Source organism: Arvicanthis niloticus, chromosome 29 (assembly GCF_011762505.2).
Source record: "Arvicanthis niloticus isolate mArvNil1 chromosome 29, mArvNil1.pat.X, whole genome shotgun sequence".
In the NCBI taxonomy this organism is placed as follows: Eukaryota; Metazoa; Chordata; class Mammalia; order Rodentia; family Muridae; genus Arvicanthis; species Arvicanthis niloticus.
In genome coordinates this window covers 12,989,657-13,061,745 of record NC_133437.1, presented here as the reverse complement: position 1 = coordinate 13,061,745, position 72,089 = coordinate 12,989,657, and positions in this window count along the sequence as shown.

The window sequence follows — 72,089 nt, the reverse complement described above, 5'->3', positions numbered from 1 at the left end:
TAATTTTGTTCTTAGTCATTTCAACTGGTGTAAGATTAATCTTAGAGCATTTTTGATCTGCCCTTCCCTGATGGTTAAGGATATTAGATGTTTCTTTAAACGATTCTTAGCTGTTTAAATTTCCTCTGTCAAGAATTCTGTTTAGAGCTATAACCCATTTTTTAACTGGACTATTTGGCTTGTTGATAATCTAGTTTTTTGAATTGTCTATATATATATTTTTGAAAATTTGCTCTCTCATATGTAGATTTGGTGAAGATCGTTTTCCATCCTGCAGGTGTCATTTAGGCCTACCAGTTGTGTCCTTTGTCACATATAAGCTGTTCAGTTTGATAAGGTTCCATTTATTAATTGTTCACCTTAGTGCCTGAAGTTTTGGTGTTCTTTTCAGAAAGCTGTCTCTGATGGCAAGGTGTTCAAAGCTATTTCCCACTTTCTCTTCTATTGGATGTAGTGTACTGGTTTTATTTTTAGGTCTTTGATCTTTGGACTTACTTGTGTTTTGTGCAAGATGATCTATTTGCATTTTCTGCATACCGGTGTCCTGTTAAATAAGCTTTATTTATTGAATCTGCTTCATTTTTTCCCTATTATATAAGTCTAGCTTCTTTATAAAAAAAAAAAAAAAAAATCAGGTGTTTAGAGTTGGGTGGTTTCATTTCTGGGTCTTCACTTCGATTCCACTGATCAACCTGAAAGTTTTATGCCAATAGCATTCAGTTTTTAATACTGTAGCTCAGTAGTAGAGCTTGAAATCTGGGATGATGATACCTTCAGAAGTTATTACATTGGTTTATTTTAGTTTTCTTGGAATTTTGTTTCTCCATGTGGAGTCGAGTTTTGTTTTTTCCAAGGTATGTAAAAACTTGTGATTTCAATTTTAGAAATTTTGTTGAATGTGTAGATTTCTTACAGTAAGGAGACCATTTTTTATTTTTACTGTGTTAATCCTACTGATCCATGAGGATCAAAAATCTTTCCATCTTTCAATATTTTCTTTAATTACTTTCTTCAAAGACTTGAGGTTCCTGTCACACAGGTCTTTTCCTTTTTTTGTTAAGAGTTACCCCAATATATTTTACGTTATTTGTGGCTGTTGTGAGTGGCCTGATTTCTTCTCAGCCTGTTTTTCATTTGCATATTAGAAAATTACTGGCTTCTAAGTTTTTTACTTTTGTTTAGTTGTTTTCTTTATTTGTTTTTTGGTTTTTTTTTTGTTTGTTTTTTGGGTTTTGTGTGTGGGTGTGGGTGTGGGTGTTTGTGTTTTGTTCTTGTTCCTTTTCAATTTCTATTTTCTTGATCTCTGATTAATTATACTCTAACAGAACTATACACATATATTAAACAGATATTCAGAGAGTGGACAGTATTTTCTTGTTCCTGATTTTAGTAGAAATGTTTTGAATTTCTTCCCATTTAACTTGAGATCAGCAACCAGCTAGCTATTAATTTCTTTTATTATGATTTAGAATATTCTCTGTATTCCTGCTGTGTCTTTTATCATTCATGAATATTGGATTTTTTAAAAGTATTTCTCAGCATCTAAAGTAATTTGTTTCTTTTATCTTGTTTATACAGTGGGTAAAATTAACAGATTTTCATGTGCAGAACCATCCCTGCATCTCTGAGAAGAAGCCTACTTGATCATAGGGGATGATTTTTCCAGTGTGTTATTGTATTGGGTTTGCAAGTATTTTATTGATTATTTTTTAGATCAATGTTTATAAGAAAAATTGGTTTGTAATTCTCTTTCTGTTTTGAGTCTTTGTTTTATTTGGGTATGATGGTAACTGTGGTACCATAAAATGAATTTGCAAATGTTCATCCTGATTTTATTGTGTGGAAATTTGAGGGGTCTTAGTACATGATCTTCTTTAAAAGTTTGGTAGAATATTGCCCTAAAACAATCTGCCTTATGACTCTCTTCCATTTCAGGGGGTTGGAGTAGAAGACTTTTACTAACTGTTTGTATTTTCTTAAGGTTTATAGATCTATTCATATTATTTATATGATTTGAATTTAACTTTGATAAATGGTTTCTATCAAGAAAATTGTCCAATTCCTTTAGATTGTCCAGTTTTGCCAAGTACAGATTTTTGAAGTATGTCCTAATGATCCTTTGGATTTTCTTGGTTGTTGTTGTTCTATCCCCCTTTTTTATTTCTGATTACATTATTTGAATATTTGTTCTCTGCCTCTTATTTAGTTTGGATAAATGTTTTTCTATATTCTTCATCTTTTTCCAAGTAACCAAATCACTTATTTCACTGATTTTTTGTATTGTTATCTTTGTTTCTATTTTATATATTTTAGAACTCATTTTGATTTTTACCTCCCATGTGTTCATCATGAGTATGCTTACTTCTTTTTGTTCTAGAGCTTTAATGTGTGCTATTAAGTAGCTAGTATGAGTTCTCTCTAATTTCTCTATGTAAACACTTGCTGCTATGAACTCTCCTCCTATCACTGCTTCCATTGTGTCTAATAAGTGTGGCTGTGCTGTGCACTCATTTTCATTGAATTCCAAGAGGTTTTTAATTTTGTCTTTATTTCTGCATCGACATAGTAGTCATTCAGTAAATAATTGTTTAGTTTTCAGAATTTGTAGAATTTCTGGTGATCTGACTGAATGCAAGAGGTTATTTTAATTTTCTTGAAAATGTTTAGACTTGGTTTGTGATGAAGCATATAATCAATTTTAAAGTAAGTTCTGTGAGGTACTGCAAAGAATGTATATTTTCATTCTTAAAATACTTGCAAACCAAGTACAGTAACACACTGGAAAAATCATCCCCTATGATCAAGTAGGCTTCTTCTCAGAGATGCAGGGATGGTTCTGCACATGAACCTTCTCCATGGTTCCTCAAGGCACAGCCCCAATGACATGAGAAAGTCCTTGGGTTTCCAAAACTGCTTTATTGGCATGATGGATGATGGTTGAATCTGGATGTGCACCCCGTGAATCTCAGGGCAAATCTAAGTTAAATGGGGGGGAGAAAGGGGGAGGGGCTGGGGAAGAATGCTTAATTGGCTCTACCCTCTGACCTTCAGGCATCTTATTAGTATGTAAATCTCTCTAGGGTCTGAGGCCTGTAGTCATGCCCTCTACATGTGCTCTTTGGGTGGGGCTGCATTGCCCTGAAATTGTTCAATTTCAGTTGAACAGTTGTTCAATTGACCTCCATTGAACAGTGCAGGTCAATGGAGTTCCACTCCATGTGTTAAGAGCCTGGATTCTGTGAGCACACTGCTAGTACCTTACAGGCAATGGATACCTGTTAAGTCTCCAGGCTTTCTATCCAGTGCTTCAACCAAAATCAACCATCCTATCACAGTCCTACACACACACAGACACACACACACACACGGGGGGGGGGGGTTGCTGTGGTGCCTGCACATGGACATGGGTCCTGTTGGACTGAGTTGTAGGTCCTGCATGTCTGCCACAGCTCAGGGAGGAAGAAGCACAGGAATTTGCCTGAGTTTATTCCATATGGAGCTGGGTGGACGCTGGGCTATGAGAAGCCATTGAGCCCCACTCAGGACATCGGCAGATCTCATTCTGAGGTCCTGCGGGTGCAGAGCTCTCAGGTGAAAGTTCTCCAGGTTATAGCGGCTGGCAGGAGACCTGTGGTCTCAGCCCTTGTGCATCTAGATACTGTTGGGAGACTGCAGAAAGACTGAGACAGGGGCATATGGGCTGGACCAGCCTGCAGCCCAGAGGGACAAGAAAGAGAAGCTTAGGCAGCACTCTGCAGGGTAAAGACTCTTGGGACGCACTTGGCTGGGTCATGGCTGGCTCACTAGCTTGTTTGAGTTGGCATGTCTCAGTGGCTGGAACACAGATAATTCCTCCATGGGAGATTAGGCAGCAGCTCATTAGTTGAAGGGCCCCTCTATGGTTCTCCAAATATGAGAAAGTCCATGGTTTTAAAAGTTTAAAAAGGTTTATTGTCAAGGTGGAAAGTGGATGAAGCTGTGTCCTGTACCCTCAGGGTATGCCTGAGGTTAAATGCCTTTTGCAAGTAGGAGGGTCTGGGAAGGAATGCTTAATTGTCTATGCTCTCTGGCCTTTAGTTATCTCATTAATATGGAGATCTCTTGAGGCTCTGAGGCCTGTAGTCACACCCTCTACCTGTGCTACCTGTGCATGTGTGACCTGAGTCCACAAACCTTTCTTCAGGAGGGGCTGTAGATAAGTGAAAGGAACCAGGGCCCAGGAGCAAGGCTGAACTCCTACCTATCATCCCATTAGGGTCACGAGGGTTCAAAGCAGACTCAACTGGGTACCCTGTCACAGCCCACTGCCCCCCCCCAACTAACACCACTGCTAAAAACAATAATATAACAGGAATTAATAATAATAATCAGTCATTAATTTCTTTCAATATCAATATATTTAATTAATGAGTATCAAAAGAGGATCCATTCTGCTTTCATGCATATAAGAAACATATCTCAACATCAAAGATAGATATTACCTCAGAATAAAGGGCTAGAAAAAAATTTTCTAAGCAAATGGGCCCAAAAAGCAAGCAGGAGCAAGCATTTTAATACGTAGTAAAATAGACTTCAAAATAAAATTAATTAAAAAGATGAGGGAGCACACTTTATGCTCATCAAACTAAAACTCCACCAAGATGATATCTAAACTTTTAACATCTATGACCTAAATGCAGGAACACTGGCATTTGTGAAAGAAGCATTAGTAAACCTTAAATCATACATCTAACCTCCTATATTAATAATGTGAGACTTCAATACCTAACACATACAAATGGGTATACCATTTAGACAAAAACTATGCAAGGAAAAAATGGAGCTAACAGACATTATGAGCCAAAAGACATAAAAGATATTTATTGAACAGTTCACCCAAACACAAACACAGCTGCCACGCCTAACTTCTCACCTAGAGGAACTTTCAGTATTTCCAGCCACAACTTCCCACGTGTATGTGTGTGTGTGTGTGTGTGTGTGTGTGTGTGTGTGTGTGTGTGTGTTTCCTTTCTTTTGCTTTTATTGTTGTGACATCCTGTGTATTCATGGATATAGTTAGCCTCTTTATAATCGAGTTTTTCACTTTGAAAGCTGAATTTGTAGATATACATGGATCTTATTTATTTTGTCATGGAATATCTTGTTTTTTTTCTTGTATACTGATAGAAAGTTTTTGGGAAATATAGTAGCATAGGCTAGCATCCATGGTTTCTTTGAGTCTGAAAGATATCTGTCTAGGACTTTCAAAGAATCTCCATTTATAACTCATATGTAATTCTATTAAGTCTTCCCTTATATATTTATTCATCTTTTGCCCTTTCAGCTTTTAATATAACATTCACTGCTTGTTCTGTATGCTTAGTGATTTGATTATTATATGACAGAAGACTTTTTTTTTCCCATTTGGTGTTCTGTAAACATCTTGTCCTTTTATTGGCATGACATTCTTATGGCTAGAATAATTTTCTTTTATGGTTTGTAAAAACAATTTTATATCTTCATCATCTTCTATTCATATCATTTTTAGGTTTGCTCTTTTCAAATTGTCCTGAGATTTTCTAGCTTCTCTGTCAGGAAATTTTTAGATTCAACCTTTTCTTTAACTAATGTATCAATTTCTTTATTTGAAATTTTTTCTGCTGAAGATTCTCTCTTCCATCTCTTGCATTCTGTTGGTGATGTTTACATATGTAGATCTTGTTTACTTACCTAGAATTTTCATCTCCATGAGTCTCTCAATTTGTGTTGTCTTTATTGCTTCTATATTTATTTTCAGGTCTTTAAAATTTCTACTCTTTTCCTGATTGTTTTTCTTTTGCTTGAAGAGATTCATTCATTTCTTCCCAATGCTTGTTTGTGTTGTCCTGGATTGTTTTAAGGGATCTTTTTTTTTTTTCACTTCCCCAAATTGTATTTTTGTCCTTATCAATATCTTTAAGTTATTCATTCATTTCCTCTTTATGGGCTTCTATCAGCTACATAAATTTGGGTTTAAAGTCATTTCCTTTTGCTTCAGTGGTCACGGAATATCCAAGGCTCATTGTAATAGTATAACTGGGCTTAGGTGGTGCCACAGGCTCTGCCTGTTGGTAATTCTGTTCTTAAGCTAGCCTCCAGGAATCTAGCTTTGTAATATTTATAGGTTTAAGTTCTGATTTCAGAGTTTATATTTGTTGGATGGATGATTTTTTTTTCTTTAGTCACTGTTTTGTTTCTGGTCTTCTGGCTTCTGGGTCCTGTGGTTGTGGTGACTGATGAACTCTCAGTCTAGGTAGGATATTTTTCTTGAACTTTTTGTAGTCTGCATAAAACCTGGAATTTTATTGGGTGCCAGGATTGCCAGGTGGTTCTGGGGTCCTGGGAACTGGCATGGCCTTTGCTAGAATAGGAGACTTCTGTGATTCTAGGTACTAGTTTGGCCTCTGGGATTCTAGATACTGTATTGGACTTTAAGGTTGCAGATAGCAATTTGTCCTCTTATAGAGCATGTTCCATCTGCTGAAATTAAGGGATAGGATATGGAGTTAAGAAGAAAGAATACTCTTGGAGAAGATTAGTTCACTCCAAGGAGTGTTGATATAGAGGGGGAATGGTCTTCCCTGAGGTTTCTGATACTGTCATGCTTTCTAGTTGAACAGGGGCTTTTTCCTAAATTGTGGGTTGGTATTATTATTCTTATTAAAGTAATGAATAAAAATTAAAACAGATATAACATCATTGGAGAAGTCTTATTTTTATAAGGTTTCATTTACTTAAAGATTTTTGTTATAACTATAAATGAATTAAAAATTTAATAATTTCTTCATTTGAATGATTTATTAAAATAAATTCTTATACCAAAATTATTCATATTATGAATTGTATTAATTTATGCAATTATAATATCTATAAAGTAAGTTTATATATTGACACCATATACCAAGGATTAAGTCATTATGTGGGGAAAGAGATAATAATGTACAGAGTGGGCAGTGGGTTAATTAACCAAAACTAAGAATTATAAAGAATTCTTATGCAAACCTAATTAGTAAAGTAATTTGGGAATATAATTAAAAAATAAATTTAAATGCAATCATCTTGCATGAACAAGCAAAGCTATTCCCAGATGTTGGTAATTAATTGAGATCAAATGCAAGGTATTGCATATTTCCCCAAGAGTTATTGGCCAAGAAAGATCCAGAAATCTGAAAAACAATTCAGGCATTACCCTTATTTGCCCACCATACAATGTGATGCAGCTATCATACAACACTGACTATAGGATATAAAGGACCCAATCTAAAATTGATCATGAATGCTTCTGGCTGTTATGTAATTGTCAAAGTGCCAAAAGATTTTATGGAAATGATTGAGGGGGTAGAAGTGCTGTCAATAATTTCATCAAAGATTGGACCTTGCATGAAGTAATGCTGAGCTAATGAGAACAATTGGCTATAAGTGAAATAGTGACATTGCTATCATATAGTAATTCATTGCTTTCAGATCAGATTTGAGGCCTGATCCATGGAATTTCATATATGGAATTTCATATATGGAATTTCATAGTATGGAATTTCATATCCAGTACTGTAATCTTATTTTAAAAATATTATGTATAAGAAGTTCATAAGCCCTAGACTAGAAGCTGTTATTGTTTCATTACTGAGTGTTTATGTGGTCAAATTGCCTTCAAAGTATTCATGTTTATATTCATAAGAAAGATTAATCATTTGGTATGACTAAACAGGTAAAAATATAATAAAACATCTTAGAAATATATGAGATGGGGTTTTGTTTGGATCGGAATTCAGAGTGTGTATATGTAGAAAATAGTGATTTTCCAGAATCTATAAATCTGAACATATATCAAAGTAAGACTATTTTGCATTTTCAGACAAGTTAAACAAGTAAAATTGCAATTTACAGAACAGGTAAAATTATTTGAAATAATAAATTTGACTAACGATCAACATTCATGTGTCATTACAATTCATGAAATGAACAAAACAACCAACTTCATAAGTGGGAATCTATTCAATAATATCTGCAAAATAGAATTCACATGCACATACATGTTTGTATTTATAAATAAGTTCTGTGTGTACAAAAGGTAGACAGAATATATTAATTTTCAGTGAGTCATTATAGAAAAACAGATATATACACATTACACCTAAGCTTGAGTTCAATAGAAGAGGGGACTGAGCTTCTGACAGCAGTAGTTGTAGATAACACTTTAGAGAAAACTGGTAATTCCATAACCTGTTGGTAAGAAGTCATGCCACTTTTGGCAAGGTACTGAGAAATGTAACATTGTTTCATAGAACCATCAATTTGACTTCTAGCAATGTATATAATAAAATGTATACAGTGGTCAATAGCTATTGTAATCATAATGCTCCAAATATGAGACCATATCCAATAGACATCATTTCATCTTTGAAATAGTTGGGCATCTTAGTATTTTAGTTCACTTGGTCTTTACAATCTTAGAGTGTTTTATTATTATTATTAAAATGAGAGTTGTGATTAATCAGTATGCTACTAAAAATAAAGTGAGTACTGTTCATTCTCTAATGTCTTGTGTTTTAAGTAGTTCTTGATATTTGTATCAAGATTTCTTGGCACCTGTAATATCAGCACCCATTATGCTAAGGTATCAGATGTTGTAGCCACAGAAGACCATTCTATAAATCATGTGTGATGACAGTGTGTTTCAAACTAGCATGCGTAAAGGTTTTCTGCATATATTAAAACATGTGTATGGTAAATCAGATGGAGTTTTCTAAATATATTTGGCTCTTTGTATGGATCTGTAGATCCATTTGAAACATAAAATTGAACAAAAAGTTACAAGAACTCATCTGTGCAATTATTTTCATGTACTAGCTACAGAGACTTGAAATGACTAAAAGATGATTTACCTATGTCACAATAACTTGCTTTTATGCACAGTGAGATTCCTATTAAGTCTTCTCTATAGAAGGAGCTGTGTTTTAGCACAACAGCTTCCTGCTGCTTTTCCTATGGCTTGTTTTCCTGTACCATTATATCTGAAACTGCATTATTACTATTGCAGAATGGAAACTCATGATACGTGATGATGCTTTGAGAGAGAACTGCAAATGAGAGTTGAAAGTCATATTATTATATCCTTGTTTTCAGTTTGAGAAATAAACATGCTCTTTCTTTGTTCCTTTGCATTTGTGATTGCTATAGTAGACCTCTGTGTTTTGAACTTAGATATTTGTATGTATGTCAAAGACTGGGTAACCTTTAAATAGAATATTTTCATTTGTATTTCATTTCCAAGTTTTCTTTCTGATATAAAAATTCAGGGTTAACCTTTAAGTTGTATGCAGAATTTTTCACAGACAAACAAATGTAATAGTGCAGGTGATTTAAATGACAGATGTTCAATGTTTTTTTCTTTTTTTGTTTAACTCAAAAACAAGACTCACATGATTCATTTCATGTATGCAATCAAATCAAAACCTTAACATTAAAAGAGAATTATTAGGGAGCAAATCTTATCAAAGTACTTTGTATGAAAATGTCATAATAAAACCCACTGTATAAAACAATGAATACATTTTAAATATACGTATAAAAGAAACGAGATTTTGTAAATAGATTTTTCTTTCTTTTTCATGTTATATATAATGGGTCCCAAAGTTCATTGCATTAGATTCACTATGAAAACACATCACTTTCTATCCATTCCCCACCACGTTGACCATGGCAGACCACATTTTACCACTTCTTGCTCAGAATTACCTTATAACCGGGCTCAAAACTTATTATAATTACAGAACATGAGAGAATGTTTTAAAGAGAATACCACATGTAGCCAAAAAGAACACCACCTGGCCTCTTTATTCCCAGAATAATGACTTTGCAACTTAAGCATTTATGAATAAATGCATAGGCTATAAGCTTTGGCTCATTCCCTGACAAGTTCATATATTATAAAATGTATTTATTCTAGTCTATGTCTGCCACATGGCTCATTACCTTTCCTCAGTTTCATGCCTCCGACTTCAGGGAAAATCTGGTCTTGACTTATTCCCAGAATCAATCTACCTCTACCTCCCCTCCCCCTCCCCCTCCCCCCTCCCCCTCCCCTCCCCCTCCCCCTCCCCCTCCCCTCCCCCTCCCCCTCCCCCTCCCCCTCCCCCTCCCCCTCCCCTCCCCCTCCCCCTCCCCCTCCCCCTCCCCCTCCCCCTCCCCGTTTCTCTCCCCTCCCCCTCTCCCTCTCCCTCTCCCTCCCTCCCTCTCCCTCTCCCTCCCCCTCTCCCTCTCCCTCTCCCCCTCCCCCTCCCTTTCTCACTCCCTCTCCTTCTGTCTCTGTCTGTTTTGTCTCTCTGTCTCTCTCTGTGTGATGTCTCAACTTCTATTTTCTGTCTCAACTAATAAAGCATCATCTTATTATTAATAGGTGAGGCTTGCACACAATATACAAGAGATTATCTCTACATTTCTCCCTTTTATTCCAATAAAAAGCTCTTTATCTAACATTAGTAAACTACATAAAAACAAAACCAATTATAAAAAATGATCAGGTAAAAATTACATTCATAATATTTAGTCCATATGAGCCATCTTGGAGAAAGTACTCTACAATCTATCCTATATTCGTGAGTTCAAAGTTCTCTTTCTAAATCATTTTCTATTACAACATGCATTTATAAACATATAAATATCTTCTTTACAAATGACAATATGCTATCTATATTAGACAAAGGAAATTGACTGTGAAGCTTTGGCAAGGAAAAGTAAGCAGTCCTTCATAATTCTTGTTTCACAGAAAAGTTTGTCATATTCTGGGCCAGAAGGTCAAAGGTGATACTCTGATGACTCAAAGAAATTCTAGGAGACTCTACAGGCAGCCAACCAACTCTGTCATATCTATAGTTATAGAAGCAGCTTGGCTGCAATTCCTGCATACTCAGGTTATATTTATTCCCTCTCAACTCTCTGATGGGGATGATGACTAGGTAGTTCTAGTTTTATAACTAAACTTGATGTTTAAGATTCAACACTTTTCCACCCAAAACTTTCCTCTCTGGAGGAAAAGTAAAGGGAGAAAATAACCTGGGAAATTAGTATAAATATCCTATCAAAAAATAAAATTGTAAATCAACTTACCAATCCAAAACCAAAAATGCCTCAGCTAGAGCTGGAAGAAATACTGCCTGAGAACTCTGGTCTAGAGTAATTAAGTTACATTTACCATTTTTACTGTTACCATTTTACAGGTATTTGTAGTTGGATTCTTTCATTCTATTAAACTGAATAATACACACTGAGTGTTTTCTTTTTTTTTCTTTTAATTGTTACTGTTCTTTAATCGTTTACCCTCCAATTGTTATCCTCCTCCCAGTCTAACCTTTGACTGTTCCTTATCCCATTCCTCCTCCCCTGTTTCTTAAAGGATGTCCCAACACTCAACCCCCACCTCACCAGACCTCCCCACTTCCTGGGACCTCAAGTCTCTCAAAGGTTAGGTGTCTCTTTTCTCACTGAGGCCAGACCAGGTAGTTCTCTGCTATAAAAGTGTCAGGGGCCTCATCTCAGCTAGCGTATTCTCACTGGTTGGTGGCTCAATGTCTGAGAGATCTTGGTCTCCAGAATAGTTGAGATGGCTGGTCTTCCTATGGGGGTTTCCCTGTTCCTCATCTGCTTCCAGCCTTTCCCTAATTCAATCACAAGGGTCCCTGGCTTCTGTCCATCAATTGGGTGTAAGTGTCTGCATCTGATACTTTCAGCTACTTCTTGGGCCTCTAGGAGGGCCACCATGCTAGGGTCCTGTCTGTAAGCATGCCATAGTATCAGTGTCAGGTCTTGAAGCCTCCCCATGAACTGGATCCCAATTTGGGCCAGTAACTGAAACACCATTCCCTCAATCTCTTCTCCATTTTTTGTCCCCACCATTCTTTTAGACAGGAATAATTCTAGGTCAGAGTATTTGACTGTGGGATGGCATTCCCATCCCTCTACTTGATGCTGTCTTTCTACTAGAAGTTGACTCTACAAGTTCCCTCTCCCCACTGTTGGGCATTTTGTATAAGGTCTCTTCCTTTGAATCTTGGGTGTTTCTCACCTCCCAGGTCTATGGTACATTCTAGTGCCCATCCTCCCCCCACCTTCTACCTCCCAAGGTTGCCTGTTTCCATTCTTTCTGCTGAGTCTCAGGGCTTTACTCCTGTTATCCCGGCCCAATACCTAATCATGTTTTACTTTTCTCTTCCTTGTTCCCTCTCTCAACCAGGTCCTTCCCTCTATCTGCCCCCTGGTGATTGATTTCTTCTCCCTCTGAAGTGGGATTGAGGCATCCTCACTTGGGGCTTTTGGCTTGTAAACTTTCTTGAATTCTATGGATTGTATTCTGGATATTCTGTAATTTTTTGGCTAATATCCACTTATTTGTGAGTACTTTTGGGTTCGAGTGTTGGACCCTGGTCCTGCAGATGTCCGGCGCAGCAGTATCCCGGCTGGTGGCAGGGTGTGATTGCCTGGCCCTGCCGCTGCTTCTGGCGTCCTCCGTTGCTGGCCAATCTTCTCCAGGTGTTGCCCCCGCTACTCCGCATTGAACTGGTCCAGGCTCAGGCCAGTCCGATAAAGAACCGACTAGCCAACAGAAAGGCAGCTGGGCATTCCAGGCAGGCTCCAGGGAGTGCCAGCGGGTTGTCAAGCGGTACAGCTCTTTGTTTATCCGGGAACAGCTAGGTAACGGGGAGCCCAGAGGGCTCTAAAGCGTTACAGCTCTTAAGCCGGGAAGTGCCTTCTAAGTAGTGTAGAAAGGCGGGGCGGCAGCAGTGGTGGTGGCGGTGGCAGCGGAGGGTCAATGATGGAAAGGAAGTTCTCGGACACCGGGATGGTCCTTGTGTGTGCTTTACTTCTCAATTAAGCTCAATATATACAGTTTGGGGTGGGTGAAGGTTTTAGCAGCAGGTAACCGCTTAGTCTGAGGTTTTGGGGATGCCTCATATGCATGTGAAGAGAGCTTGGGGCACCATTCCTACATGACCCGATGGTCGTAGACCTCTCAACCTCTCTGAGGGAGGGGCTGTGAAGCGGTAAAGGGCGGAAGCTTGAGAGAGCCAGGGGGCCAGGAACAGAGCCAAACGGTCTACCGTCCCTCAAAGGGTCTCCGGGGTTTGAAGCTTGTTCAACCAGACACCTGGTTGTGTCTCAGCTCAGTGCCCTACATTCAAGTTACCTCACTCAAGATATTTTCCATTTGCCTGCAAAACTCAGGTTGTTTTCATTTTTAATTGCTGAGTAGTATTCCATTGGGTAAATGAACCACATTTTCTGTATCCATTCTTCTTTTGTGGGACATCGCATTTGTTATTAGCATCTGACTATCACAAACAAGGCCACCAGGAACACAGCAGAGCATGTATCCCTGTGGCATGTTAGGGCATCTTTTGGGTATTTTCCCAAAAGTGGTATAGGTAGGTCTTTAATAGATCTATTTCTAATTTCTTGAGAAACCTCTAGATTGGTTTTCAGAGTGGTTGTACCAGTTTGCAATCCCACCAGCAATGGAGGAGGGGTTCTCTTTCTCCAAATTCTTGCCAACATTTGCTGTTACCTGATTTTTTTTTTTTTTATCTTAACCATTCTGATTGTTGTAAGGTAGACTCTCAGGGTTATTTTGATTTGCATTATCCTGATGACTAAAGACTTTTAATATTTCTTTACGTGCTTGTCAGCCATTTGAGATTCCCCTGTTGTGAATTCCATGTTTAATTCTATACCCCATTTTTGATTGGGTTGTTTGTTTTTGGAGGTTAGCTTTTTGAGTATAATAATAATAATAATATATATATATATATATATATATATATATATATATATATATATATATACCCTCTATCAGATGCAGGGTTAGGTAAAATTTTTTCCCAATCTGTAGAGTGCAGACTTTTCCTATTGGTTATATCCTTTGACTTATTGAAGTTTTTCAGTTTTATGTGGTCCCATTTATCAATTCTTGATCTTAAAGCCTGAGCCATTGTAATTCTGGTTAGGAAATCACTGCCTTCCCCCCTTGCCAATGAGTTCTAGGCCCTTTGCCAATTTATCTTCTATTAGATTCAGTGTATCTGATTTTATATATGATTTTACTTGATCCACTTGGACTTGAGCTTTGTGCATGGTGACAAATATGGGTCTATTTTCATTTTTACATTTTACATACAACCAGTTAAACCAGCACCATTTACTGAAGACGTTTTCTTTTTCCATTATATATTTTTGGCTTCTTTATCAAAGAGCAGGTGTCCATAAGTGTGTAGTTTTATTTCTGGGTCTTGAATTCTATTCCACTGATCAATCTGTCTGTATCTGTACCAATACCATACAGTATTTATCACTATTCTTCTGTAGAATAACTTAAAGTCAGAGATGGTGATTACTGCAGAAGTACTTTTTTACTATTAAGAATTGTATTCGATATCCTGGGTTTTTTGTTTTTCGATAGGAAATTGAGAATTGCTCATTCCTTGTTTTTAAAAAAGTTGTGTTAGAATTTTGAAAGGGATTGTATTGAATCTGTAGATTGCTTTTGGTAGAATGGCTATTTTAACTATGAAAATTCTACGAATCCATGAGCATGAGAGATCTGTCCATTTTCTGAGATATTATTCAATTTCTTTCTTCAGAGACTTGCAAATTTTGTCAAGGAGAACTTCACTTGTTTGGTTAGAGTTATTCCAAGATTTTTTACATTATTTGTGACTATTGCGAAAGGTGTTGTTTCCCTAATTTTTTCTCAGCCCATTTATCATTTGTATAAAAGAAGGCTATTGATTTATTTGAGTTACTTTTATTTGAGTTAAACATTTTGCTGAAGTTATTTATTAACTCTAGAAGTTCTCTGGTAGAATTTTTGGGGTTGCTTATGTATAACATGATATCATCCACAAATAGTGATATTTGGACTTCATCTTCTCCAATTTGTAACTTCTTGATCTCCTTTTGTTTAATTGCTTTAGCTAGAACTTTGAGTACTATATTGCATAAATATGGGGATAGTGGACATCCTTGTCTTTTTCCTGATTTTAGTGAGATTTCTTCAAATATCTTTCCACTTAATTTGGTATTTGCTTTTGGTTTGCTGTATATTGCTTTTATTATGTTTATGTATGGACATTGAATTCCTGATCTCTCTAATACTTTTAACATGAAGAGGTGATGTATTTTGTCAAAAGCATTTTCAGGTTCTAATGAGATGATCATGTGATTTTTTTTAGTTTATTTATGCATTGGATTTTGTTAATGGATTTTCATACATTGAACTAACCTTGGATCCTTTGGATGAAGCTTACTTGATCATGATGAATTATGGTTTTAATATGTTCTTGAACTAGGTTTCTGTGAATTTTATTGAGTATTTTTGCATCAATATTTATAAGCATAATTGATCTAAACATCTCTTTCTTTGTTGGTTCTTTGTGTGGTCTAGGTATCAGAATAATTGTGGCTATATAAGATTAATTAGGTAGATTATTAAAATTATTATTATTAAAATTATTATTAAAATTGATTAGGTAATATATTTTGTGAAATATTTTGAGAAGCTTTGGTTGGAAGGTTTATAATGACTTCTACTTTCTTAAAGTAAATGGTGCTGTTTGTATAATTTATCTGATCTTGATTTAACTTTGGTACCTAGCATCTGTCTAGAAAATCATCCATTTTATCTAGTTTTTCCAATTGTGTTGAGTATAGGCTTTTGTAGTAGAACCTGACTATTTTTTGATTTTCCCAGTTTCTGCTTTAATGTCTCACTTTTCATGTCTGATTTTGATATTTTGTATACTGTCTCTGAGCCTTTCACTCAGTTTGTCTAGAAGTTTATCCATCTTGTTGATTTTCTCAAAGAACTAGTATTTGGTTTTGTTGATTCTTTGTATCATTCTCTTTGTTTCTATTTTGGCTGAGTTTGACTATTTCCTGGCCTTCTTGCCTGTGTTTGATTCTTTTTGTTGTAGAAGTCTCAGATGTGCTATTAAGTTGCTAGTTTAGTATCTCTTTAATTTCTTTACCAGGGTTCGTAGTTCTATGAATTTTTCTCTTATCACTGCTTTTATTATGTCCCATGAGTTTGGGTATACTGTATCCTCATTTTCATTGAATTCCAGAAAGTTTTTAATTTCTTTCTTTCTTTCTTTCTTTCTTTCTTTCTTTCTTTCTTTCTTTCTTTCTTTGTTGAATTATCATTGAGTAGAGAGTTGTTCAGTTTCCACGAGTATGTGGGTTTTCTATTTTGTTGTTACTGTTGTTGTTGTTGTTGTTATTGTTGAAGTCTAGGCTTAGTCTGTGGTGGTTTTATAGGATGCATGGGATTATTTCAATATTTTGTATTGGTTGAGGCTTGTTTTGTGACCTATTATATGGTCAATTTTGTTTAGGGTAACATGAAGTGCTGAGAAGATTGTATATTCTTTTGTTTTAGGGTGAAATGTTCTGTAAATATCTGTTAAATATATTTGGTTCATAGATTCTATACGTTTTACTGTGTCTCTTTTTAATTTCTGCGTCAATGACCTGTCTATTGGTGAGAGTGGCATGGTGAAGTCTCCCACTATTATTGTGTAGGGATCAATGTGTATTTTGAGCTTTAGTAAAGTTCCATTTATGAATGTGTGTTTCCTTGCATTTGGGGCTTAGATGTTTAGAATTGAGATAATTTCTTAGTGGATTTTTTCTGTGATGAATATGAAGTGTCTTTCTCTATCTTACTTGATAACTTTTGGATGAAAATCTATTTTACTGGATATAAAAATGGTAACTCCAACTTTTTTCTGGGGAATTTTTCCATCCTTTTATTCTGAGCTAGTGTCTTTGTTATTGATGTGTGTTTCTTGCAAGCAGCAAAATGCTGGATCCTACTAGCATATCCATTTTGTTAGCTTATGTCTTTTTATTAGGAAATTGAGCTCATTGATATTGAGAGATATTAAAGACAGATAATTTTTAGTCTCTGTTATATTTGTTTTTGTAGGTGGCATTATGTGCATGTGGTTCTCTCCTTTTGGCTTTGTTGTGAGATGATTAATATCTTGTCTTTTCTTTAATGTAGGTGCCCTCCTTGTGTTGGAGTTTTCCTTCTAGGATCCTCTGTAGAGCTGGATTGGTAGATAGATACTGTTTGAATTTGGTTTTGTCCTGAAATATTTTGATTTCTCTATTTATGTTAATTGAGATTTTGCTAGTTATAGTAGCCTAGGATGCCATTTGTGCTCTTGTAGAGTCTTCATGACCTCTGTCTAGGCATTTCTGACTTTTAGTGTCTCTGTTGAGAAGTCTGGAGTCATTCTGATAGGTCTACCTTTAAATGTTACTGGACCCTTTCCCCTTGCAGATTTTAATGTTCTTTCTTTGTTCTGTGTATTTAGTGTTTTGATTATTATGTGACAAGAGTATTTTCTTTTCTGGTCCAATCTATGTGGGGTCCTAAAGGCTTCTTGTACCTTTATGGCCATCTCTTTCTTTATGTTGGGGAAATTTTCTTGTGTGATTTTTGTGGTAGTTTTTTTCAGGTCCTTTGAGTGGGGAATCTTTGCTCACTTCTATTCCTATTATTCTTAGATTTGTTCTATTCCTTGTGTTCTTTTCCTTCTGGATTTCCTGGATATTTTGGTTTTGGAGATTTTTATATTTTGCATTTTCTTTGACCGTTGTACCAACATCTTCTATGGTATCTTCTACACCTAAGATATTTTCTACTATATCTTTATTCTGTTGGTGATGCGTGCATCTGTAATTCCTTACTCCTTCCTAGGTTTTCAATCAAGGGTTGTCTCCATTTATGTTTTCTTTATTGTTTCCATTTCCACATTTAGGACTTAACCATCTCTGTTTAATTCCTTCACCTGTTTGATTGTGCTTTCCTATATTTATTTAAGGAATTTATTTGTTTTTTTTCTTTAAGGGCTTTGACCTGTTTACTTGTGTTTTTCAGTATTTCTTTGAGTGAGTTATTTATATCCTCCTTAAAGGACTCTATTATCCTAAAAGAGATAAAATTTTAGTTCAACTTCCTGATTTTCAGATATGTTGGTGTGTCTAGGGCTTGCTGTGGTGGAAGAACTGCCTTCTGATATTTATTGTATATTGACTTCTCTTGCTTATGATCTTGAGCTTGCAATTGCTATCTGGTTATTTCTGGTGTTAGTTGGCCTGAGTGTCTCTGTTTGGAGCCTAAGTCCTGTGTCCCTGGTTTGCTGCAGAACTTCTGGAAGACCTGTGTCCCTGACTATAACACACCTTCCATTAGTCTTGCAGAATGCAGGGTTTTTAGAGCAGCGGAGAAACTGCTGATCTGTTGCCCTGTGTACAGCAGATCTCCTGGTAGGCCTTGACACTGTTGATTCTTTAGAGGAGCAGTCAACTTGTTGCCCTGTATGTGGTTGTTCTGCTGGGAGGCCTTTGGACTATGGGGTCTGTTGTCCCCAGAGCAGAACTCCTGGAAGATTTTCACATTATGGTGTCAGTTGCTCTGTATGCAGCAAAACTCCTGGGAAGCCTTCAGATTGTTAGGTCTTCAGAGGAGCAGACTATCTGGTGATTGGTCCTGGGAGAAGCCACAGGCCAGAAAGAGAGCAGAGTTCAGAGCAGGATGGAGATTTGTTCTCTAGTCCACTGTTCTCCACAGGGATCCCAGTTGCTGCAGTTTTTTTGGTAGGATCTCTTACCTGTTGCCCCGTTTATAGCAGAACTCCTGGGAGGCCTTCAGACTGCAGTGTCTTCAGAGGAGCAGACAAGTAAGTTGTATGCCCTGGGAGAAGGAACAGGCAGAAAGGGGAGTGGAATTCAGGGATGGGGGTAGTTATGGGTCCCCATTTCTGCTGGGTTCCGTGAAATTCCCAGCTGCTACAGTTGTTTGGTTGGGTCCCTTACCTTTTGCCCTGCATTTAGCACAACTCCTAGGACTGCAGACTGAAGGAGCAGACAAGCTAGTGGAAGGGGCAGCAACACTGAGCTTTTTCAATCTTATGATTTTATTTTCTCTTAACAAAATAAAATGAATCAAATAATGAAATTATTACTTATACTTTATAATTTTATGACATTATGAAAATATTTTTGGAAAATATATTTTGCTCTTTTTCTCCCCATGAACATCTTCACACGCAGAAAACTCGATCTCACCTCTATCATTTATCTATCTATCTATCTATCTACCTACCTATCATTTATCCTCTCTCTCTCTCTCTCACTCACTCTTTCTCTCTCTGTCTCTGTCTCTCTCTCTCTCTCTCTCTCTGCACACAAACACACACACACACACACACACACACTAAACAACAACAGCAAAAACCAGGAAAATGTGGAGTGATACTCGTTGAAAGAGAACTGAAAAAACAATCTTTTAAAAATATAAATGGAGACATCAGAGAATGACTGCTTTACATAATTATTTTGAAATGTTATCAGACTAGTAAATCAAGGTGATCTATCATGCAAATTTGAAACATCAGGAAAAGTTGTGTGTGTGTGTGCTTGTGTGTATAAGTAAACTTAATTGAGTTAAATATCTAAACTGACTTATGAATGCACTCAAATTTTTCTGTTCTTTTTTATACTGTTCAACAGATGCAAAAAAACCAAAGTTTGATTTTAATAGGTCTGTCTAAAAATTTGGAACAGGTTTATATAATGTATACTTATATAAAATTATCTCTTCAAAAACACATACTTTTTGAGTAATAAAACCATTAAAATTATTTCATCTAGCATATATTCTACAGTAAGCATACAGCTCAAGCATACAATGAAATTTCATGTTCCCAAATCCATCTCAGTACCTTTTCAATTAATCTGTCTTCATATTTCCTACTATTCATTTCACCATTACCTATGGTATCTAGTTCTTTAAAATAAACTCTTTTTGATTTCACATGAGTATTTGGTTTTTTTTTTTTTTTGCGTCTAGCTTAGATTTTTTTAAATATATGATATCTGTTACATTTATTTTGACATACAGAAGAATTTAATTTTTGTTTGTGTGTATGGCTAAATACTCTTCTATTGTGTATGGTCTACATTTTCATTATCCATTCATTATCTCACAGACACCAGGGTATTTCCTGTAATGAACAGTGCTGAGGGGAACATGAGAATTCTCATGTCTCATTCACATACTGATGTTATTTTCTATTGCTATGGCTCCCTAAAATGAGAATGGCTGATAAAAAGATATTTCTGCTTTTAGTATTTTTAAGAATTTAAATTTTTCTTAATTTTAATTAAATTTAATTAAAAACTTTAAGTTCTTCCTTAATTTTTATGTTAAAATTCTAATCACAAAATCAAGGGTTTCCTTCTTTCCTTATCTGCCATAGTAGCAGACAATTTTTAATTTTTTAATCTTACTAATCATACCTTTTATTATTAGAAAAATGTGATACGCCACTGTTACTTTAGTTTTATTTTCTCTTATGATGTTTTTAGTAATTTTGAATATTTTGAAAGCACATGCGTTTTGTGAGATATTACTACTCAATTATTATACCACAATATGTTTATGTTTATTAATTTATTAATTACTAAGCTGTATTATAGCAACATTCGTGGCATTTATGCTTATTAATTTATTTATTAATAATACTAACTGCTAGCATTCATGGCTAAACTACATATATTGTATCTACATTTCTATTTCATGCATCATCACAGTGAGGTTGGCACTAATAAAGGGGCAAAGAATCTGTAGATAGATAGGTCCTAATTACTAAGGGTGATCTGAATACTATTATACTACTAAGTAGATACAGTATTAAAAGGATTTCTTGTTACCTATTGCTATAACGATACTTTAGAGCATCTCCAAACCCATATCAAGTCACTTTTCCTTGTACTAAATGGCAATTAGCATATGGAGCTGGTGAATGTGCAAAGAAAAAAAAGACCAAACTGGACATCCGTATTTTACCTGAAGACTAAAATCTTTATGGAAGCTGGAGTTTATTATGGACTTTAAGAGTCAGTATTGGATAATTAAAGAAATGGTATTTTCCAGATACAACATAGTGTGTGCATATTTGAAATGATACCAATTGTGAGAATATAAATCAGACCTCTGCAAATTCCAACTAGACAAAACCTCAGCAAAAATGCTGAAAAATTAGCTATGTCAACCCAGCATTAACTGAGGAACTATTTATATCTTGTGGCTTCTGAGAGAGAGTGAATTAGATCTCATTTATTTGAAAATGTGACACATCAGAGCAAACTATAATCCAAGGACTACCTCAGCAACACAAGCTGGGTTCAATAGATAAAGGAGAAAGAAAAAATAGTCCTCTCAAAGTTGAGAGGGAGACTATGGGATTGAATTGGTGGTAAAGGAAGGAGAGAGAAAGTGGGAAAGCTAAATATTTTCAAAAAGTATCGTGTAAAATTCTCAAAAAGTGAGTAAAAACAATTCTTTTAAAAGTATTAACTACAACTCTCAAGTTATGATTGTAATGTGTCACTAACACTACAGAGTACTCACATCACTGCTTTAGGGTCTACACAAGATGCTTACACTGCATTGCTTGCATTTCTTCTTCAAATAAATGTTAGAAATGTTTTACATATGGTACTTAGAACACAGGTTTTTGCACATGCTAAGCAGGCACTCTGCTACTATACTGATGGCTTTTCACTTATTTAAAATTTTGGAACATTGCAATCAATTTCCCAAATTGGTCTTGAACTTACTTTGTAGTCCATTCAGTACTTGAACTGCTTTTATTCCCATGTGTTTAGAATTATAACTTTGAACCAGATTACATGATCTCACTACTAAATTCTAAAGAAAATTAGCAAAAAAATTAAGACATGTAAACTACCAAACAATGTTACAATCAGTACCAATCTAAGATGAAAATTAAGTTCCTATTTTTAAAAAATCCCAAGTAAATTTAGAACGCTAAGGTACTTTATCAGTACCCACATGGGTCCATGGAAGCTATTTTTTCCCAACTATAACATGTCAACCACTAACACATTTTAATACATTCTTGGGATTCTGAGATTATAACTTGTTTTAATATATGTATGAAACTTAATTCAATTTACTTTCAGTGATCTTCCAGGAGGGATGGATACACTATTGCAATGATGACATTTCTATTATGGGATACTATTGCTTTCTGTTGGATAAGATTCATTTGGTACAGAAGGAAACTTATGCTTGACTCTTGAAAATCTCTTTTCATTTGAGAACCATCTTATGGTTCCTAATAACAACCACACTCTCCAAAGGTACAAAGAACAACATAGAAGACAAATGTAAAAACTATAAAAACAAGAATGATGTGTTATCTCCTGGGCTTAAATGTCCAGGACTGTGTTTCTTAATATTTTTTTCTATTTTTAAAATAGTAAACAGAGGTACTTTATTTATTATATTATAAGTAGCTAAAATTGCCTATACTATTAACTAAATTTTTTGAAGTATTATTAAATGTACAAATGCTTTAATTATCAATAGGCCATTTATTCAAACTTCAACTTAATAAATGTTCCCATGGTGCATCTAAGCACTAGAAATTATTCTGACCTGTCTGAAAGACATTTATATATAAACATATCTGCTACATAGAATAAGAAAAACTTTTATGTCAACTCAGGAAAAATTTTTTGCATCAAATTTTATGAATAAAATGTTCTGAGAAATATGTAAAAACTCCATTCAATTTGTTTAAGATTCTATGTTAAGATTAGAAGACATCTTTAAAGCAACAATTATCTCATACAATAATGTTGAAGCTTAGCAAATGGTACAATTCTACAATCCCACCATTCAGGAGGTAGAAGTAAGGTGAGTTAAAATCAGATTGTCATAAAGTTACACCCTTTAAAAAGGAAAATCAAATGAGACTTGGAAATGCTTTAGTAACATTATAATCACCTTCAAAATTATGATGTGGTAGTTACTAACATGAGATATGCTTTATACTTATGAAAATAGTGAAAGGAAGCCCATGTCAGTTCCACCATACTCCTTTTATCCATAGTATAGTATAGCCATCACTTCCCCTCTTAAAGTAGTCTGATAATAAAAATGGAAAAGTCTTTATAGATATAAATGTTGTATTCAAGGACAATTTACAGTGTGTGATCAAGTACTTGAGTACAATTTTAAGGACTAGCAAGAGCAAATCAGCAATCTTTTTCTAATCTTTATTGTGGAGTTTGGGAATATTATGCCTATATAATGTGTTTGGATTAAATTGACCTTTTCATTTACTTTCCTCTAGTTCCTCCTTTGTGCCTCTCAAATATTTCCCTCCAAACTTCATGTTCTGTTCCTTTGTAAGCCTACTGAGTACTTTTAGTGTGATTTATATATTCATAATTGTTGGGGGCCGACTTTTAGCAGAAAGCGGCTATCCGCTTTACAGCCATCTTAAGCCATATACCCTGACATGAGATTTGAATTACAATAGCCTACAACAGCTGATAATCTTGGTTTAGATACCTTGAGATTAAAGGTGTGTGAGATTATAGAGATCAGAGTCAGAGACAAGACCTAAGGGCATGATTAAAGGTGTAACTTAGAGGCATGGCTTATAAGTGAGACATATAAAAGGCAGAGACAGAACAGATCAGAATTGAGACGATAGAAGATATTAGTCAGACTATAGAAGACAGAACCAGAGATCAGAGAATATAGACGGAGATCAGAGAATACAGAGGGATCATCAGAGACGAACATCAGACATTAGGTAGAATCTGCCTTCACCCTCGTTCTTGCTGAACCCCTGACCTGAAGACCAGAGCGGCAACTTGGGCCAGGATACAGTGGCCGCTGAAACGTGGGTCGGCCCAGGCCTCAACATTTTGCCTGGGCTGCAACATTTATTTTGGCACCCAATGTGGGGCTAGTGCGGTCCCCAACACATAATTACAAAGTATCTTACTGAAGCATGAATAGCTTCTCCGAGGTCTTATCGTAAAGAAAAATGGCTATCCTCTATCCAGAAGCCATCAGTTGTCAGTAGGTCCTCAGACAGGGGTATAACTTGATGGTTCCCTCCACTATCTCTGATGAGATATGGATTGGCTTAATCTTGTTTATAGGTTTTAAATGCAATTACAATTGTTGCAAACTCATGTTTACACTCAAAACATCATTCAAGTCCAGCAGTATTTTCCAATAGACATCTATTCACTGTGGCTCATACATTTTTACTACACCTTCTGTGATAATACTCAAGACTTGTGGGTATGACACTGAATATTACTTTAGATCCTCTAATTCTCTTCAAAACGAACAGCATGTGTGTCTCTGTATTAATTGTAATATACTACAAAAAAACGCTACTCTGTAGAGCGTTGAAAAGTATAATTATGTATGGTTATAAAAATAAAAATTCAGAGGCGTATTTAAAACTATGTCAATATAGCAGAAGAGTAGTTGTTAGTAGTAGTAACTTTTATCCCAGGTCTATGACCTATCAGGCATGTTTTGTCTGTCTGTTTGTTTGTTTCAGTTAACCATTCCAAGTATGAGTTCCCTCTTGTGGGACAGGATTTAAGTATAGAGAATACTTGGTTATTCCCATAACATCCATGCCACCAGAATATTAGCGAACATATTTTGCCAGGCTGGATATAATGAAACTCACAGAGTTCACAGCTATGTATGAAATGTGTATACTTTTCTGCTGTGATTTAGGTACTGATGAGTTGCCAGTTCCTCTGTAGATATAGCATCCTCCTCACACTTTGACAAGAAATTCTAAATTTAGTGTGTAATTACAAAGAATGGCATGAAACTAAGAACTTGGCCTTGTTGGAAGGCTATCAGATAAATGAAAATGGAAAAGAGAGAGAGAGAGAGAGAGAGAGAGAGAGAGAGAGAGAGAGAGAGAGAGAGAGAGAGAGATAACACAGAGGAATATAGTATGAAAATAACTTGGGGGCTATTGAAAATATAAATATATTAAATTGTCAAACAGTTCAATATCCAAAATTGTCAAAAAAATTATCCAAATATCCAAAATTGTCAAAAAGATCAATATCCAAATGTCTAGAATATTAACTAAAGGCTAGAGGTAAAGAAAGAATTTAAACATGGAAGTGAATGACATGTATCTCATATATGACTTAAAATAAGAAACTAAAATTAATATCTCCAAATCCTACATTTATTAGTAGAAAAAAAAGAAAATCACTGTAGCTCATCATCACTCAGATTTTAGGAAGGGAAAAATATACAAACATTGAACATGCTGCCTTATCCTACTAAGTTTAAATAATTTTTATGTTTTATTTCATTTTACTTTTATTTCATTTTCATTTGTGACTTTCAATTTTTTCTAAGTATAACTAAGTCTGAATCTTCACAGATTTGATGATGAACCTAGCGGAATAATATTTTCTAAAGCACAGACTGTGTTATGTGAACTACTCCATGAGCATGGACACATTGCATGCACACAAGAGAGCATGTATGTAGGGGGTGTGGGCTGCGTGTGTGTATGTTTGTATGGATTGAGATTACTGTACATTGTTGCAGCCCAAGCTGCCCCACTTTGGGAACCAAAGTGTTGAGAGCTGCACTGCCTCACGTTTGAGGGACAAAATGTTGGGGACCGCTCTATCAATGTTGGAACCCGCACTGCTAAAAGCCTTGGGGGCTAAATTCTTAGAGCCTGAACTGCCCGAAGCTGCTCCGGTCCAAGGGTCAGGGTTCAGCAAGAGAGAGTGAGGATGGACTCAAAGAATGGAGACCAGACAGAGTGTGATTCAATCCCGTTTATTCTTCAGTCTCTTTTCTTCTCTCCAAGTCCCTAGTTACTAGTCCCTAGTTCCTAGTACCAAGCCTCAGGTCCTAATCCCAGTCCTAAATTGCTAGTCTCTTTCCCAGTTCCAAGTTACTTCTTCCAAGTTCAAGTGTCTAATCCAAGTTGACTGTCTCAAGTCTCAAGTGCCTACTCCCTAATGCAAGTGTCTAATGTCTAATCCTCTGTTCTTCCTCCAAGTGCCAAGTGCCTAATAATTCTTCTTCTGAGTTCTATAGTCCAAGTATCTTCTACCTCATAATTTCTTCTGTCTGCCTTTCTTTTATATGTCTCATTTCTAAACCAAGCCTTTAAGTCATGCCCTTAAGTCACTCCCTTAAGTCTTGCCTCTATATCTGATCTGTAACTCACACCCTTAAGTCACACACCTTTAAGTCTCACACACCCAAGGGAAAATCCTGGGTATCTAAAACAAGATGCTATCAGAGTGTGCTCAGCTGTTGTAGGCTATTGTAAACAAGTCTCTTATCAGGGTATATGACTCAAGATGGCTGCAAGGATGATAGCCGCCTTCTGTAGGCTCACCACAGTACATTATATTGGTATCCATTTATTTGTTAGAATACTTATCATTTTTGGAGTTCTTGCAATTGGTGAGGCTTTGGGTGGAATCTTGTTGTTCATTATTTGCTATTACAATATAAAAAGCTTTAACAAGTAGGAGCAATTATTATTCCAGCTTTTCAAGTTAGGATATTTAAGCTTAGAAAGGTTAACTAACACTTTCAAGTTTCCATAGTCTTTATTGCAATAAAATTTAGATCTAAACTGGTATACTCTCAGCTTTACTTTTAACAAAATACTCAGTTTGTTTTAATATAATTTCAGTTTTTCATTTATACAGTATGTTCTACAAAGCTTTTGCTTTTGAGCATGTAGGTGGATGTTTATTCATCTATTTTGTACTTGAATTTTAGTATTGAAATATTCTCTTAGTGAATAATGAATATTGAAAATGAAGTTCTTACTGAAGAATTAATATGATTCAGAGTTTGTTTTGTTTATAAAAATGGTAGTAAGGCAGATGCTAGGAGACACTCATTTGGCCTGAGTCTCTCTAAATGATGAGTGGATAATTAGTTTTTTAAATTCCTGTTGTTTGCTTTGTATAGAATTAACATTTCAATAGCTAAAGTGTGTATAATTAGATTGATTTTCAAGTCAGTTCATTTATTTTGTTACTTATAATTCTATGTGTAAATGAAAATGCAATGTGCTATTTGGTTCATAGGCACTAAATATAAAGTTAAAATAAAGATCTATTAAAATATTTAAAAGAAAGCATTTGTTTTTCTTCAATTACTTGAGAGTTACAAAAGTTTGATCATTTTTTGATATGGCAGATTTCGTGCTTCAGTATTTTAAAACTGAATTCAAGTTTTTAAAATTGAATTAAAACATTTATAAAATATTTTCAATAAAAAAATTAAAAGGAATTGCTATGGATTTCCTCTCTTTAGCAATATAGTTATTAAATATTCTGTTTTATTCAAATGGGTGTTACATATCTGAATGAATTACAGCTTCAACACAACATTAACTCTACTGATATTATAGCTCATTATAAAAACACTCAATTTGATATAGGAAAACTAAAAATGAGTTAATTCATTTAATGGCCTATATTTGGGAAAGTGCCCAAATGAGATGCCTAAAAATTAAACAGATGGCAAAATTCCATAGCTGAACACTAAAGGTCAGTTTGAAAATTTATTTTGATAGATTTTAAGAGCTGCACTCTAAACTGTAATTTCAATTTAAGCAACATCAATTGACATGTATCCACCTTATCCTGTCACCCCTTGGTGCCTGTATAAAGGTTCAGATATAATTTTATAATCTACTGAAGAAATACCTTATTATTAATTGCCTCCATTTTAGTCAGTACCAACAACTGTCTAAAGTCTTAAAAGTTATTCAGATTTTCTAATATATATATGTACATATTATTATATTTATATAATTATTATATTTATATATATGTACATATATATTAGAAATATATATATATATATATATATATATATATATATATAATTTCTAAATTTTAAGAATAGTACTTAGTTCCTTAGGTACAAGCTTATAATAACATTACAACTCACATCAAATAATTAGCCTTTTAAACTTAAGTAGTAGTATTTTCAAATCAATCTTTCTCCACAACACTGGCAAATTTAGCCATTTTACATTGGATTATAACTTTTACAAAATATCAGACTACAATATTTAATTTAAAATTTTTTATTATATTATTTTTACAACACACAGAATAAAGTACCACATACAGCAGGCAAATATCACCACACCTCTAGCTTTTATAATTCTTTTTGTATTGCAAAAATCATATAACCTTCTTCTGGAAATAAAATGGAACATCAAATATATTAAGTTGTTTTTACAGTATTTTAAATGTCTTATGTTTTAGAAATTGAGATTAAAATTCAAATGTCTCAAAAATTGTCAAAGAATATACAAATTAAAAATAGGTGGCTGAAGACATGGGTCAGCATTTAACATTGCATACTTTCTCAAGGATCTGAGTTCAAGTCCCATTATATACCTCTGCTGGCCCACAAGGCTTCTAAGACATGGTACTCACATTACAAAGAAACACACACAGAGATAGATAGATAGATAGATAGATAGATAGATAGATAGATAGATAAAGAGAAAGCACAAAATTATATTTTAAAGCAATTTTAAAAAGCAATTAGATTACTACCTGGATAAGAAATTATTGTCAGTCTTCTTTATGATCTAGAGCAATTTAGCAAATTTCATATTTTAAATATCAGAGTATAAAAGCAAATATGATAGCATTTTCTTTGTACTGAGACCTCTTCCTGCACTTTTAATTGTAATTATGTGTTTTTCTAAAAAAATCTTTGATAGGTAGAGATATCAAACTATGTATGCCAGTCCTTTTGTCTTGAAAATATCACAATGGCATCTGTGTTATGTAAAAGGTTTATTTAGATCATAGGTCCCATTCAAGAAAGGAGAACTAGCTATGCACCTTAATGAATTTTTTACTGTCAAAGTTCACACTTAGTTCAGATTATGACATTTTGTGAGATCAAAACAGCAATGTAAAATTAATAAAATCAACAGATGCAAACCACGTTCCCCTAAGTCATTGGCATGATTTAACCTATTCATCTCTAACATATCTAATATTACCATATTATCTAATAATACTGACAAAAAATCAAGATGATATTTGGAAATAATAAAAAAATATTCAAATACTAGCAAATTTCCTAATGAAAAATTATAGATTTTAAGAGGCAAAGCTATGACTAATCTGTTCTTTGACGTTTTGTGCAGCTTAGGTATCCTGCACTTAGGCTATTATAAAAATTAGCAGGAAGCATAATTGAATATAATGAAAACAAAGTACACAGTTTTTTCTTTCCATTAAAAAATCCAGAAAAGAGCAAATCCCTATGAAATATATGGGTTATAAGCCATGTATTAAATATATTAACAAAATATCTGAAATTTGTTCAGTTGTGAAATCGAATTTTAAGTGAATATTGTATTTCAAGAATCCAAACCTTATGGAAAAACATCTTTCTTCAAATATGATTTTTTCTAATATATGCAATATAATAATGCCTTGCATTTTTTTGATCTTCATTAATCCTCACAATGTTTTCTTTGTATAGTATATCAAGGTAGAGTAACTCTAGAAAAAAGTACAACCCACTGAATATCTTTACTATAGTGCTACATAATTCAATAATTATTTATGGAAAAACTTTTAAATATTAATCAGCATTGAAACCTAAAGGCCAATTGTGATATATTTTATAATAATGAGTTTCAGTTTACCTTGAGTCCAATATATCTTTACACAAATTTATTACCTAATAAATAATATTGTTTTGAGCTTCTGCCAGTGTCTAAGAGCTTTGATACAAGACTTTACTCCTACTGAAAAATATTAATTTCACTAGGGATTCTAATCTTTGAAGGAAAAGATGCAAAGTTTTGGGGACCTGTTTTTTATTAAGATATTATGGAAAATGTCTGAAAACTAAAAATTGACAATCTCACCAAATTATTTGTGTCTTTTTTCATGTCACCCAACCCATCCTTTTAAGAATGATTTAATGCATTTTTCTCCTAGGTTAGATATGTTAAAGTGAGAAACTGTATTAGTTACTTTATGTTATTTTAATAAAATAATATAATGAAAAAACAACTTAGTGAAAAGTTTATTTTGGATTACCACTTCAGAGGACATGTCTATACTCATAGACATGGAAGCAAATGACCAGATGAGAAAACTGAGCAGTCATATTTTCAACCACACATAAAAACAGACAGTGAACTGAAAGTGGGAGAAGGTTATAAACAGGCAAAGCCCTTCCACAGTTATCATGAACTCCAGCAAGGCCATACTTTATAATAGGTCCATAACATCCCCCAATGGCACCATTATCAATGGGACCACATACTTGTATCCATTATCCTTTTGGAGGACATTCACTCTATAGAAGTGGAATTTAAACCAATTGTGCCATATGAAGAATAAGAAATGTATTGGGAAAGTTGTAGTTAGCTATGTCTTACTGAGAAAAATAAACCACAACCTCTATGCCTTCTAGATTGTAACTCAGTTGGTAATTCATTAAATTAATATGTGAATGCTGTTACATAAATAGATAAAGGATAGGGCACTATGTTGTTATTTTATAAGAATCAAGATTTCACTGATAGAATTAATCCTTAACAAGAACAAATTTTAATATAGAAACTGAGGCTGTGGGGAATGATGTAAGTAAAAAAATATTTCTTAAAAACTCAAATCTCCCAGAATGCTTCAAAATTAAGATATTACTTAATAGTATCTCTTGCAATGTGAAAAAATGGAAAACCCCTGGGAGGTATTGAGTTTTAGCATTTTATTAGGCTTAACCTTTCTTGTATTTCAATACTGACAACTAAAACAAGAGATCCCATTACTCATCTCTAGATATATAAGATGAGGCCTAGGTTCTATAATTATCAACAGCGTACATAACTTCCTCATTAGGTATGACCTTAAAATCTCTAATAGGATACAAAAACAAAAATAATCTATGTGACATCTTTTAGAACCAGACAAAAGTAAAGGGGTTTAAAATTCAATCAGGAGAAATAAATTAACCTACAGGGTCACTATTTGACTTGTGCATTGCTTCTTGGTGGAAGCTTACTGAGTAGAATTATGGAGTGTCCTTTGACAGTTAGCAATACAGAGTAAGATGTCTTGTATTCATTGAAAGCTCTTAAACCTGAAACCTAACTCTGAGATCTTTCAGCCATTATTCCACGTATACAGCACAAACTGCAGTGGGATTGAACAAACACAGAAGTGATGAGACTGAGAAGTACAGATTAGTTAAAAGTCTTAGAATGCTATCTTGATAAGTAATTAATGCTAATATAATTTAGCTATTTTAATTTTGTTCTTAGGATTTTGATATTTGGTTAGTCATGGGATTTGGCATATATATATATATATATATATATATATACCGATATATATCAATATAGATAGATAGATAGATAGATAGATAGATAGAGCCATGTTTTGTGGATCCCATTTAAGGGTATTTTAGCATAGATTGTTTATTAAATCAGTTAATATATATATATATATGCATATGATCTGCCCTGTCTGCTGAATCCTGTGAGGCACTCTCAGCTGCCCTGAGCACCCTACTGTCCTAGCCAGACCTCTTTTCTTCTGCTATGTCTTTATTCACCTTCATCAGACCTACTTATCTGGAACAAAACAGGTTAGACTCCTTTCTCATACCAATCTTCCTTGCCTGATGAGTTCTCTGGGGTCATTTCAGATACTCTGAGAAGCCTACTATCATTTCTATCCATATTCTTCTGCCACCTCTCTACCTACCTTCATCAAATCTGCACATCAGGAAATATACAGCCCAATGATATCCATCATAGGTTTGTAACCCCAGGATCATTGAGATTAGGTTTCCTGCCAATAATTTCTACAACAAGAAAATACAGGGACTAAAGCCATCCAGATGGCTAAAGGCCCTTGGAAAAACATGATCAAAAGAAGCCAGGGTAATATGATACCTTCAGTGCAAAACTACCATACTACAGACAGCCCTGGATATTCTAACATAACTGAACCAGAAGAAAATGACCTTAAATTCAATCTTACAAAGGTGATAAAAGTCTTTAAAGAAGAAATGAATAAATCCCTGAAAAAATGCAGGAAAATAGAGTCAAATAGGAATAATCCTTTAAAGAAAAAACAAATCAATCCCTTAAAGAAATACTGAAAACAGGTGAAGGAAAGAAATAAAACTGTTCAAGACTTGAAATTGGAAATAGAAGCAATTAAAAAAACACAAACTGAGAAAATCCTGGAGATGAGACACATAGCAAAGAGAACAGGAACAACACACCCAATCACCAGCAACAGAATAAAAGAGAAGTAAGAGAGATTCTCAGACATAAAAGATACAATAGAAGATGTTGATGCATCAGTCATGTTAAATTTATTTACATTATTCAAAAATGTTAAATTTAAAAAAGTACAGACAGAAAACATTCAAAAAATCTAGGATATGATAAAAAAAACTAATCTAAGAGTAATAGCAATAGAACAAGGTGAACAGTCCTAGCTCTAAGGTCCAGAAAATATTCTCAACAAAATCACGAAAGAAAACTTTTCTTACCTAAAGAGATTCCTATAAGCATAAAAGAAGTTTATAGAACACCAATTAGACTAAACCAGGAAAGATATTCCTTCTGCCACACAATAATCAAAGTGAAAGCTGCTGAAAAATATTAAGTAATTTAATATCAAAACAAGAATCAAAAATATTAAAGAATTTAATATCAAAATATATCAAAGAAAGAATATTAAATGAAGCAAGAGAAAAAGGCCAGATAACAAACAGAGGCAGACATATTAGAATTACCCCCTACTTCTCAACAGAGACTTTAAAATCTAGAACAGCCTGAAGAGATACCTTACAAAATCTAAAAAAGTACCACTGATGCCAATGTAGTCTACTATACTAAACAAAATTCTCAGTCATCATAGATGGATAAAACAAGATAGTTCATAAACAAATCCAAATTTAAATAGCATGTGCCAACAAATCCAGCTCTATTGAACATACTAGAAGAAAAATTCAAACTTAAGAAGCATAACCACATCAATGAAGACACAATAAATAAGTCCATACCAGCACAAACAACATGGGAAGTGAAACACGGATCTTTAGCTGGTCCCTGCGCCAGTCCTGCTAGCTCCCTGATTTCCCCTACTCTAATGGCAGCCAGAGGTGCCAGGAGCACTTGCCCTAGACCCAGGAGACATTAACATGGTGGCTGGTTCTGATGATCAGCTCCATGCAGACCATGCTCCAAAGCACAGCCCTCTGTCCAACCAAACCACCACAGTGCTCAGCTAAGCCCCAGACAATAACTGCCATGCTAGTGGTACCTGGTAGAAATGAGACTCTTAAAGCTTAAAGATTATCCAGTAGATTTATAGATTTAAAAAATGCTCAATACACAAGATGCGTACGTAATTAGATTGTAACCTAATATCTAACCTTTTGACATAAATTGCTACAGGAGTCTGCTAGCAACCCATATGTCTTCCTCCATGTTTATTCCTCTCTCCTCTCCTCTTTCTCTCTTTTCTCTCCTCCTCCGAACTGTAGTTTTACCTACCTCTTCTACTGCCCAATCACTGAGCTCCACTAAAACAATGTGTCAGGAAAATTCCTACAACATAATACCCATTCTGTTAGAATAAAAACAACAACAACAAAGTCTTTCTTTATTTTTGTCCAATTAAAGACACTCATCTCAGATGTAAACTGAGCAATATTGCCAAGTTGTTATTTTAAGGTAAAAGACAGACCTAATACCAAGCCCAACATTATTGTCAATAAAAAGGCCCTTGTACTCTATCCTAACTTAAAAGACTATAGTTCTGTACCTGGCTTATATCCTGGCTTTAAAAAGAATATCATTTGAAAACCATCTTCTCAAATCTGTCCTCTCAAATTAATAGCCTGGGTTGGCTATGAGACTATAAGTCTTTAACCCTGCCTGAAATCCAGAATGACTGAAATAACTGAAGATATTGGAAGCACAAAGCATAGCTTCCAAAACTTAGCCAATTTATATAAACTGCTGATTACCTGGACAGTCCCTTATAGTTCAAAATATTGGAGCATCTGATCTTCAGCCTTCTAGCCAAGGATCATCTGACAGACATAGCAGAATTTTTAAGGTCTTATCACTCTGTCTTGGCAGATATAAACAGTCAAATATTCTGCAAGTGTGTTCTTTTTCTGGACAGTATTTTGAATGTAGATGAAAAAAGAGGCAATTCTTGCCTAGTGGCTGTCTTACCACTACTGGAGTAACTCCAAAGATGTTCAATTTCTTGTTAGAATCTAAGACATGGAAGGTTTCAGGAGCAGACAGGTCTCTACTCAAATTATCTTAAACAAAGATATGTCTGTAATGTCAATTCTGTGGATTTCTGATGCTTTTGAAAACCAACTATCTATATAAAGCAATCTGGACTGTTTTCTGTTAATTACTCTCAGCTATTTCTAATAAGAATCTTAGAAAACACCCTAATAAATTCAGAGCCATGGATTTGCCATAGGCTCTTAACTCATAGGCTAATCATCTCAGATCAGTTTAAAAGAAAACAGTTAAAGAAAGACTGGGTATAAGCTATGTACCCACAACATTTTAAATCAACAGAAGAAAAAAATACCAATGAAATTCTTAAATTTGCATCAAATTAATTTTTTTAAAAATAAGAAATTATAACTTCAGCTTAGTAACAATTATACAGATTTCTACCAGTAGATTATTGCTATGTAATTAATTCTAGCTATTCCTCCCTGTTCCAGTAAAAACATTACTTTTCCCTAGAAAGACAACCTAATAATAACCACCTCAGCCCCCAAGTCCAGGGAATTGGAGTGCAGATTCTTTATAACTTCTACGAGCTGAATCTGCGTATTGAGATATTTGAAAAGACGTGCGGAAGGGTAAATAAGGGAGTTAGTTGGCCTTAAGAAGGTCACACCAATAATTTGTTTAATCTCTGATGTCTTTGTCTTAACTGGATCCAGCTGGAAGTCAAGGACATCAGGAGTTCAAACAGATTAGTTCAGATGCTTGATGAGGACTTTCTCCACCAAAACTGCATATTCTGTAATATACAAATCTCAAAACAAAATTTAATATCATCAAGATAATTTTTTATTTGAGTCTCTGGAATCTAGTCTCCTGGAAGCCTACCTCTGTCATGTCTAATCCACATAATTCTTGGAGGTATAAACACTTTAATCACCTTTTCTAAAAACACAAAAATATAATCTTTTCCCCAAATCAGTATTTCAGTGAGCCATTAACCAGAAAAACTTTTATATTTGTTTTTTTTCCAGAGGAAAAATTTAACAAGAAAACTGAAAATCACACCAATTTTGAAAACTAAAACAATCTAAATCAAATTAACTAAAGTATTGCATGTGCCTGTTCTTAATCTTTTCCTATTTTGTCAAGCAGGATTTAAATCCAGAATTCCCATGGAGCCCAGGTTGACAGGATTAGAGCCTCCTGTGAGGTACATTAAAGCAATGTATCTTTATACCATCTCTAATACAACTGATTCACACTTCTATCTATTTCTACTTATAAGCATGCAGGTAGTCAAAGTAGTATTTAAACCCAGAATTCCCATGGAGCCTACTTTAGACAGAACCCAAGTATCCTCTAAGACATATCTTTATACCATCTTTCTGTTCAGCTCTTCACCTAGAACAGCCTTCTAGTGATACACTGTACTCTCTACTCTGGAGTCAAGGACAATGTTTCCTATCTTAGTTCTGAACCACAGGCGAAAATTCCCACATGATTCAGACAAAACTGTTTCTAAATATTTCCTTAAAGCAAATAACCTCAATTTTAATTTCCAGTACAAATCTCTCTGCCTTAAAAGTAGGCTACTTTACTCTTTTTCTAACAAAAATCAGCCTGCAATTTCTCACAGCATGGGACCTGTGCCTGCAAGCAGTTTCTTTGTTTCAAAGTTTCAGTACTGGAGTCACATGACTTGTCCTAGTGCTACTCACTTACTTAAAAAAAAAAAAATACAGTTATAACTCTGAGATAAATAATCTTAAATTTCTAGTGAATTTTTGCCCCTCATTGGGCACCACCTGAAACATAAGATGTTAAGCTGGTGGCAGTGTTGTCTGGCTAGCTCCCTGGCCTGCCATGGAGCATGCCATATTCCTTCTCTAATGGCAGCCAGAGGTGCCAGGAGCACTAGATCTGGACCCATGAGATGTTATTGTGGTGGCTGCCTTTGCTGATCAGCTTTGTGGAGTCCATGCCTCAAAGCATGGCACCCAGTTCAACTCTGCCACCCTCGTAATTCTCAGCTAAGCTCCAGACAATAACTGCCATGCTCGCAGTACCCAGTAGAAATGAGACTCTTTAAGCTTAAAGATTATCCAATAGATTTATGTATTTGAAAGTGTCCAATACACAAGATACCCACACAATTAGAATTGTAACCTAATATCTAACCTTTTCATACAAATTGTTACTGGAGATTGCTGGCAACCCATATGTTTTCCTCCATGGTCATTCCTCTCTCCTCTCCTCCTCCCAACCCTGGTTCCACCTACATCTTCTACTGCCCAATCACGGAGCTCCACTGCAAAAATAATGTGGCAGAAAAATTCCTGCAACAAGGAAGCACACACACACACATACACACACGCACACGCACACGCACACACACACACACACACACACAAACACACCACTAACAACACTAACATCAAAACAACAGGAGTTAACAATCATTGGACTTTACTGTCTCTACATAAATGGATTTAGTTCACCAAGACATGGGTTAACAGAATGGGTGTGAAAATAGGATCCATCTTTCTTTTCCATGCAAAAAACACACCTCAGCTATAAAGATAGACATAACCTCAATGTAAAGGGCTTAAAAAAGTTTTCCAAAAATATACACCCAAGAAACAACCCAGAGTAGCCATTCTAATATCTAAGGAAAAAAAACTTTTAATCAAAATTAATTAAAAGAAACAGGGAGAAAAGTTCACATTCATGAAATGAAAAATCTACTAAGATGATATCTCAATTCTGAACAAATATGCCTCAAATACAAGAGCACCCACATTTGTAAAGGAAACATTGCTAAAGCTTAAATCATACATCAGACCCCAAAAATTAATAATGGGAAACTTCAATACCCCACTCTCACAAATTAACATGTCATCCAGAAAATATTAAACAGAGAAATAAGAAAACTAACCAACACTGTGGATCAAATGTACCCAACTGACATCTCCAGAACATCATGGACCCATCTCCAAAACTGACCATATAGTTGGTCACAAAACAAGCCTCAACAGATAGAAGAAACCTGAAATAACACGATGCTTCTTATCAGAACATCCTGCTCAAAGTTAGATGTCAACAACAATAGAAACAACAGAAAGTCTACACACTAGAGAAACTGAACAACTCACTACTCAGTGATCTCTGGGGCAGGGAGAAATAAAGAAAGACATTAAAGTCTTTCTAGAATTCAATGAAAATTAAGACACAGTATAACCAAATTTATGGGAAACAATGAAAGTAGTGTTAAGAGGAAAGTTCATAGCAGTAATTTAGTTAATAAAGAAATAAAAAACTTAAAATGTCCTCATACCTGCAATGTAAAAGAATCTCTGAAAGCTCAAGAAAAACAAAACAAAATAAAATGAAAACAAAACAAAAGGCATACACATGAAGGAGGAGAAGGCAAGAAATAATCAAAATTATGGTTGAAATAAATTAATTAGAAATAAAGAAAACAATATAAATAAAAACATTATTAAGAGCTGGTTCTCTGAGGAAATCAACAAAGTAGACAAGCCATTAACTAAACTAACCAACAGACAGACACACAGTATCCAAATGAACAAAACCTTTAAGGAAAAGGAAGACATTACAACAGACACTTCAGAAACTGAAAGAATCACTAGGACTTACTTCAAAAGCCTACCCTAACACAAAATTTGAAAATCTTAAGGAAATGGATGATTATGTAGACAGATACCACTTACCAAACTTAAACCAATATCAAGTAAACTATGTAAACAGCTCTAAAACCCATAAGGAAATAGAAGCAGTCATTAAAAGCTCCCAAGAACAACAAAATAAAGTTCAGGGCCAGAAAGTTTAGGTTAAGAATTTTAACAGACTTTTAAAGGACTAATTCCAATACTCCTCACACTATTTAACAAAATAGAAACACAAGAAAAACTGTCAACCTAATTTTTGAAAGTACAGTACCCCTGATACCTAAATCAAATAAAGACCCAACAAACAGAATTTCAGACCAATTGTTCTTATGCACAATCATGTAAAAGTTCTCAGTAAAATTCACAAACCAAATTCAGGAACACATCAAAACCATCATCCACTATGATTAAGCAGCTTTCTTTCCGGGGTTGCATGTATAGTTCAATATTCTGAAATCTGTCAATGTAATCCACCATATAAACAAACTGAAAGATACAAATGTCCAATGATCATCTCATTAGATGTTGCAAATGTCTTTGACAAAATCTAACACCCCTCCATGTTTAAAGTCTTAGTGATATCAGGGATATAAGGCTCATACCCATACATAATAAAAGCATTATGCAGAAAGTCAATAGTCAACATCAAACTAAATGGAGAAAAACTTAAATCATATCCATAAAAACGAAGGACAAGACAATGATGCCCAGTCTCACTCTATCTATTCAATATGGTACTATAATTTCTAGCTAGAGCAATAATAAAACTCAGTGGATCAATGAGATACAAGTTGGAAAGCAATAAGTAAATATTGCTATTTGCAGATGTTATGAGAGTATAAATAGATGATTCCAAAATTCTACCAGGGAACTCCTGACTCTGGTGAACAACTTCAACAAAGTGGATGAATACAAAATTCACTCAGAAATTATTAGCTCTCATTAATAGAACTGAAAAATGGGCCAAGAAAAAATTAGGGAAACAATATCTTTTACAATAGGCACAAGTGATATAAAAATTTTTGACTTAACTCTAACCAAGCAAGTGAAAAATCTGTATTACAAAAATTTAATGTTGCTGAACAAAGGATTTTAGAAAGATATTAGAAGATGGAAAGATCTCCCATGCTTACAGATCTATGGGATTAAAATGGTGAAAATGGGCCAACATCTCAAAATCAATCTACAGATTCAATGCAATTCCCATTAAAATGCCAACATAATTCTTTACAGTAATTTGACCAAGTTATTCTGAACTTCATATGGAAAAACAACAACAAAAAATTTAAAAGGTAAAAAAAACAGCTAAAACAACCCTGAACAATAAAAGAACTACAGAGGTATCACTATCCCTGACCTCAAATTTTACTACAGATCAATAGTAATAAAAACTACATGGTATTGGTACAGAAACATTCAATATTATTAATGGAATTGAATTTAAAACCCAAAAATCAGGCACACACATTTAGACACCTGAATTTTTATATACAAACTAAAACCATACAATGGAAAAAGAAATCATCTTCAATAAATAGTGCTGGTCTAAGTCAATATCTACATGTAGAAGAATGAAAATAGATCCATATATTTTTTTATCACTCTGCAGAAAACTCAACTTCAAGTGGATCAAGGACCTCAGCATAAATCCGGATACAATAAATCTCATAGAAGAGAAATTGGGAAAGGCTTTGAACATATTCATAGAGGAGACAATTTCTGGATCATAAAACCAATGACTCACATTTTAAGATGAACAATTAATAAATGGGTCCTTAAGAAACTGCAAAGTTTCTGCTAGGCAAAGGACACTGTCAAGAGGACTAAATAAAAGCTCACAGATTGGAAAAAGATTTTCACCAATCTTACAGCTGACATAAAGCTAAAATTAAAAATTTGTAAAGAGTTCAAGAAATTAGACACCAGCAACCCATATAACCTAATTTAAAAATGGGCACAGAGCTAAAAAGAGATTTCTTAACAGAGGAATTTGAAATTGCTGATAAGCCCTTAAAGAAATGTTCAAAGTCCTTAGTCATCAGGGGGATGAAAATCAAAACAATTCTGAGATTCCATCTTAAACTGGAGAATGGGGAACACTCTTCTATTGCTGATGGGAGTGCAAATTTACACAACCTATTTGGAAATCAGCTTGATGGTTCTTCATTAAATTGGGACTAGTTCTATCTCAATACCCAGTTACACAACTCCTAGGTATATACATAAAAATGTCCCAGAATTCCACAGTCACTGCTCAACTATGTTCCTAGCAGCTTTATTTGTAATAGCCAGAAACTGGAAACAACCTAGAAGTTCCTCAACTGAAGAATGAATAAAGAAAATATTGTGCATCTACATAATTGAATACTATTCAGTTTTGAAAAACAAAGTTATCATGAAATGTGCAGGCAGGTTGGATCTTGAGAATATTATCGTGAGTGACTTAACCAAGTCCCAAAGAACATACATGGTATGTACTCACTATATCTCACTTGGAATGTGTAATAAAATGATCATGGAAAGGAGATGGAGTGAGGAAACTGGCTGGGAGAGGGGAGCAGGAAAAGGGTGGTAGAGTTTGGAGTTGGGTGTATGGAGGAGCAGAAGGTAATGTCCAGATGGTCATGAGAAAAAAAAATGGAAATCTACAACTCATGGAGGGGCATCTCCAGCAAGAGATGGAAACCTGGGATAGGGGAGGCATGCAAAAATCAATGGGTGTATCCTTGGCTGTGACTCTCAGTACTGGAGATATGGAGCCCGGGGAGGCTGCCTCCTGTGGCCAGGCATGAATCCTGGTAGAGTAATAGGGATACCAACCCAACCATAAAACTTTGGGCTAAAAACTTATCCTGTCTACAAGAAATACAGGGATTGAGGATGGAGTAGGAATGATACTCATGTCATTGAGAAGCATCAGTCCCTAATACCATTAATGATACTCTGTTATACTTACAGACAGGAGTCTAATATAGACGTCCTTTGAGAGGCTCCCCACACCAATTGACTCAGACAGATGCAGACATCACAGCTTTTGAACATTGGTTCAAATGCTTTGATTCAGTCAGGAATCTGCATGTTCAAACTCTAAAGGTCCTCATCCCAAATTGTTTTTGATCCATCAGCAAAGATGCCAACAGCGAACAGGTAGGCATGGGGCAGGGCCTTTTAGAGTTGTGCAGTACAGGATGCAGACAGGAAAAGAAGAATCATCATGAGTCGTGGAAGAATGATGGGATGCAGGAGCTGCAGAAGATGAGTCTAACCAGTCATGTGAGATTTCGGATAACTGGACACTGGACACTTCTTCCATTGGGCCTGGGGTAGCAGGGAAAGATTTAGAAGTGCTCAGTCTTTGAGTAGCCAAATCATTTAAAAAATAAGCTAATTTGAGTGTATTTTTCATTTGAGGATCTAAAGATAGCTCCTGGGGGGGTGCATATTTATGATCCACTGGGAACACAAAGCAGTGACGCCAAAACTCACCTCAACCTATGGCCCCCAAAATGGGATGAAAATGCACTTTAAAAAATAATTTAGGGATTCTGGGATGTAATACACACATGTAAATAATATAAGTCTAGGAGGTGAGAGAACTGGTTTCTCAGGAAGCAGAGCCTAGTCACATGGTTAAAGTGTGTGTGTGTGTGTGTGTGTGTGTGTGTGTGTGTGTGTGTGTGTATAACTAGAACAAAAGAACAGAGCCCACAGCAGGGATTTACCCCAGGCCACCTGCCAAGAGAAAGACAGTAAGAAGCAGACAATAAAAGCTGCTTGTTTCCAGCCACCAGATAAATAAAGGATAGAGATTTATAAACCTGATTTATTTTTTAAGGGTAAAAGGGAATATACAGATTTTGCCTGAGCCACTTGATTTCTTCCCAAGGTTCAAAACAGATTCAAAGGGCTTAATCTGAGGACCTGAGAGCCCCTTTTGTTCAAAAAGCCAGGCTGGCTGCTAGGAGGAAGACAATGAGAGGCAGAGAGCCAGATTAAGCTTCATAGAAGGGACAAGGTAGGAATGATGAATGAACAAATGCTTTGAAGATATTTAAAAGTCTTCCCAAGGCAAATCCTCAAATGGGTCAGTGTGGGATTTCTGACATTGCCTACCCTGGTACGACAAAAATAGAACTTATAAATAGACTTACAGATTTAAACAAAGAGCAAAATTTCATCCTTAACTGATCTGGGCACTCTTCACAAGCTATACAAATAACTAAATGGTACTAAAATTTTGGTTGTGAGATATACTACAGAATGTACAGCTTTGACAAGATTCATCCTCAAAAATGCTGAACTAACCTGCTGGTCCAGTCCACTGTTTCCTGATGCTGTGCAGAAACTTACTTCAAGAACAGTTTCAGGAATTGCTACTGATTCCAGCTGATCTTGCCATATCCAAACTTTTAGATGGATCTAGTCAGAATTTCAGTCAAGCCTTGAGACTTTTAACTATACAGTGACTGGATAACTGATAGTAAAGCCAGCTTTTTAAAGTCTAACCTATTTTCTAACTTTCCTACCCCTTTCTAACCCTTTAAGGAATTTCTCTTTGCTCCTAGTCAGCAGGAAAAGGTTATGATGAGTTGTCAGCTCAGTTGCTTGGGAGTTGTGTCTGGTTATAGTTATTTGACAATTCATAGATAGGTTGTTATTTTAAGGGATAATTTGGGAATGGTCATAATTTTGAACAGGGAGGAAATAGATGGGATGGATTACTAAAATTACTTTTGAACAAAGTATCATGTAGCCATGATCTCATATTGGTAGAAATCTTTGTAATTGATGTAAAATTAAAGTTATAATTTAGAATTTTTATATTTATATAGAATTAAGGTTTTCATTGTTATAAATCTGTATGTTGATACAAAATTGGAAATTAATAGTTACTTTTGGATAGATATTGTGCCTATGCAATGATCACAATGCTACCTTGTGATCAAGGCCAGGAGCACAAGGCAATGTAGCCAAAACTCACCACAACACGCAGCCAAACAATGGAAGGAGCTTTGGTACATTTACGGAAGAATAGAAGGATGGATTGCAGCCCCAAAGTGGACAGAAACCACAGAGGAAGGCCAACAGAATCAACTAACCTCCACCATTGGGGCTCTCAAAGACTGAACTGCCAACCAAAGAACATACACAGACTGGACTAAAGTCTTCCCACACATATGTAGCAGATGTGTAGCTTGGTTTTCATGTGGGTTCTGAGCAAATAAAGGAGAGATGACCCCACAAGCTGTTGCCTGTATGTGAGTTATCTTCTTTTTGTTGGGCTTCCTTGTATGGCCTCAGTGGGAGAGGTAGTTCCTAGCCTCTCAGAGACTTGATGTGTCAAGGTTAGGGGATACCCACAGTTCCTTACTCTATCAGAGGTAAAGAAGAGGGCAGATGTGTGAAGGATTATGGGAGGGGTGGACAGAAGTGGGGCAGTGAATAGGATGGAAAGTGAATAAGTAAAAAATATATACAAATTTAAAAATAAGACATATGTACACAATGGAATATTAGTAAATATTTATAGTTTAATAAAACCTATTTAAATAAATTTATGAAACTTGCAGGTAAATAAATGGAGTTAAAATAAAAACATCCTAAGTGACATAACTCAGAAGGACAAATATAGTATGTAATCACTCATATATGGATGTTAGCTTTCTTAATAAGAAAGCTACAAACTGTGTAACCATAGAGGTTACTCTTAGAATAAGGGACTAGGGAGCAGGATGAATCTCCTTATGAAGGTGGAATAGTTATGAATGTTCAGATTCAAGTGCCAAAGTCTAGCTTCTATACCACAGAATAAACTAAGAAAGTGCTAGTGAGTATGGAGTTGGCACTTGTAGACCAGTACGAATAGCAACTGACAGAGGCTCATACTGATAGCAGTCAGTAACTAGAGAAAAGAATGATGGAGCAAGTCATACTGAGCTATTCACTTTGTGAAGACATTTGTGTCTCATCCAGTAACAGGTAGGTTTCCCATGGTTTCTAATCTTAATAATTTTGTTGGTAACCATATTTTCTCATTCCCTTAAGATACATAAGCATAAACATGTCCCCATCTTAAAACTATCTAATGTTAACACATCCTTATAATATATTGGTTTGCCTAGTTCTGTAGTTTTTTCAATAACCAGTGTCTCTCAGCTGTTGTTATTTTTCAGCAATATTAAGAAAATTTAGAGGTAACAAAGCATTATTTATTCTATCTTTAGGGGTGGATGTTTAGTAATCCTTTTTGTATAATAATCATTTGTTTTAAGGTATGATTGGCTCTTTCTGCAATTGCTTGTCCTGTGGGATTTTGTGGTATACAAGTAACATGTTTTATAGTAAAATGCAGAGAATTGTCTCATTTTATTGGATACATATGTAAGAACGTTATCAGTCTTAATTTGTGCAAGTATCCACATAATTCCCATTATTTCCAATAAATGTGTAATTACACTCCATCTTCAGAACTTAAACCAGTTGTGCATTGAAAACCTGAGTATGTGTCAGTGCTATTGTGTACATACCTTTGTTTTCCAACGTCTACAAAATGAAAAACATCTGTCTGTCAGAGGTCATTTCTTTTGGTTCCCCTAGGCTTACTATGAGCAGGTGAAGCTGGTCTTATAGAGAATAAATGAGGTACTTTTTAAATATATTTCTTTGGCTTGTTGCCAAGTGATAGATTTTTTTTTCTTTAAACCTTTCTTATAAAATCTTTCTTACAAAACTTTGAAGCTTCTAACATATTTTCTATTAGTAATTGATAGATTTTCTCATCTCTTTATGTCATTGGATCCAGCAAACCGGTATGGGACCGAATATATACTGGATAGTTTCAACTTCTGATTGCCAGTTGAAATTGCATAAATAATAAAGTTATTTTAAACTGAGGTATATGGACTCTTGATCTGACCCAGGAGAATTGCATGCACATTTTTTCTAATGGTTGTTGCACATATTTACATAACATTGGACTATTTAACATTTTATGTGGAAGAACTTTCCAATGGTATCTTTTTATTGGACTACTGTTGTTCTGAGTAGGTACTGAGAAAGCAAACCTTTCCCTGTCCTGCTCATGCAAGGACATTATGCAAAAGCAGTTATTCAAGTCAATTATTATTATAGGTCATGATCTCAGCAATTAATTCTTTGTTATGGGACACTGCTGACATACCAACAAACCCGCATGGCAAGAGCAGCGGCCCATAACAAAAGAATACTTATAGGCACTTGGACAACTGGTACAAGAGCAGCTAGAGACTCAACATATAGAAAAATCTACCAGTTCATGAATTCCCTTGTGTTTGGTGTGAAAAAAACAATCAGGAAAATGGAGGCTAATAAAAGATTTAAGAGCAATAAATAGAGTAAATTTAACCAATGGGTCCTTTACAGTCTGGATTTTCTTCACATTCTTGCTGACCGGAAAAAAAGAAGGCTCATATTGTTTGCTATGGTGCCCCGAGCTGACAGGCCACTCTTTCATTTCCTAATGGCAGGAGGTTACTTCATATACATCTCTTGCACCTACAACCCTTAGACCAATGTTTGCCCTTTCCACAGTGGCTTCAAGACCCTGGGAGTCCTTTGTAGTTCATAGAAGTCGGAATCTGCTTGTTCTTTTCTACAAATATCATTAATGCATCCGCTTTTGAGCTCTGAATCTTACAGTATCTGAACCTTCGCATATCTTTAGAAATGGCCAAATTCACAACAATTAAAGCATCAAACATTTTGATTCCTGAGACTTCTAGGTATGTATTGCCATATGATAATAGCATGATGCTCCTGAGAGCAGATTCTTGTTGTCTCTCTTTATTCATTCCTATATCAGTGGTCCTCATGTGTCCAGTGGTCTGATTGTTCTCTTACATTCATTATTTACATTTTAAAATGCCCAGATCTCTACCAATGACTGTCTGGTTTCAGGGTCTGATATAGCTGTATTTATAGTCAAACCTAATGTCTGTAAGAAGTCAGTGAATGTTTGTGTATGATGCTGTATTACCTTATTAAATGATGTAGATTTTTCCACAGCTCTTTAATTTTATCCCTATCTGTTAACATTACAACATGACATTGTTCACTTACAATATCATTAGATCAGATTTCTTCCTGTAGGTCAGCATATTGACCTTCACCGTGCAGTTGATTTTTAGCAACCTTTATCCCCTTTGTTATATTATTTTGTTCTATCTTCATGCCTTCATGCCTCTATCATCACAACCACTGTAATTGTTGACCAGCTTCTAGCACAGCTGACACCAATCCCTTCCAATCTGAGGTAATAATTCTTTGTTGTGTAGCATAGATACTTAACATTTCTTTATGAAACAGAGAATGCAAAGCATACAATAGAGTAGCTTCTTTACAATGCTTTAAATACACCAAATAGAAATCATTTCTATTGGAAGCAGTGTCAACTCGCTATAAGCAAGACCACCACAGTTAGCAGGTATATGATGTACAAAGACAGGGAAGGCAGAAGGTGCCTGTGTAGCCAGAGGCAAATCTTGTGGTACACTTGGGTAAACACTAACCTAGTGTTCCTGTACTACCTCTTGCTATTCCCAGCCTCTTGTCCCACGGAGTTGGTTTGGGCACCCGGCAGTGAAAGTTCTTGGAGCGGGGCAGGGATGCAGTTTGCATCTTAGCCTAGTTTGCTTGCCTCTTTCATTGTACAGTAAATTTGTGGTTACAGCCACCAAGCCTGAGCTCCCCCCCCCTTTTTTTGCTTTTCCCCCCTCTCTCAGTGGCTTTTTGCTTTTCAAGCACTTTAACATCTCTGCAAACTCTCTAAGTGCAAAGCCAACTCTGCAATCCTTTCTAACACAAAATAATTGAGTGAACCTTTTCCATGATCTTTTTCAAAATGCTATACATGAAAACTACAAAGAAAAACAAGAAAACTCCATCTGGGAGCAAGGCAGAAAACAACCTAGTGGCAGTAGCTATTTTCCCATCCTCCTTAAACAATATTGCCAACCCATCTAAACATATTTTTTTCTCTAGTACATTAGAAGGGAAGTTACCCATTATGCCTAAGCCATGTTGCATAACACCTGCAGGCTTAGATTTTTATAAACCTACTTTATTTAGGTTTCTGGAACAATTCAAACTCCCTTCTGGCCTAATAAACAGAAGTAGGGTTAGAAGAAAGTTTATAGAAAGTGGGGACTGAGGACCTATTTAGAAGTAGTTCTTTGGGGGAATTCCACTCTTTGTTATTAGGGTATCAGAAGTCCAGTCCAATAGCAAACACCAAATGCAAATCAGTAGGAGTGGCTTGATCCAGCAGAAACAGAAATGTTCCACAAAATCAGAATGAGTCAGAAGAAGTGGCAAGAGTCAGCCAAAATAACATGAGATTTTTTGGGGTTGGGGGGGGTGTGGCGCTGAGGGAGAGTGTGTTTCTCTCTATGAAGTGAAAACCAGTGAAGACCAGTTAATATCTGCACAGTGTGGCAAAATGCAGCAATGCAAGATCGTTTCACTGTCTGTGAGTCCTACGTATACACTTTCCAAACATCAGGTGCCCTCTCAAGTGTCTGCTTCAGTTACACATCCTCTCATGAGAGACCTTCCAGAGAAACATCATGTGCCTTCTCACAAATCAGTTTCCAGAAAAGCATCATCTGACATAGTTCCAAAGAAACTAGAAATTTCTGCTTTAGGCTTTATTATCCCACTCACTCATTATCATCCTCTTCCTGAAACCCTTAAATTTAATTAACAAAATATGATAACTGTGCTTCATTCATCACCATCATTCTCAAAATGACAAAGATAAGATTTTATAGGCAACTGAAATTTTAACAAAAGAAGCCATATGACCCATTCCAGCTGCAGCAGCTTGAAGATTCCTTATTCACTTTTCATGACTTCTTCTCTGCCATCTCCTACAGAATCTATAGTTCCCTTTGGGTTATGCTCCCTTCACCTAAATTCTGGAAAGGAGGGAAAAAAAGGAACAGTAGTACAACCACTATTGACCCCTATATTTAACATAAACAAGAAATATCCTATGTCCTCTTTGCCCTGTTGACACTATAATTTATCACCAAGACAGGAACTCCTTTGAGAATGTTGTGTTTTTAATAATTACAACCAGAAAGAGACGTAAATAGTTCTGGGTAAATAGAAAGACTGTGTACCTTAGATATATACCACAATATAAGGAAGTAACATTGCATGAAGCACACTATAAAAAAAAGCATAAATTTGTTATTTGTAGTCTTGCCCACTCCCACCCATCTCTTCCAATAGAATTTTACATAATATTTATTCTGCCCAGGGTGCTTATTAATGTTATTTTGAATCTATGAGTACTTTTTGTATACTGAACATGATATATTATTGATTTTTGTTTCCTGTGCATTTGCTCAGGAATTAATTTTTGTCTTTAATATTTTATAAATTTTTCTATGATCATGTCACTGCTTACACTCTAAAGCTTCTGCCAACTGTCTAAATCTTCAACTTACTGATTTGTAGGAAAGTTTGTTGATTTAATTTTTATAAAAGCCTTGAAAATTCATGACTAACACCCACAGGCTTCCAGCTTTTGCTAGAGAAGACTTAGAGGCATTGAAATCTCAGACACACATCATTCTTACTTCACCAGTATCTCTTTGTATTTTCACTATTTTCCCTGAACTTTTCTCTTCTATCATAAAGAATTTTTCTATCTCAGTTTATTCTCTTTTGTTGCATGTGCCCTGGACTACTCACCACTTGACCCTACCTGCCCTTGGGGATTGGAGATAAAGTAGCACAGAGTCAATGACACAGATTCAGGAAGTAGGTGAGAAACAGAGCAGCAAGCTCTCTGAACATTACTGCAAGCTCCTTCAGTAACCCCCCCCCCCATCTGTGCCCCCATTGGTCTCAAGAAAACATCTCTTCTAAACAGCAGTTCCTGACTGGTTGGCATTATTTGCACCAGCAATCTATGGTCTCTCAGGCAGTCCTCAGTTAGGTCCTCCTGCAGGGGATGATTTTGTGGCTGTTCAGCCCTCAGCGTTTACATAGAGGCAGCCATGCTATTTTTTGTTTTTTAGACTTTGACAGCCAAGTGGGAGCTGGGGTGCCATTGCCTCGACCTTGTTGACCCCACCTTGGAGGATTTCCAGTATACTGGACTGTGCATCTTTTAGGTTGTCCTGTCTTGAAGGATCTTACCTGTCATTAAGTACTAGCCCTCAAAAAGATATCACGCCAGAGGCATGTCACACAAGGGGGAGATGAGCAACAGACTACCTGGTCGTCTCACAGATCTCTGCCATCCAGGCTTGTGCTTTGAACACGTCCTTAGGGGTGCTGCAATCTGAATTTCCAAGAGCCATCAGCACCTGGAGGGTTGTTTAATTTTGAGTTACTGCCTGGAGATATGCTGTACAAGACACTTGAACAAAATAATATTAGTATGAAAATTTCTCTCATTATAGCATAAGTAGCTATCAATGAGAGTTCAAACAGTCTCTTAATATTGTCTCACACTTTTCCCATAAATCTGGCATCTAGGGAGAACACAGATACCCTTGTCACATTGAGATTGACTATGTTCTCCTGTAACAGTACAGAATAGTTAAGGAATTTGTATGACCAGGTGCCTTTAAGATATTGATCCATTTGTTTTTGGTCTTCAGTGGCATTATATACCTGGTAATGGGTTAGTCAGATTTAGTGAAACTTGGGGTCATATGCCAATAAAGACATATCCCTAACAAGGGCCAACTCTTCTGTCAGTAAGTAAATCTGTTGTTGTAAATTTTGAATGGCTTGATAAAAATGTAAATTTAGTACCTCCCATACATGCAGAACCTCAACTGACTTAGAGACTACTGCACTGACAGTCTCCAACTTAGTGGCTGTCTGGGTCAAGGCAACAGCAGATGTTGTTGCCCAAGCAATGCCTGCAATGATGGCTGCAATGATGGCAGCTGTAATATCAAAATTCCTCGTTCCCTGGTGTAGGGGTTGTAAGTGAGTCTGGGCCATCAGAGTGACAGCATGAAAGGGGGTGGTATTTACTACAGGCATTGAAAGAGTGGCTGGTTCCCTCATCAGGAGAGCCATTGTTGAATACCATATCCAGCAGGTAGTCAGGAGACATTAAAGCAGTCAAGGCTGTCTCTGGTAATGGTGGCAATGGAGGTATTAGTGTCCAGAAAGAAAAAGGGAGGTCAGACACAGACTGGAGTGGCTTTCCAGCCAACCTGGCTACCAATTGCAACATTCACATGGGTTTTCCCAGTCCACTTTTTCACTAACTGCATTGTGTGTCCCATTAAAGAGACAGACACTTTTTAGGAGAGTAAAGGGGTTTAAATAAAGACAATTAGAGGAGCCCCATAAATCACAATTGCTCATAATTGGGCCATATTGGAATCTAATGGGATCCATGTTAACATAAGGAGTAATATTGGAGGCATCATGTGAGGTAAACCTCCACACTCCAAGTGTGAGGTTGGATGATAATATCAGGTATTTGCCAGCAAATTTTACACCTAGTTCAGGCTGGCAATGTTCCCATGGGATAAGATGTCACTCAAAATTTGGCATTTGAGGAACCCTGGAAGAGCAAGGCAGGGGTGGATGTGATATCTTTGGGGGATTCTTTGGTGATTTGTAGTCAGTAAAGAGAACATGAAGTTGCATGCCTAACATGGTACCATAAGTTAGATTACCATGGAATCCCCCATGGTCATATTGTGTAGTTGGATACAAAGGCCAATGGAGGAGACATTGGTAGTAAAGCATAGAATTTCCTCAGTGGGCTAGGTGTCTTTTAATCATCATGTAGTAGTGACTAAGTCCATGAAAGGTAAACCGAAACTCACATTAGAAGAGACCAGAATAGGGTAAGTTGGGGAATTAATTACCACAGGCAAGAGAACCAATGCCCAGAGGTCATCAGTCCTCCCAGGCCAAAGAAAAACTAACAAACACAGTATGTACATTACATCTCAATGTCTGGGTCTTCTTCCGGTTCCTTTATGACCCCCTTGTTCTTAACTGGGTGAACATTTCTGGAGTTTACCCATATTGGTGCAGTTGTGTCTTGGGGTGAAAACACAAGCATAAATTTTTCCTCTTGTCAGAAGCTGAGTTTGAGGTTGCCATTGAGAGGTTATTGGGTCCCTCCATCTGACCAATGGGAGGAGAGTGACCCTCAGCAAAAATGCCCAATGTTTGTAAGCAGGGCTCAGCCATTTCTTATCGAAGGAGAAAAAGCTCACATAGAATATGATCTCCACCAATGCTAGGTGTGGCTCTCTTTTGGATTCTGGAGAGGTGACCCAAGCAAGTACTTCCTTCAAGGAGCAATTTGTTTTTCTACAATTGCTTGACCTGGAGGATTATAGGATATCCTAAAGGAGTGACTTATCCTCTGTGAGGATAGGAAGGCTCTGAACTGCTGAGATAAATAATCATGTTCATGGCCAGTTTTGAGTGTCCAAGGAGGGTCCTATTCCCAACATTAATGATTTCATGGCCTTAATAGCATGAGAGGACTTTTTACCTGTCATGGCCACTACATATACAAAGGCAAAGCAAGTATCCGCCACAACATATACATACATAAGACTTCCAAAGGCTGGGTAATGGATGATATCCATTTGCCAGATTGTATTAGTCAGTAGACCTCTAGGGTTAACTCCTGATCTGCCAAGGGGACCCAGTGGTACAAGAGGTGCACATGTTGCAAAGAACCTTGCAATATACTTGCCTTGTAACAGGCAATTTGGTCATGAACTTATGTAACTTCTGAGGAGAAAGGGGAGATTGCTGATGTAACATTCTGGCTTGTTCTAGCAATTCCATGTTTACATAGTCAGGGCATCAATTCTCTCACTTCTTTCTGCTAATATGCCAGGCAATTTAGAATGCAATCTTTTGCGTGAGATGAACCAGGGATGTGCCCTATTCTTTAGAACCTTCTGGATAGATCACATGCAGACAGGTATAGGGCTCTTTTGCTTTTTAATATGGGAGAAGAACAGGGTCTGTACAGATTGTACTGCATATTGGCTATCTGAAAAAAAAAACTATTGACTGACTCCTGTTGGCAACACTCAAAAATTTTTAGGAGTTCAAATAATTCACCCAGTTGCACTAAGCCAGGATTAGAGAGAATGTGAGTTGTGTCATTTCCTCCTGGTCTTTGGATAAGAACTCCAAATTTGCTTTTATTGGCATCAAAAAAGGTCACAGTTGCCTTGGGAATGGGGTGACATCTAGGTATGTTATGAAGCTTAACTGTAAATTTGCAACTGTGACAAAGCAGTAAGATGCTTGTTTGTTGGCATGTGATTATCCAGTGGGCCTATGAACCAACCCCACTACCATTTCTTGAAAGCTGATGAAATCTGCCTATAATGGTTGAGAATATCATAAGGAGAATGATAGAATTATTTTTGTCTGGTTCCTTGTTACATGTTCTCCTTGATCAGCCTTAAGGGCAAGGCAGAGGGCAATGTCAAACTTTGAGGTAAACTTAAGTAAATCAGAGTGGGTCTGGTGAAACCACATGAGGGGCCCATTCTGGCATAACTCTCCTATGGCCTGCTTCTAGGTACCACAGAATTGTGGCCAGGAGGGCTTCTTTGTGGCATGCCTTTCCAGAGTTGATACAGAAAGGAGTGCCATAACTTTCTATAGTAGGTTGCTAGCCTCGGATGATAGTTTAGCCCAGGTGAAGGAGCTCCTAAGACTCTCCAGAAGAAATAAGAAGTGCCTCATCTCCTGGTTCAGAATAGCCAGGAAAGGTTTGAGCTAGTTAACAGTTCCACACAATTGTTATAGTTCCATGAGGGAGTAGGATTCTTTTGCCCTGATGGAGAAGGCCAGCAGCTTAATTTTGTCAGAAATAGAAAAGCCTAGGAAGGCATATGGGGGAACTCACTGAAATTTTTTCTGCAGAAAACTTCAAGTTGAGCTTTTCTAAGTTAAGCAACAATTGTGAGAACACCTTTACAAGACTGGGCAGGGTAGGGTGTTAAAACATAATATTATCCATGCATGTTATGAACTACAAGGCCATCCCTGGGGACTTCATGTATGGCTTCAGCTACATGTAGCTGACAAATGGTCACACTATTTTTCATGCTCTTAGGCCTCCACTGATGTCTTTTAGCTGGCTTATTCACATTAGGCTCCCATACTGTGTAGCCAAAATGGCATCTATCCTGGGGAGCTAAATGCATCTGGAAAAAGCAATTCTTAATATCTAGTATCACCACATAGTACTTTGGTGGGATAGCACTAGGATGAGGTAGGGCCACTTGAGTGGTCTCCATTTTCTCTTTGTATCCATTAATGGTTCGCAGATTGTGTAGAAGCCTATATTTTCTTGACTTCTTTTTAATGAAAAAAATGGGAGTATTATGTCTGCAGGTCAAGGATTCCAAATGACCCAAAGTTAATTGTTCCAAGACCAGTTCCTTGAAAGCAGGGAGCTTAGGTTCCAAAATGGGTGATTGGTCAACCCAGATATTGGGTTCAGGGAGCCAGGCCAATGGTATAGGGTCAGGTGCCTTGATGTCAATGGGTGCTGGGATATCAGTGGCCATTTAAAATGGGGGTGGTCCTCATCTTTGTGACCTGTGTGGTCTAGTTGGCCATGTGGCAAAACGTCATCAAAAAAGGTGTGATCATCCGTAGTAAGGATGGTAACTGTATCTTCTAGAATATCTCTTCTCCAAAGTTTGCAGAGAACATCAGCCACAACATGTGTAAAAGAGCCCTGATTGCCATCCAAGTCCTTTCAAGGGGCAGCTCTGGTAGTCATTTTGGTGACCTGTTGGCCTCCAACTCCCATAATGGAGGGACGATACTGGAATCTCCAATGGGGGAAACTTGATGATTCATATTTTGTTATTTTAGTGACATCTTTTCCTGTGTAACCTAACCCTTTAATGGGCATACCATCTAAAAGTACAGTCATCATTGGGGAGTGAGGAAATACAGGCAAGGTCCAAAAGACTCCTGGCTGAGCAGGTGCCCCTCTTACTGGCAGGGCTGAGAGGTACCCCTTGTAGAGTTTAAATTGTCTTCCTGCTTTTGAGCATGACAGTTCTTAGCACAATGGATACCTTCATTACAAAAAGGACATCTAGTCTTGGGCCTAGCTGAAAGGCAGTCCAGACTGAGGTGACCAGGCTTGTCACAGCCCCAACAGGTGCAGTCAGGTGGCCTTTCAGTGGATGGGTGTATCCTCTGTACAAGCTTTATCACCAAGGCATCAATGGAAACAGCCAGGGCTACAATGGGGCCTGCACCAGAGTGCAAATCATGAGTGGCAACAACACATTTATGAATATCATCATTCCTTACGATGGCCACAACATTGCAAGTGGGGGCGTTAGGATCTTCTCATTCAAGTTGCTTGATAAGCATGTCTCTGGTTGGGTCCAGCATCAACCCACCTTTCCATTACCTCAGTCACATTCAACAAGAAGTCAGTAAAGGGTCCCCCAGACTGCTGGACAAGATTGTAAAAGTAAGCAGAAGGGTCCTGAGGAATGCAGGCCTTATAGGCCTTAAAGGCAAGATCATCAACCTGGTTAAAGAAAGCATACAGTCCAGTAGTGGCATGAGTGACAGAGTTAATGTATGCCCTATGGCCAGGTAACATATCAAAGATAATGTTAAGGTTATAATCCAAATTAATCCCAGTCTGATTCTCAGCCAAGACATGATATATAGACCTCCAATTAAGAAACACAGCAGAGTCAAGAATCAGCTTAAGGGGATTATACCAATCATAATAGGTCTAGTGGTACATGGCCCATTGCTTCAATACTTGTTCAAAATAAGGGGAATCTTGGCCAGAATAATTGACAGCTTTTCTGATTAGTGCCAAGTCTCCCAGAGTTGTTGGAATCCAGAGCTTAGCCACTGCATCAGGGCCAAGATTCACAGGGAAAGTCTCACAATATACCTGAGGACAATGAGGCTCCCAGGAAAGAGGTAGTCCAGCACAAGGGATGATCATTGAAGGAGCTACCACAGCAGGAGTGACCGCTGAAAACAAAAATCCCCTTAAATCATGCCAGGGGTAACCTGGGGGTACCTCTGGGAGCCAGAGGAGAAGAACTATTGAGTGAGGGACCTTAGACAGTGGCACTAGAGAATGGCTTAGAGCCTGGTAGCTGGATGGCTGGAGCAGAGGCACCCTCATTCTTATTGCTAAAATCAACCTGCTTGCCCTGGAAAAATGGGACAGGGTCAATAATAGAGAGGTGAATATTAGCCTGATCATGGCAGTGTTTGTTATGGGCAACCACCACTTCATCTGGGGAAGAATTCTTAACATTGGCAATAACTACAAGAAAGATGGGGACAAAGAGCAAGGGAAGGATATTTCCAGACTGTACACATCCAGAGGTCAGGGTCTCACATGTTCTCCAGGGATATCCAGGGGGGCAATATAGCATCCTCTTCCCAATATTGGTCCAGGTCATGAGTCTTAACCTTGAGACCATGAGTAACCAGAAGGGTTTTCAGAGCTCTAATCTGAGGTGCCTTGAGAGTAGAGTGGAGTGAACCCATGATGACTAGCACAAAGGAAACAAATAATGAACAGATATGACAAATATGACAGATGATGTGACAAAAGTCACAAGGGACTTCCTCAGGTGTAGCTCAAAAGCCTTATACCTGGACCGTGTATTTAGGAAGGAAAAGGCATCCAGAGGTCAATCCCTGGTACCACCACATGGGAAACCAACCCTTATGTCAGGTACCAGGATGAAATCAGGACAAAAGTGAAAATGAGGAGACAAAGACAAAGAAGACAGAAAAGATGACAAAATGACCACCTCATGCTTACCACAGCATACTCACCCAAAGACAAAGAACAAAAATGGCCACTGTACACTTGCTGCAAGCTCACTGCAGGCTCACTCTCAAGCAGAACCGAGACCAAAAAAAAAAAAAAAAAAAAAAAAAAAAAAAAAAAAAAAAAAGTGAGATTACCCGGATGAACAAACAGAAACGTCAAAGAAGACAGAAATGAGGTCCACTTGCTCATCTTCAAGGAACCCATAACATAAAATAATAAGGGACCAAATCACTGAAGAAAAAACTGAAGGCGGTATAACTGCAGCACCACAAAAAGAAGAATAGAATATCAGGTTGAATCAAGAGCACAGTCCTTGCAGCAACAGACAAAACAAGCACCCAGAAAAGGCAGTTCACAAGCAGTCACAAAACGAGGATGATGAAGTAGTGCATTAACTACTTAATCAGGGTGACAGATATTCCAGATGTGCCCTGGACTACTTGCCATCCAATGCTACCTGCCCTTGGTGGTTGGAGATGAGGTGGTGCAGAGTCAACAACACCGAATCCAGGAACAGGTGAGAAATGGAGCAGCAAACTCTCTGAAGACTGCTGCAAGCTCCTTTAATACCCTCTACCCACACCCCTACTGAGCCTGAGAAGGTGTCTCTTCTAAAAAAAAATCCTGATTGGCTAGCATTATTTGCACCAGCAATACAAGGTCTCTCAGGCAATCCTCAAGTAGTTCCTCCTGCAGAAATGCTGGTGTCTCAGACAGTCCTCAATTAGGTTGTTCAGCAGGAGATGTCTTAGTGTATACAACCATTTCTGCTACAGTCTTCTTTTTGTCAAACTCAGTTTAAAAATGACATTTTTTTTTGCCAGAATTAGCTTTATTATTTCTTTATTTCTACTTGCTAGTTAGAATAACTAAATGATTTAATTTATGCAAAATATTGTATTTAAGATTTCTTGAGTGACCCTAGCAATGACTCCATGTAGCCATAGAGGATACACTGGCTGAACCAGCCATCTTTTGTAAGCAGGTCATGCTTCCTGTGATGGGCTTGGGCAACACTCCAGCCCCAAATCCTATGACCTAAAACCTGTCCAGCCTGCAAGTTCTGTTGAGGCAAAGTGGATCAGAGCTTGTGGGTGTGGCAAACTAGTGATTGATTTAACTTGAGTTCTAATTCAGTAGACAATGCCTAGGTCCAGCACTGCCTAGATGATCCAGAGAAGCAAACATGACTGGCAAGGGGGGAAAAGTCAATGAAATAATTCCTAATGGTATTCTGCTATACTCTAGATAAGTGCCTAGCACAGTCATCATCACAGAGGCTTTTTCCAACAGCAAATAGTATGAGATGCAAAGCCCCAGAAACAAACATAAGGTGGAGTTTCAGGAACCTTGCAAAAGAACATGAAGAACATTTGCAGGAGACAAAGGAGTCAAGCACACCAGGAGAAGATAGCCCAGAGAATCAACTAAGCATGGCTCACAGGGACTCATGGGTTTTCATGATTTTATCCTAGGTCGGCTGCACAAATATTGTGTAATTATGGCTTGGGGTTGTTGTGGAACTCTTAACAATGAGAGTGGACGTAGGTCAGACTGTTTTGATTGTTTTGTGGATTCTTTACTGGGTTGCCTTGTCTAGCTTTGATATGAAGTTTTGTGCCTATTCTTATGGCATCATATTATGTTGTGCTTGGTTGATATACATTGGAGGCATTCTTTTCTGAAGGGAAATAAAAGAGCAGTGGATTTTGGGGTGGATGGGGAGGTAGTGTGAGGATTGGGAGGAGAGCAGGGAAAGGACACTTTAGTGAGGATGTATTGTATGAGAGAAGAATAAAGAAAGGAAGAAAGGGATTTTCAAAGCATTTATCTGGTGGAGTCTTTTCCAGTGTTTGAATCCTTCAGCATATATTTTTTAGGAGTCCTGTTCTCTCTCTCTCTCTCTCTCTCTCTATATATATATATACTCTCAAGGTCTCAAGGTCAGGGATAGTGATTCACCCAAATGTTCTTTTATTGTTGAGAATTAGTTTTGCTATTCTGGGTTTGTTTGTTTGTTTGTTTTTCTATATGATGTTGAGGATTGCTTTTTCCATGTCTGTGACAAATTGCATTGGGATTTTCACGAGAATTGCATTCAATCTGTAGATTGCTTTTGGTAAGATGGACATTTTCTCTATGTTAGTCCTACAAGTCCATGAGTACTAGAGACATTTCCAGCTTTTGAGGTCTTCTTCAATACCTTTTTCAGGAACTTAAAGTTCTTGTCATACAGATCTTTTGCTTGCTTAGTTAGAAGTACACCAATATATTATATATTATTAGTAGCTATTGTGAAAGTTTTTATTTCCCTAATTTCTTTCTCAGCCCATTTATCATTTGTATAAATGGCTATTTATTTCTTTGAGTTACTTAATTTTATATCCAGCCATTTTACTGAAGTTATTTATAGGTTATAGTTCTTTTATTGAATTTTTGGGCTTACCCTCAGAGTTCCCAGATTAGCATATATATGTATGAATCATATATATATATATATATATATATATATATATATATATATATATATATATAATCATCTACCAATAGTAATACCTTGATTTGGTTCTTTCCAATTTCTATCTTCCTAATCTCCTTTTGTTTTCTTGTTGCTTTAGCTATAAATATTCAATATAGTACTATATTGAATAGACAGGGACAGAGTGGGCAGCCTTTTCTTGTCCTTGATTTTATTGTGATTGCTTCAAGTTTGAGAGTGACTTTGAGACAGTATTGCAATGCAAACAGTTGTTTTCATTTCCTATAAAGTACCTAAACCAAATAGCAAATAAGAGAACTTTCATTTTGCCATACTTCCAATTACTTTTCTTTGGAGTAATATTTTGTTTTATTTTTGCCACTGTAATAAAATATTATAAAACTATTTAATATGGATTGGATTTATCTGAATCAGAGCCTCAGTGATTTCACTCCACAAATGACTGATTCTAAATCGTTTATGTCTATTGTAATATAGAGCCATAAAGGAACTGAAGCACGGCCATAGAAATTCTTTCATATCATGTAAGCAGCAGGCAAAGAAGAATTCCTGAAGAAAGTCAAAGCCAAAGTATTATTTATAAAACATTCTCTCAAGTGGGCTCCAGCTCCCAAAATTGTAGCACCTTTGATAGGCTTTTTAAATTATAAATCAGTATATAAATTATAGTACTGAATGACTTAGAACCCTTATGATTCATACACACATTTATGGTCATACTTAGACATGTTTGAATACAAAATCTAATTAAACAGACAATTAAGGTACCTAATACATAAAGGGTAGGTAATTCATAATTGTATTGCCAACATTCTGGAGGCTAATTGTGGAGGGTTGCTATTAGCTCCAAGGCCAGTTTTAGCTATATAGTGAGACAAACAGTAACAACAACAGATAAAAAACAGCAATATTTACCTCTTTTACATGTCAAATGGCATTTTTGTTTATAACGTGCCAACTGGATTCATGCTGGGACCACGATCGCTATTAAACTTTTGTGCATATGCATATTCCATTCCATTATTAGTACTTTTTTCTTACCTTAAGATTCATGTTCTTTCTCTCAAAATTTATTGCTGCATGTGTTAGATAATTTCATCAAACTAGTTCTTTTTAATATGAGTCTTTATTTTAAATGGTGATTGACTAGAAATTTTAATGTGTTTGAAAAATTAAATATTCAGAAGGTCTGAATATGTTCATTTATTTTAAGATATCAGAACTTAAATTAATATTTTTCTCCTTGAAGTCATTAACACAATTTGCTATGTTATGATGTTCCCATGGCACCATTGAGTACTCTGTCTTCTGTTTGAACATAGTCTACCTTCCTGTTTTATTTTACTTTATCAACCTCCAAAGCCTATAATCATCTGGAAAGATCTCAGAGGAGTAACTGTTTTGATTGGGTTACTATGGATGCATATCTGTGTGAAAGTAGTTTGCTGATTACTTGATGTAGAAGGTTCCAGTCAACTGAAGTTCTAAGTTTCATAAATCACAGTGAATAAGCCAGATAAATAAGTAGTATTCTCTGTGGTCCCTAGTATACTGTCCTATATATGAGTGAATTCCCTCATATACAGTGGCGACATATACTATGCAGTATGAAGTAATACTGCATAGAATATCAAGGAGTCCTATCTTCAAGTTCATGTAATGAGTTCTTTCCACAACATCAGAAAAGGAAAAAAAAGAAAAATAGGGAAGTGATATCTAGAAGGACAAACAAAAAATACAATAAACTTTTCTCTGAACATTGCTTTAAATCACACTGTCCTATCTTTACAACATAACGGGAACCTTGAATACTTCCAGAGGAAAATTTCTTTAAAGCAATTAAATTTAACTATGAATGTAGGTGTTTACATATGAAAAACACAATTAACAAAATCTAGAAAAGACTTTCTATGAATTGGAATAAATATTGGGTAAGACAAAATAAGGAAATAGAAATGAAAAGTAAATGTTCAAAATGAAATAGAAATTAAATTGTAAAAGAAAGCAAAATAGAAAAATGTAAGGGATATGAAAAAATGTATGACAAACAAATTGTAAGTAAACGAGAATGTAACTCTACCAAGTACCCATAAAATAGAGAATATTCAACATAAACTTTTGCTACATCTGCATCACATAGGCTGTGTATTCAAATTATATTCTGTGTGTATTTTTTTAAAAAATAAACTAGCATGGCTTCGATTTAAGCTTCAGGGGCATCTTATAGTAAAGATAAACTAGATTCTTTACTGTTTCTGATTAAATCCTTTTCTTAAGGACTTGGATATGTTTCACCTGTGACCCTAACTACAAATGATTCTGTACTACCTGTTCTATGAATTGACAACCATATCTTTGTTTCAAAAGGTTATTTTAATCATCTATTTTTATGGCTGCATTTTTAAGATGGCTTCATTATGACCACATTATTATAGCCACCTAGTGCCCATTGATTGTTCTCAAGAGGTTGTTATGAACAACTTACTATGTTTACTTTCTGCTTCTGTAACCCTTCCCCTTTGCTTGCCACTCCCCCCTACACAAATTTGAAATACCCCTATTATGGAACTATTAAAATCCTTTTCTCATTTATGTTCAATGATGATCTCCTAGACCCTGCCATTATGTAGAAGCAGCTCACGTTTTAAACATAAATAAAAAGATAAATAAAAAGCTTACTTTAATTAATTATTTGTTTTAATTAATTTGGTTATGATTTGGTTCAGTGGTCTTTTTTCTTGCAACTATAGAATCAACATTAAGTTAACATGTTAATTTTTTTAAAACTCTTTAGACAAAAATATGGAAAATCAGTTGTTAGTATGAATAGTACTATAGTAATATACTTGTTAATAGTCAAACTTCTTAGCCTAAACACTAAGCTAAGTGTGAGTCTGCTATTGATTGCAGAGAAATCATAGTGTGGCAACAGGAGTTGTTATGGAGAAGAATTCTAGATGTAATAAAAAAATTATAGGTGCCAATAGAGTAGTTATAGTAAAAGAAACCTGAAGTTTTCAAATAAAGTCTAACTAGAAGCACTTCATGATTTCCTATATATGTTAGGAAGCACAGACAGGAGTATGTTTATGCACATTAGAAGTATTTTAAGTACTGGGTCATGAAGTCTTAATATTGATCCTCAGTGATTTATTTCCTCCACTGTAACTATCTTATGCAGGTTTATAACTTTCCTAAGCAGCATCATCTGCTTAAAACTATGATTTTAAACACATAAGCTTATTGTGAACATTTTAAATTCATATCAGAATATGCTTCCCCTGCTGGTCATGGGTACTTGAGATTCGTACACTCCAACTTCAAAAGTCCCCATTGTAATTACGTTTCAACACTCTTCAATAGTTATGTCAAACATTTCATTTCAAGGCAATTTCTTAAAGTGTGGCATAAAAATAATTTATATACTTCTGAAATAGAAGATTACACAGTAAACTTTCTCACCCTAAAAAGGAGTTATGGCAGAGAAAAGCAAATTAGACTAAAATAAGACCAAAACCAAATGGAAGAAAGATCAAATGCTGACACTGTATGTCTAACATTTGGCACTAAGAAACCTGACTGGCTCCATTTTGCAACTGGAGCCATTATACTGTTTTGCTGAATTGCTGAATTGTTAAAAATAAGTTTTCATTTACTATTGTAGCTTAGTTTTTGTTTTCAATTTCTTGTCTGAAAGCTGATGTGCTCCAACCCATGATGTTAAGAGCACCCTCACCATTTCTAATCACTGATCACATTATGCTGTTTCCAACACAATGATTTTTTTTTGAAAGTTTTATATACTATTCTAACTGCCCCATTGTCTTGTTTCTTTAAACCTGCTTTTCAAGTCCTCATGACCCTTTAAAAGGCTTCTACTTATCCAAAGATTATGGTACTGGTCGTACTTTTGTCCAGTGGTGTTAACAAGGCAAGTTATGGAATCGTCTTAATAGCAAGGTGACCCCACCTTCTCATCTCTAAAACTAATACCATGTGTAGTCTTTCCTGGCCAAGCTCCACTCCATATATGTAGATTTCTTCAGTGGACATACTATGTGCAGTGTTATGAACAAAAATGTCCCCTATATGGTGTGACACTATTTGAATTTTTGGCTTTATTAAAATAAGTGTGGCTTTGTTGGAGGAAGTATGTCAATGGGATTGGCTATGAAGTTCTCAAGGTTCATACCAGGTCTAGTGTCACTCTCTCTGCTGCCTGCAGACCAGCCTGTAGTACTCTTAGGTGTTTCTCTAACATCATGCCTGCCTCCACCTCACCTATACCTATCAACTCTAAGGCAGCTATAGTTAATTGTTTGTCTTTGGAAGAGTCACTGTGGCCATAATGTCTCTTCACACCAATAAAAACCTTAACTATAAAACTGTGTTCTGGCTCCTGCAACATCTTGGATTTCTACTGTAACTCAGATTTCCTCTTCTGTACCCCATTTTTACTTGGGTTATTTGTTTCTTGATATCTAGTTTCTTCATTTATTTATGTACTTTGGAGATTAGCCCTGTATTGGTCATGTAGTTGAATTTTTTTTTCCCATTTTGAAGGCTGCAGCTTTGTCATAATGACAGTGTCTGTTGCCAGTTGTACAAAGTCCGATGTATTGTTTATCTTGGTGCCTGTGTTAATGTTGATATACTCAGAAAATATTTTGCCTCATATAGCTTTGAAATGGAGGTTTGTGTCTAAATGAGGTAACCCACACCTAGGAAGACAAATATGGTATATTTTCATTTATATATGTATACTAAGTATTAATTAAATTACAATTAAGCTACAATATTCAGACTGAGAGAGGTTAGGTAAAGAGGAGGGTTGTAGGCAGATACATGGATCTCCTTAGGAAGGGGAGATGGATAGATACTGTGGTTGTACAGAGTTTGGAGGTGGAATAGGGACAGACAAGATCAGGTGAGAAATAGAAGGAAAGAGGAGAGAGAGAGAGAGAGAGAGAGAGAGAGAGAGAGAGAGAGAGAGAGAGAGAGAGAGGCCATTTGGGTGGTGGGATGGAAACTGGGTTCTGTGGAAACATTCTGGAATCTATAAATATCATCGTACTGAAGATGCCTAGTAATCAATGACACAAAGTCTGAAATAGCTATATTTTGTGATGAGGTAAGTCTTCTAGTGGTGGGACTGTGTTGCATTTGGTATACTGTATACTTACTTTCACTCAGTTCTCCAAAGTCTTTAACTTTTTCAATTCTATCTTGACTCATTTTTTTCATCCAGTAGAGATTTGTTCTGTTTCCATAAGTTTATAAGCTTTTTGAAATATCTGTTGTCAATTTCCAACAATAATTTATGATAGTCAGATTAGAAGGAAGAGTATTGTTTTAGTTTTCTTGTATTTGTTGAAACTTGCTTTGAATCAAGTATCTGGTCAGTTTCAGATAAAGTTCCTTGAGGTGTGAGAAAATGATGTAATGTTTTCTTTGAGTGAAATGTTCTATAAATATTTGTTAGGTCCATCTTGTTTACAATTGCAGTAGCTCTAGCATTTTCTAGTTAGTTTTCTCTTAGTGGTCTGTCTATTTACAAGATCGGGGTATTGGAGTCTCCCAAAATTAATTTGTGCAGGTCAGTATGAGATTTAAGCTACAGAAGTGTTTATTTTACAAATTCCAGTTTCCTAGTCTTTGGGACATAAATGTTAAGAATTGTAATATCATTTTGTCAAATTTTTCCTTTAATGGCTACATAGTGTCCTCTTTTTCTTCTGAAAAATTTTGTTTTGAAGTCAATATTGTCAAGATATTATATTGCATAGACAAATTGTTACTTATGTTAATGTCTTGAAATGTTGTACCTATATAGTCAATAAACATCACAAATTTCAGATCTAATATACAGCATATTATGTATTTTTAGTTACTTTTAGTGTATGGAATGTATTTTCTTCTTTGGCATACTCATGTGCAATTTGCGATCAGTGTACTGAGTAGACTATATTCCTTCTACTTTATGTTTTTTGATACTTTTGTCAAACACTGACTAAATTTATTTACATGAATTTATTTTCTGTTTGTCTGTAGGGTTGTGGGGATTCCGTGTGTGCATGGCCACAGGGCTCAGACGTTCCTGGAGAGAGACACTGTTGCTGGTAGGATATTGGGCTGCAGGGAAGCCCAAGGACATCGATCTAGGGGTGGGGAAGCACAGTCTGAGGCACAGGACTCCTGCAGCTAGTTCGAGGGATCCCCAGGCCTATGACAAGACAGGGGTGTCTGGTTCTCAGGCTCTCTAACAGACAGGCACAGCTGGGAGCCAGGGAAGAGCTGAGAACAGAGTGGGGGCCCCTGGCCTATATCTGACCTTGGGCTTGAGGGTGTAGGTGGGGAGCTCTAGCTGGTTCTGTGGGGAGAGTTTTTGGCTTGACAGCAGTGCCTTCAACAGGAGAGTAGATAGTAGCTCTGTAAGGGAAAGCCTTCTCCATTACTCCCCATGGTGGATCCTGATGAAAAGAGACAGTCCATGACTTTAAGGCATTTATTATTATGGTGGAAAGTGAATGAGTAAAACTGTAACTTCTCAGGGCAGGCCTGATGTTAAATACTTTTTGCAGGGAGGAAGGGAGGCTTATTGGCTAAGTACTCCATGCCTTTAGGTACTTCATTAAAATGAAGATCTGTCTTGGGCCTACATCCTCTACCTGTGGAGGGGCTTTAGGTCACTGCCCTTAGATGACTGACAGCCACAAATTGATGGAGGGCTGCAGCTAGTGGCAGGGTCCTAATGCCTGGGAATCAGGCGAAGCACCTACCATCCATTCAGAGTCACCGGGGCTTCTATCCTTAGTTCAGCAGGGAAGCAGGCTACCCCTCAAGGTCCCACATTTATCTATTTTTTTCTATAAATCTGTTTGTTTCATTACCAGACTTCTACTTTTATAGTAAATTGGCTGTGTGTCCTCATACAAAGCTTTTGCATCCGTTATTATGATTCAGGAGCTGTGATTTGCTTTATTTTATTGTTCCCTCATCATTATTTCAGGTATTCTGTGTCTTTTTTTTCTATATCAACTGTGAGATTTTTTCCCATTTATACTGCATTATATAGTTTTATGTATCAGTATCCATGATTTCTATAATGCTTCTTCTGTTTCACTTTCTTCCTCTCTTTTTTCCCTTAAAGCCTCCAACAAACCTTCCAAATTTCTCATGCATGATTACGCTTTAGTGGTTTTCAGTTTGCTCTCTTCTAGTACTTCGTATGTGTCAGCAGATTCTTTAGATTACTTTGTCTTGTCAAATGAATGACATTTTCTAATGTCTTAAATGATCTCTTAGCCTTAAAAAGTAATGAAAGCTTTACAAATTCTGTATGTGGGCATGATTAGTACTATATTTTATTCATCTATTACACCTTTGGTGAATGTTATTACAACTTTAGTAATAATTAGGGTGTTAGGAAGAGAGAAAGAAACACTCAGACCACAGCCCAAGCCATGTATTCTCATAGCTTGTATTCTTATCACTTCATCTGAGGAAATAAAAGGGGCATTTACATTAAGCAATGAATATGCTTCTTAGTTAAAAATGCAATCTTTTCATCCACTTCACCTAGATTTTTCAGTTTTGTTGACTATAGGTTTTATAGTAGGATCTGATGATTTGTTAGATTTCCTCCATTTCTGTTGTTATGTCTCCCTTTTCATTTCTGATTTTGTGAATGTGGATACTGTCTATGTGCCCTGAGGTTCATCTGGCTAAGGGTTTATCTATACTGTAGATTTTCTCAAAGAACCAGCTCCTGGTTTTGTTGTTTCTACTTGGTTGATTTCACCCTGAGTTTTATTATTTCTTGCTGTCTACTCTTCTTGGGTGTATTTGATTCTTTTGGTTCTAGAGCTTACTGATGTGCTGTCAAGCTGCTAGCGCTCAGAGCTATGAGTTTTCCTTTTAGGACTGCTTTCATTGTGTCCCATAAAATTTTTTATGTTGTGAAACAACCCAATCAAAAAATGAGGTACAGAACTAAAGCAAATTCACAACAGAGGAATCTCAAATGGCTGAGAAGCACCTAAAGACATGTTCAAAGTCCTTAGTGATCAGAGAAATGCAAATCAAAAGGACAGTGATATTCCACCTTACATCAATCAGAATGGCTAAGATCAAAACCTCAAGTGACACACATTTTGTGGCTTTGGAGAAAGAGGAACACTCCTCCATTGTTGGTGGGATTGCAAAATAGTACAACTACTATGGAAATAAATCTGAAGGTTTCTTAGAAAATGGGAAATAGATCTACCTGAAGACCCAGCAATTTCCACTCTTGAGAATATACCCCAAAGCAGCCCTATCATGCCACAGGGGCATATGTTCCACTATGTTCATAGCAACCTAATTTGTGATATCCAAAAGCTGGAAACAACACAGATGTCCCATGACAGAAGAATGGATACAGAAGATGTGGTTCATTTACACAATAGAATACTACTCAGCTATTAAGAACAAAAATATCCTGAGTTTTGCAGGCAAATGGATAGAACTAGAAAATATACTGAGTGAGGTGACTCAGACCCAAAAGGACATGTGTGGTATGTACTCCATAATAAATAGATATTATCCAAAAAATTATGAAAATAAAAAGTAAAAACAGGTAAAGAATACCCAAGATGCAGTCCACAAAACTCAAAAAGATCAAAAAGCTGAAGGGCCCAAGTGGGTACACCTAAGTTCCATTTGGGAGCTAGAAGAAAGCAATCACAAGTGGGGAGGGAGAAAGGGAAATGTGAGGGAAGGTGAATGGTTGGTGGAAAGAGGGGAACCTGATCTGGTATTGGGTGAGGGAAAAGGACTGAAGCCCTGAAGGCCATCAGAAAGAATGGAAACAGGCAACCTAGGGAGGTAGGAGGTTGAGGGGATCCTCCAGAATAGACCTAGACCTGAGAGGTGAGAAACTCTCAGGACTCAAAGGGAGGTACCTTAGATGAAATACCTGATACTAAGGAGAGGGAACTTATACAGCCCACCTCCAACAGGAAGATAAGGCATCAAATGAGGGAGGAGTTGCCATCCCATAGCCAAAACTCTGACCCACAGTTGTTCCTGTTTAAAAGAACTACAGAGAAGGAAATAGAGAGGAGACTGAGCAAAAGAAGGTCCAGTGACAGGCCCAAAGTGGGATCCAGCTCAAGAGAAGTTCCCAAGGCCTGACATTTTTACTGGGGCTATGGAGCACTCTCAAAAAGGGACCTACCATGATTGTCCTACAGAAGACCCATCAAGAAGCTGGAAAGAGTCAGATACAGATATTTGAACCCAACCAATGGACAAAAGCTGCTGACCCCTATGGTTGAATTAGAGAAAGGCTGAAAGAAGCTGAGGAAGATGGTAACCCTGTAGGAGGACCAGCAGTCTCAACCTAGAACCCCGTGATCTCTGAAATAATGAAACATAAAAAAAGCAGCATACACCAGCTGATATGAGGCCCCCAACACATATACAGCAGAGGACTGCTGGGTCTGTGTTCAATCAGAGATGATACACCTTACTCTCAATAGACTGGAGGCCTCAGGGAAATTAGAGATCAGGTGGAGTAAGGGGGACATGGGAACAGCCTTGTGGAGACAGGGGATTGGTTGAAATTATAGGATGTGGAACAGTGTGAGAGTGGACAGGGCAAGAAAAAAATCTAGAGTAAAATAAATAAATAAATAAATAAATTCCAGTATCATTATTATTGTGCTTTAAGCACCTTGTTAAGAAAAATAAATGCTATTTATAATATCTGATTTGATATATCTATTTGAAAAATAACCCAATAATCACAAAAACCATACATGTGAATAATTAACAAATTTTGTGTCTAACATAAATAAGATATACAAAACTTAAATAATGTTTCTCTTCAAGCAGAATGCAAGACATATCATTTCTTCATGTTGGTCAAACTATTAAAAATTTTTGAATGTAGATCATATTTATTTATGGTACTTTCTATTTACATTTTCAGGCAGTGGTTAACTGTGTAACTGAACCTTCAAAAGCAAGTTTTGCAATATGGGTTACTACCACACATATTTCGATTATATAAATTTTCTCAGATTTTAGATGCCTGAATTTTGATAACTTAACTGGTTTAGTTGATAAGGACCTTTAGATATCATAGCTTATACCTATGTTCCAAAAATTATATAGTGAAGTCCAAATTTTAGGTCAATATCCAGGAAATTATAATGAAAAATTAATTTTTGAAATTCTTAGTCAAATTGGTATGTTTATATCACCACTGAGGATGAATACTGTAGGAATAAAAATGAATTGATGACTCTTTAGTCTAATATCTTTATTCTGAAGGGTTTATTTTAGAGTACTATATGAAAAATTTTATTTTCTGTGGTTGTACAAGAGTGCTAAAACCATCCAGTGGAAAAACGACAGCATTTTCAACAAATGGTGCTGGCTCAACTTGAGTTCAGCATGTAGAAGAATGCAAATCGATCTATTCTTATGTCCTTGTACAAAGCTCAAGTCCAAGTATTTAAAGGACCTTCACATAAAACCAGATACACTGAAACTAATAGAAGAGAAGATGGGGAAGAACCTAGAATACTTAGGTACAGGGGAAAAGTTCCTCAACAGAATACCAATGGCTTATGCTCTAGAATCAAAAATTGACAAATGGGACCTCATAAAATTTCAAAGCTTCTGTAAAGCAAAAGACAATGTCAATAAGACAAAAGAGCAATCAACAGATTGGGAAAAATCTGTAACAATCTTACATCCAATAGAGGGCTAATATCCAAGGTATACAAAGAACTCAAGAAATTAGACTGCAGATAACCAAATAACTCTATTAAAAATGGGGTACAAACAAGCCGGGAGGTGGTGGCACACGCCTTTAATCCCAGCACTTGGGAGGCAGAGGCAGGTAGATCTCTCAGCCTGGTCTACAGAGTGAGTTCCAGGACAGCCAGGGCTATAAAGAGGAACCCCCCCCCCCAAAAAAAAAAGGGGGGGGGTGGTACAGAGCTAAACAAAGAGCCACCAACTGACTAAACTCAAATGGCCCAGAAGCACCTATAGAAATGTTCAACATCCTTAGTCATCAGGGATATGCAAATAACCCTCAGATTTCACCTCACACCAATTAGGGTGGCTTAGATCAAAAACTCAGGTGATAGGCAGACACCCAGCCGGTCTGCTCCCATGTGGAAACCATATTCCGAGACATCCCAGAGAGGCCACTGACCTCAGAAAGGCAGGTAGGATCAGTCACCCACCACCCTATGCCCCAGAGCCACAACTGGGAGTAGGAATATTTCAGGATCCACCAGACACCCAAAACCTGCCCCTATGGAATATCACTCCCCTTCAACCCCTCTTCGGATCCCTGTGGCTGGAGCAGACACCCAGCTGGTCTGCTCCTGTGTGGAAACCTTATCCTGAGACATCCTAGAGAGGCCACTGACCTCAGAGCAGGGGACACCATACCCTGATACATCCTAGAGGAGCCATAAAACTCAGAGCAGCAGATATCATATCCTGAGACATTCTAGAGGAGCCACTGCACTCAGAGAAGGGGACAACATATCCTGAGACATTCTAGAGGAGTCACTATACTCAGAGCAGTGAACACCTAGCTGGTCTGCTCCCATGAAGACAACTTATCCTGAGACATCCAAGAGGAGACACTGCACTCAGAGCAGCTGGAGCTCAGGATCACAGGATCACAGAGACATCTGGACACTGAGAAGTTCTGACACAAGCAAGATAACTGGAAAGACAGGCTCCAGTCAGAACCAGTGAGTGCAGGTAGCACTAGAGTTAACCAAATGGCAAAAGGCAAGAGCAAGAACATAAACAACAGAAACCAAAGTTACTTGGCATCACCAGAACCCAGTTCTTCCGCTGTAGCAAGCCCTGAACACCACATCACACCAGAAAAACAGTATACAGAATTAAAATCACTTCTCCCCTGGCCCAGATACCAGTGGCTGGAGCAGTCTCCCAGCCGAGCTGCTCCCCACTGGAAATTGAGTCCGGAGGCACCCTAGGGAGGTCACAGACTGCAGAGCTGCAGAGGTACACAAGAGAGGTCAAGGGCTGCAGAGCTGCAGGCATCCTAGAGAGGACACAGCCCACAGAGCTACAGAGCAGGGGACACCATATCCTGAAGCATCCTAGAGGAGCAACTACATTCAGAGCAGCAAACACCTAGCTGGTCTACTACCATGGAGACACCATATCCTGAAATATCCTAGAGGAGCCACTGTATCCAGAGCAGCTGGAGCTCGGGATCATAGAGTCATCTGGACCCCAAGGAGTTCTGACAAACCAAGATAACTGGAAAGGCAGACTCTAGCCAGAACCAGTGAGTGTGAGTAGCATTACAGCTAACCAAATGGTGAAAGGCAGGTGTAAGAATGTAAACAACAGAAACCAAAGTTACTTGGCATCACCAGAACCCAGTTCCCCCACCAAAGCAAGTCCTGAACACCACATCACACCAGAAAAGCAGGACTCAGAATTAAAATCACTTCTCATGATGATGATGGGGGACTTTTAAAAGGACATTAAAAACACTCTCAAAGAATTTGAGAACGCAGGTAAACAGGTAGAAGCCCTTAAAGAAATGCAAGAAAACACAACCAAACAGGTGAAGGAATTACACAAAACCATCCAACATCTAAAAATTGAAGTAGAAACAATAAAGAAATCTCAAAGGGAGACTACCCTGGAGATAGAAAACCTAGGAAAAAGATCAGGATTCATAGACGCAAGCATCACCAAAAGAATACAAGAGATAGAAGAGAGAATCTCACGCGAAGAAGATACCATGGAAAACATAGACACAAAGGTCAAAGAAAATGTGAAATGTAAAAATCTCCTAACACAAAACATCCAGGAAGTCCAGGACACAATGAGAAGACCAAACCTAAGGAAAATAGGTATAGATGAAGGTGAAGACTCCCAATTTAAAGGGCCAGTAAATATCTTCAACAAAGTTATAGAGGAAAACTTCCCTAACCTAAAGAAAGAGATGTCCTTAAATATACAAGAAGCCTACAGAACCCCAAATACACTAGACCAAAAAAGAAACACCTCCCATCCCATAATAATCAAAACATCAAATATACAAAACAAAGATAAGATACTAAAAGCAGTAAGGGAAAAAGACAAAGTAACATATAAAGGCAGACCTATAAGAATTATACCAGATTTCTCACCAGAGACTATAAAAGCCAGAAGATCCTGGACTGATATCATACAGGCCCTAAGAGAACACAAATGCCAGCCCAGACTACTATACCCAGCAAAACTCTCAATCAATATTGATGGAGAAACAAAAATATTCCATGACAAATCCAAATTTACACAATACCTTCCCACAAATCCAGCACTTCAAAGGATAATTGGTGGAAAACTCCAACACAAGGAGGGAAACTGCAACCTAGAAAAAGCAAGAAAGTTATCTTCCAACAACCCTAAAAGAAGGTAGCTCTACAAACATGACTCCACTGCCAATAACAAAAATAACAGAAAACAACATTCATTTTTCCTTAATATCTCTTAATATCAATGGACTCAATTCTCCAATAAAAAGACATAGACTATCAGATTTCATACATAAACGGGACCCAACATTTTGCTGCATACAGAAAATGCACCTTTGTTAAAAAAAAGACAGACACTGCCTCAGAGTATGGATTGGATAGGAGGTTTCTGGGTGGTGGGAGGAAGTGGGGTAAGGGGATAAAATCTGAAAGGTAAATATAATACCCAATTTTTTAAAACGAGATGAAAAAAATGAAAAAAAGAGAAAAAAGAGAAAAAAAGAAAAAAGAAAGAAAGAGAAA